Raw genomic sequence first — 56,415 nt, forward strand, 5'->3', positions numbered from 1 at the left:
ATACTCCATTCTGTAGCATTCAATGACCTTACTGATTCTGATTTTTCAACTAATCTCTGTTGGGTAATCGCTCCAGAATAGTCACTGTGTGTGTATGCATGTGTGTACATGCACACACATTTTCTGGTGTGAACCGAGGAGTATGGTAAGGGGTAGAGTGAGAGAAAGGAATAAAATAGGTTATGATAAAATAAAATGCAAGGAAACAGATTTTCAGTTTTGCTTTAGAAGTACCAAATGAATATGTGGAATTATTATTGACTAGAAGTTATGCAGCAGTTTGTTCTACTACCTGACATTCTTAAAACTTGTGAATCTGTATGATTTAGGGCACTTGACCGTTGGAAAACCAAAGTAAATATTCTGGGGATATGTTTACTTAGCTTTTGTATGTTTCATAAATAATATTGTGATAAAAGCCATTCAAACTTTAATATTCTGGTAAAATAAAATATATTAAACAGAGTCTTATTCTAAAAGCTCTTATAAATAATATTTATCTTAATGCTATAGTGACATGTATAAGTAGTTCCATTAAACTGGCCTAGATGTTATTTTATAAATGCCTACTAAAAACTAATGACTATCATGAAATATTAATATAGTATCTAGATACTTTTGAGTTATCAAACCTTTTTCATATATTTGAGAAGAAATTAAACTTTAAAACCTACATTTGGAGAAATATTTTGTTCTGTTTAAAATTATAGAAAGGTAATATAATAGCCCTCAATCATAACAGCTATTATTAGTAGCTGTGTACTTTGTGCTAAGGTACTTTAGTAAGCAATTTGCACCCATCATTTTTAATTTTCCTGTAACATTGATTCTTGGTGGAAAATAGAATTTCACTCAGATGGTTCTACTAAATGGACTTTATTGATGGGGACAGGGTTAAGGAAACCAACAAATGATACTGAGGCCCCCAGAGCCTAGCAACAGTGGCAAACCACTATGATTTGAGGGTTCTTATAAAAGGAAATCTCACCAGAATCCAGTGAAACTGGGAGCCCTACTGGAGGGTGTGCCTGACAAGAGCTGAAGTCCTAGACATATTTAGCCACTGTCTGAACTTCATGGTACAAAAGCAGTGGTTTCGCAGGGAGGAGTAAAGGAGAGAAATAACCCAGTTTCTCTCTTTTCCTACCTTCTGAGCTTCTATCAGTGCCTCAAAATAGGCTATACTAGCAAGGGACTCTATGGATGCAGTCCATCGGTGTCAGCCTACTGGGAAACAGATTAGGGCAGAGAAAGTGGAAACTGATCAGTCATCTCAAGGAATAAAAACTATGTTATAAACATGAAGACACTGGGTTCAGAAAAGTTAAGAAGTCTGCCATAGATGGATTATAAATGGTAAGGTTAGGATCTGACCACATACCTCTATTCTTTCTATGATATCATTAGGATTAATTAACTCTGGATGAGGAAGAATAGATCTAGACTTGCATGCAATCAAGATGGACAATGGTGGATAGATTGAAAGAGGGGGTGAAGCTGAATTTCAGAAAAGAGACCAGTTAAAAGATTGAGAAAAAGTCAGATCGATGGTAACCCACTATGGCTCACTGAAAGAATGGTAAATGTTATTAATAAGCAACTAACATTATGCAATAAATATGATGTTAAGTGAATGGAGAGAGGCTGAAGATAGCCTTTACTCAGCAGGCTTCAAGATAGCCTTTCATAAACTGTTTGTCTGTGTTCAGTACAATCTATCCTTTTCTTTCCATAAGTCTCTTCTCTGGCAGTGAGAAAATGGGTCTATCTATCCATAATGTATTTGCTTACATACTCAGTCTCCACTCTGTAACTCAACTCTCTGTCAAGCCAGGTGGAAACTTGGCTTAGGACTCCTTGCTGTGCCTTACCTCCTGTTGAACAGACTGGCTGAGCCAATAGGAGGATTGAAGGAAGGAGATTGAAAGAGAAGGTTCAAGAATGCTTGGCTTGGGATAGATATGCTATTCTGCTCCTTGAGAGTGGCAGTGCCATCAAAAAATTTTATCTGGAACAAAAACCCTGCTTCACCCTCACCCTGCCCCATGTGGAAAGGCTTAATCCACAATAATTTGATAGCGAGTGAAGGGTATGTTTCCAATTAGCTAGGACTGGTCCCTTGAAATCTATCAGGTATTGTACCAACTTCTCCTTCCCTTAATTATCTCAGACTTTTTGGTTGAAAATCTTTCAGTAACCCGCATTGCTGTTGCTGATTGAAACTAAATTTAGCTTTCGAAGCTATTAATGTGTGTTTGCAAAGCTGATTTATCAATTGGGATTTAATACTGTAAATATTTAGGTATTAATTTAGGTTTAATACTATAACAGAAAAAAATTCTAAAAGTAATAGCAGCTCATATAAGATGAAAATTATTTTGCTTTCATATAAAAGAAAGCTGGAAATACATAAACTCATGTTAGTACTGCAGCACCACAGTATTAGCCAAATTCTCTTCCTTCTATTTTACCATCCAAGGGTGTGGTTTCCTGCCTCTGGGACATCACGTGATCCATAACAACTGGTAGAACTTCGGTCATCATGTCATCTGCAGAAGAAGGAATGGCATAAGGGAAAATAATTGGCTTCAACTAACTGTGGTGACTGTTGTCAAGCAAATTTCCTCAAGTTCTGCAAAACTTCTACTGATATCCATTGACCAGAATTTAGTCATAGTTCCCCCACAGCTGCAAGGAATGTCAGGCAGTATACTCTTTTATTTCAGGTGACAAGGTGCTCAGCTAAGAATCTATTGCTGAGGAAAAAAGGTTAGGACAGGACTTTTCTAGTTTCTGCAAAAACTAATAGTGGTCAAGCAATGTTGGGGAGCTTGGAAGTCACTGAACGAAAATAAAGCACACTCAGTAGGTGAGAATATTAAATAAGGAGAATACAGTCACATGTTGCACAATAACGTTTCAGCTAAAAACAGACAGCATGTATGACAGCATTCCCATAAAAATATAATGGAGCTGCCCTTTCCAGTTGTACCATATTAAAATCTTTTATACCATATCTTTACTATACATTTTCTATATTTAGATACACAAATACCATTGTGTTACAGTTGCTTATCGTGTGCAGCACAGTAGCATGCTATATAGGTTTGTAGCCTAGGAGCAATAGGCTACACCACATAGCTCAGGTGTGTAGCAGGGTATACCATCTAGGTTTGTGTAAGTATGCTCCATAATGTTTGCACAATGATGAAATCGCCTAAAGATGCCATTTCTTAGAATGTATCCCTGTTGCTAAGCAGCTCATGACTGTAATACAAACTCCTAATTTGATAGACAACTCTACTAAATTTTGAAGTCTGTTCTTGGTGTCAACATGTATTAAAAAATACATACATTCTCCTCTTTGGTGGTCATGAGTTTATATGTAAATGGTCCTCCAGGAACTGACTGAGAAAGTAGCCTTCTCTCAAGAACAGTAATACTCAGAGTAACAACTACAAATGTCTATTGAGTACCTATTAAGTAATAATCCAATTTACTATTAAAATAATTGTTATAAATTGGTTTTAGTAAGTGTTGCCCCACTGATTTTGGAGTGATTTAATTCATTCTTAATCAATCTGATAGCGTATTACCCTCTTGTACTTAGACTCTCTATAATATAACTAATGACAGGTTTCACATTCCATTTAACATTGAGCTTTAACGGCAGAAGAGAGAAAAAGAGAATAAGGTAATCATAGAGCTGAATAAGGAGACTTATTTTAAATGTTTTAATACAATGCTGTTAAAAACCGTGTATGGGATTTGGCAATGAGCACTCTTAAAGGGTTGAAGTGCTGATATGTTCTCATTAAAAGCTGAATGGGATAGACATCATGATAAGGATATTCTTTTAGAGGGTCTGCTCACTCTGTCTTCATCAGTATTCCAAATGCCTATCAGCTGAGTTATGTAGAGGTTTATAGGTAGATTGAAGAAGCAGTTCATGGATGTAAAAAAGTAAAGGTACAGTGGTCCCCCTTACTTTTGGGGTGGATACATTCCAAGACCCTCAGCATATTCTGTAATTTTCTCTCTGTCTCTTTCTCTCTGTCTATTTCACTGTTTTCCTAAGATCCTTTCCAAAATAAACTGTCTGCTTTCAAGCCCTGCCTCAGGCTGTGATTTAAAGGAAACCAAACTAAGACATATATTTACAAGAAACTTTCTGCTTTTCTAAGTGTTATTAGACAATAACAATATCAAAATATCAACAATAGCACAAAAACAATGTTCTTTGTCCCTTCTTACTGAGCCTTAGTTTTGGAATAAAATAAGGAGTAGTGGAGCTTAAAATGGAGAGATTAATTCCTACCTAAAGGAGGTAGTGCAACCTTACTGTCATCAGTTGTTAATTTGTGGCAACAGGCCAGATCTTCTAATTTTTCAAAAGAAGCTTGAAATAGTGACAATTAAAGTGTTTAAAATTAAAAACAATCAGAATACAGCACTTTGCTTTCAGCCTGGATTCAGCCTTTGGATTACCAGTTATGGTATAAAAGCACAATGTCCTTAGCTGGCTTTGCTGTATGATAGCCAAATCACTTAATTACCAAGTACCTAGGAATAAATCTAACAAAAATGTGAAGGATCTAAATGAAAAACAAATCAAAACTCCAAAACCACAGCCAAAACTTTATTGAGGAACATAAAATAATATTTAAAAATTATAAAGATGTAAATTGTTCCTAAATTAATTGTTAAAATTAGCATAATAGTAATGAAAATTACATTGGCATATATTGGGGAACCTCAAAAATTATTCTAAAGTTAATCTGGAAAGACAGGTAAACAAAAATAGCCAATGTTTTCAAAGAAAATCAGAAGGGGACATTTGCCACAGCAGATGGTAAATTTATTACAATAATTCTGTAATTAAAATCTTGTGGCACTGAGGCAGGAGAATAGGGCTTGGGGGCAGGGAACCTAAGACAAATTCACACTGACTTCCTCGAACTAAATCAAAAGGAAAACCCAACTTTCCACTCCCAAGTAACAAAAGGATCAGAGTCTACTCCCTTTGTAACACTCTTCCTTCTGCCATGCAGAAGAAAATGGAAAGTACCTCCCATTGGCCCCCTCCTGCTACCAATCAGACTGGTCACAGGCCTAGTCTTCATTTGCATAGGTATAATTTTGTAACTTCACTCCAGCCACTTAGACTGGTCTCTGGTCACTACTTCATTTACATAGGGTGTAACCAAGTAACCAATGGGAAATCTCTAATGTGTATTTAAACCCCAATTTTGTAACCCGTGGTTTTGAGCCGCTTGCTCAAGCCCACTCCCACTCTGTGGAGTGTACTTTCATTTCAATAAATCTGTGCTTTTGTTGATTCATTATTTCGTTGCTTTGCTTGTGCATTTCGTCCAATTCTTTGTTTAAAATGCCAAGAACCTGGACAACTCATAATCAAGACTCTCCACTGGTAACAAAACCACAGTGAGATACCACTTCACACAAACTAGGTTGAAAATATAATAATAGTAATAATAATAATAAAACAAAATAACAAGTGGTAGTGAGGATGTGAAGAAATTAGAGCCTTTGTACATTGCTGGTGAGAATGTAAAAATAACCATATAAAACTGAATCTACTTTGGGAAACTGTTTGGAAGTTCCTCAAAAGGTTAAACATGTAGTTAGCATATGATTCTGCAATTTCACCTTTAGGTATATACGAAAGGAATTGAAACAGGTATTCAGACAAAAACGTGTACACAAATGCTTATAACAGCACTATTCACAGTCACCATAAGGCCGAAGCAACTCAAATGTTCATTAACTGATGAATGGATTAACAAATGTGGCATATCCATACAATGGAATATTATTCAGACATAAAACGAAATAAAGCACAGATACATGCTACAACATGGACAAACTTCAGAAACACACTCAGTGAATGAAGCCATACACAGAAAGTCACATATTGTTGAATCTGATTTATGTGACATATCCATAGATTAATAGTTGCCAGTGGCTGGGAGGTGTGAGGAGTGATTGCCTAATGGATACAGGGTTTCCCTCTGGGGTGATGAAAACTAGGTTGGTGTGATGGTTGGACTACATTGCTGATGCATTAAATGCCACTGAATTGTATCCTTGAAATGGTTAGCTTAACGTTATATAAAGTTAGTCTCAAGGTTAAAAAAAAAGGCTCCGTATACAGTGCAGGAATAACCAGGTAGAAGAATGGAATATAATCAAATTTCCAGAAATTTATCATATATACATATAAATACTATTTGTTGGATTTAGTGCATCAAGTCAGTGAGGAAAATGATGGATATTTAAATAAATATATTGAGAACAATTTCATACGAAAAATAAAAATTAGTTTTTTACTTATCAAAATAGGTTATAGGACAAGGTTATATGTAAGTAAGAAAACTGACCAAAAGAACCAGAAGAAAATATAATAAAAAATATAATGGAATACCTGCATCTAGGCAGAATAAAAAATGGGAAGAATTAGCAAGAGTTAAGACTGATGGATTTGATGACATAAAAATAATTTTCAAGTATTTCCAAGCAATTTTAAAATTGTATTCACTTTTGTCCCCCAAGAAGGGGGGAGTATTTCAGTACTGTCAGCATACATTTTATCATCTTTTATTTTAAAATACTCAGTGGTTCTATTTTGCCTACAGGAAAAATTCTACATTCCTTTGAATGTTGTGAAAGTAATTTTATAATAAGATCACCCTTACCTCACAGGCACCCCCTCTTCCCACTCTGCCTCCTGCTCATGTTCACCATGGCAGTTCTGTTGTATAGGGCCAGGTGGCAAATACAACCTAATAATGAAAGTTACAAAGGAAATTTAATTCTTTTAAAATTGTGGGAGTCAAAATAAAATACAGAGACAAATCTCTAAATTTAACTTTTTATTTTGGGAAGCAAGAATTGAAATTCAGGGCATACGTAGAATGGGTGTTCTATGATATGTCTGAAGAACAAAGAGAAGCTTGGGAATCTTATTAGAAAGAGAAATGTTACATATTGTTTTGAAAGAGAGCTCATTAGCACTAGAGAAGTGTTTGGGAGCCGGCAAGCTGTGATGGTAGGCAAAACTAGTAAGCGTCATGGCAGGTTGTTTCGGCAGCTACTAGGTAAAACTGGTCTTACGGTTAGAGTAGGCCATTAAATCTATCAGTCACTCTGCACTAATGACAGCCAGACAGGTTTGATTATTACGTAAGATTCAGGACCCCAAATGAAAATGAAGGTACAATATAGCAACAGCATTAAAGTAAGGACAAGCATCACTGTGAAAAGTGTTTCACAGGCCAGGCATGGTGGCTCACACCTATAATCCCAGCACTTTGGGAGGCCGAGGTGGGCGGATCACTTGAGGTCAAGAGTTCAAGATCAGCCTGGCTAACATGGTGAAACCCTAACTCTACTAAGAATACAAAAATTAGCTGGACGTGGTGGTGTATGACTGTGATTCCAGCTACTCAGGAGGTGGAGGCAAGAGAATTGCTTGAACTCCAGAGGTGGAGGTTGAATGAGCTGAGATTGGGCCACTGCACTCCAGCCTGGGCGACAGAGCAGAAGTGCCTCATTGCAAGATATGCAAGTATGTCTTTACAAATATGTAAATATTTCTTAATAAATGTAAGTATTATATTTGAAAGTGAGCAACAATTTCTGTCTAAAGATTAGCCCTTCATCTGTGGGAGGAGATTTGACCAGGAGGTGGGGGAACAGTGAGGAAGGCTGAGGACAATTCAAGTTTCTTTCAGTTGACAAAAACCAGTCTACCCAGGCTTAAGGAGAAGAGTTAGAAAACAAAACTGCATGTATCTATCTAAAAAAATTTGGGAATGAAAAAATACTATCATTCCAAAACCTCAGAGGCAGAGTCTACCTCTGGAAATTAGATATACCACCAAAAATATAGAAAACACTGGCATTCTGGAAATGATGAATTAATATAAAGTACAATGAAAGAAGAGGCTAAGACAAATGGAAGCTGAATGAAATAAACAAAAAAAATTGGAAATGGAATAGAAAGATTAAAATCCACATTAGGGGTAATAAACAGCAAAACTTATATTGGGGACAATTTTATTAGAAATAATGGAGGTCAGATTTGATAAAATCTCCTAGAGTGAAAAGGAAAATGAATTAAGAGATTAAAATGATGAAATAGATAGAAATAGAAAAAAGAAAATAGGACTCCGACTGAAGAATTAATTGCAATCCTTAGGAAGTACTTTATAAAATAACAAAAGAAGTCCCTAAGTAGTAAAATAAAATGTCTCATTAAAAGAACTCATTATTTTCTAAGCAAAATTAATTTTAAAATCCATAGAAAGATACTCTGAATTTTTTCAATTGTATGTGAAAAAGAAATAAGCTTGTATGATAAAGGAAACATGTTAAGCATCCAAACAGAGAGAAAGAAAGGAATAAGAAGGAAACCAGCTTATTTACCTAAAAAGAGTACACATTTATGCTGGAGTAAGCTTTTTTTCTCCCTCTGAGGTGAAATTGCTAGGAGACCTTGGGCCAATATTTTCAGAATTTTGAAGGGAAAGGATGTACTCAGATACACCATAGTACAGAGAATATTCTCCCAAAACAGGCTTCTTGGGAAAGAAATACTTCAAGACATGCACAAGTCAATAGAGAAATAAATAAGTGTTTATAACCCAAGAATGAGGAATTTGTGGTACTAAAGGAGTGGGATAAGCATAGAAAACATTTTAATAAAACTAAGATATAAGCAATTATTTTATCTTATTTAATTTTATTTATTTTTATTTTTTTGAGACAAGGTCTCACTCTGTCACCCAGCTTAAAGTGCAGTGGTGCAGTCACAGCTCACTGCAGCCTCTACATCCTGATCTCAAGTGATCCTCAAACTTCAGCCTCCTGAGTAGCTGGGACAACAGGTGTGTGCCACCACGCCTGGCTATTTTCATTTTTTATTTTTGTAGCAATGGGGGTCTCACCATATTGCCTGGGCTGGTCCCAAATTTCTTGGCTCAAGTAAATTTCAAAAGTAGTTCTTAAATGAAAACACATGTAATATTGGAAATAATAATTTGATGTTAATAACACATTGAACTGCTTAGATTATATTTACAAATGTAGAAGAGAGAGAACAAAAACTAAATACATTTTCATTTTATAAGGAGTGAAGCGAGGCAAATTCATCCTTTGATAATCAGATAAATTATAAACATTTTGGTTTTTTTAATCTTAATGTAATTAGCAGCATTTAAAAGCAGGATATATCTTTCCTAAATAACCAACTAGATAGTGCTAAGAATATATAGTCTGTAATAAAATGCAAAAAGGTTGGAAGTATTTTTTAACAAAAGGAAATTCTAAATAAGAGGAGTTACATCAGTTAAAAAAATAAACACAAATGGGTTAAATCCTCCCTAATGAATAATAATATTCTCATATTGATTTAAAAAGGATGTTTCCACAGTATGCTTCTTATAAAAGGCACACCTAATAAACTGACACGATCAACTGTGTCACTATAGGTTGGTGCAAAAGTAATTGCGGTTTTTGACATTAAAAGTAACTGCAAAAACCACAATTATGTTTGCACCAAGCTATAGTCACACAGCTGATTAAAATAAAGGAACAATGGAAGATTATAAGGCAAGTAGAAAAAAATCAAAGGGAGCAGTATTAGATTTCAATGAAAGGATAATTCAAGGCAAATAATTAAGCAGGATAATACCGTATCACAAGTATGGTTTACAATGACAATGTTAGTCATTAATTATTTTAGTAGAATATATACACTTGAAATATTTTTTGTAAAAATGTGCTAGAAGTATACAGACAACTAGAGAGAAACAATATTTGTAGAACATTATAAAGCACTCAACTAATGAAACAAATTATATCTAAAGGACAGCTATTTCAACTAAGAAATTAATAATTTATATACATTTGAAAAATAAATTATTAAGTAAACTCACCTAAATAACTATTGGATAGAAAATAAAATCCAAACTCAATTTCACACTATTTAGAGAAAACTAATATGAGGCTATGCTGTATGAAAACATGAAACATATCCAAAGAGCTACTCAAGAGCACATTCACGGACTTAAATATTTCAATGGTTCAAACAGATAAAATTTAAAATGATTGATTTCAGCATTTAACTGCTGAAATTTGAAAACGAACAACAACAAAAGGTCTTGAAAATATATGGACTAATGGAAAAATTCTACAGGAAAGATAAAAGTAATCTCATTTCAAAAGGTCAGAGGAAAAGTATAATGACAAAAGCTATACACTCAGGAACCTGATGATAATTAATTGTTTGGTTTCCTATCACACATGAAGAATGACTTTTATGTCAAAAGAGTATAGGGAAAAAAAGAGTATAGAGTAAATAAAAAATTAAAAACCTAGAAAATAGATGAAACAAGAAAATTGATAAATTTAAAAACTGACTGTTTTAGGGAAACCCAATAATCTAATGATATGGAAAAGCATGACAAACATAATTGGGATAAAAAGATGAAAATTAATAAAATAAGTAATGAGAAATCAAATATACAAACACATGTCTAACTTTGTTTTTAATTGAGAACATACTGCACACAATTCCATCCTGACAATATTACAAACTGGGCAAAATTGATTATTTTCCTTTATCTCAATTTCTCCTATCTTACCATACATTGTATAAATAGAATTTAACTAGTCTTTTATAATGGCACAGGCTGAATTAGACTTCAGAATCTAGACTCTATTACTGTTTTACTGTCAAAACATTGTTTGTACTATCATTTAGTTGTTTTAATCTCCATTTTCTTTCTTTAATAATAATTTTATATTCTATCTGATTATCTACCAGTTATCTTTAACCTCTTCTTTCAAAGAATGTTATACACACAAGCATGCCAATATTTGTAAAGCTCTGTTAAGGTTCCTGGAAGTGGTTCACTAGCTCTTAAGGTAGAAATAACTTGGAGTTTCATTGTAAACACTCAAGTGTACACCTATTTTTGTAAGGTATCAAACCATCGGCATAAAGGTATCTGGCCTTATAGTTTTCCTAAAATGCATTATGCTTCAGCCATCTCAACTGGGTATCTGGGTTAAAATTTAGCTCCTCAGTGAGACACCTAAGCTTCATTTGAGCTCAGCTTTCCAAAGGCCATACATTATGAAAGGCAAATAATAACTTCTTAATATTTCCAAAGAAGTCATCAGGTACAAAAACGTAGCAATGGAATAGGGCATAGGAAATGAGCAGGCTCTTTGTACGTTAATAGAAACAACATCTGTTGGCTCCTAATCCCTGCACTCTGTGTTCCTCAAAACAGGTGCTTAATTTTCCTGCACTAATCACCATGTGTAAATTGTAACACAATATCATCTCCATGAGAAATACTGATCCTTCCTTCCTTTTAACAAATATTTGCTAAACTCCTTTCAATATCTCCTAATTTTAGAAGCTACATACTAAAACTACACATTAATCATTAAACTCATGACAACAGAGTGGCCAATATTGCTTTCATAAGAGTAGAAAACACAATGGAAATTTGAAGCCTATATGTGGTATTATTAATTTAATAACACCTGGCTGTTTTAAGCATACATTAATTTTTCCTTGTTCTTTTATAAAACTAAAAATCATTGATTAACACAATATAAATACATCTTTCTTTGATTTATTTTGGGTAAGGCGTATCATTTAGACTCTTTGGAACCATTTTCTCTCATATATAAAATGAGAACAACATTATTTATCTCCTGTACTGCTCAATATTTTAATAAATAATAATGATAAGTAATATATAAATATATGACCATTATTTCCATTGGTGAATTCTGCACTGCTTCTTGTGGTTGTCTGACAATTAGTCTAGGATAAGCTCAGAATTGAAACAATAGGGGAATTCTTGGTCTGGGTGTAGGGAAGTGTCTATTCAAAGATGCATGTGTAAAAACATGGTGTGTTAGAAATATCGTATCATTGGAGCCTAGGGTGGAATGTAGTCAAAGATTAGTCTGAAGATTCTTGGAGAACCTGGGCCTTACTGAATTTATATCATTCTGAAAACTATGAAGAGTCACCAAACTATTTTAGAGAGGAAAATCATGTAAGATTTGCATTTTAGAAAGATGCCATGCCTCTCACAGCAGTGAATAGAATGTATTGGAGGGACTGTTACCCTTGCCTAGTTGGGGACATTGGCCTGAGCCTTGATGAGTCCATCGATGATCACAACAGGGACCATGTCAGTCAGTGCAGAGAGGGAAGGACAGAACAGAGAGCTAATTCTTAGGAGACAGATTGCCAGGACTTGGTGACAATTATATTTAGGGTGCAAGGAAGAGGGAGGAAAAAAATTTAATTCCAATGACATTGATTTAGGTAAACTAGGTGGAAGCCTATACTACTCAAGCTAGAGAGCAGGAAGATCAGGTTTAGGGAGGAAAATGGTGAGTTTTAAGTGCCTTGTGTCATTAGAGATAAAGTTCATATTTCCAGTTGTTAGCTAAACACAACAGTCTGGAGTTTAGTTGGGAGGTCTGTACGAGTGTAACATAGCAGCTTTGAACATATAGGCTTCATATAGCTTCAGTTAAGCCATGGAAATGAATGCGGTTTCTTAAGTCCAAGGAACATGCTCTTCGGGACATTACTAGTACTAGTTAGGCAGAAGATAAAACACTGATGTCAATGATTCATTTTAAAATAATGGAGGTGTACAATTTTTCAAAGGTAGCACAGAGACATTAGGTGTCAGATGAATGCTGGATCTTACTATTTTATGAAGATGTTTCATTCTAGCAGTGTCATTTGGGAATTGTATTCTGCTGCATAAGGTAAACTAAATTACCAGTGATTAACTCAAAAAAGTTGTAAAGGAGAATCAAACATTTATGAAATCATGCAAGAAAGACCTATAAATTTAATATAAAAAATGAAATGGAAACTATTCCGAGAGTTAGTGAATTGGGCTACTTTCACCAAGATTAATTACTTTATATAGAAGAAAAATAGTAATATTTCTATTTTGAGAAACAATAGTAAGAACAGTGGAGTATAAAAAACTAATCTCTAGATACTTTGAAATTTGAAGCAAGGTATCAAGTATAGTCAAATGAATATTATATGATAAAAATATTAAGAAGCTGGAGAGTGTCAGTGCCAATAAAACGGAATTATAAAGGATCTTTAGCTTTCATAAATTGATCTATTTTTTCGGGAAAAGAATAAACATTTTGACACAATGTTGTATACATGACCTATACGCAAAACTGAATTTTTCTGAATAAGTTCTATGTCAGACTATACTTCATCAATCCTAACTATAGGATTGTATGATAAGTCAGAAATAATATTAGTGATTAGGATTTAAAGAATTTAGAGAATGACCGCAAAAGATACTTAGATGTAATGTTTTTACTGCACGTATCTTTAAAGTTCTAGAGATTTTTGAGGATACCGAAAACTAGATTTTTGACTGATATTTCAATGCTATTGGCTAGTATGTGGTCTGAAATTACTACAATCTAATGGTTATAATGATATTGTTCCTCCCTTTCCTTTGTCAGTATGTGTGATCTTATCCCAGTGTATCTGAGTATGCATATTTTGCATCCAACTGGATTCAACCGTAACTGGATGCAAACATTAAAAAAAACCTGTTGCATAATGAAAAACTCTCTAGAGATTTAAATCCTTATGTCTATCATCACACTGATCAGATTCTATAATTTAAAAATATTTGTATAAATGTATTTTCAAGATCTGTGTCTTGCATTAGATGGAAACTCTGTGATGACAGGGACTCTCTCTCTCTATATATATATTCAGCACTCTCTCTTCAATGCTTAGCTCAGTCATAACAAAGCACGTAACAGATGGTCCATAAAAACTTTGTAAATGAATAATAATGAAAAGACAGTTTTGAATTTTCTCTGTTCATCCCTGCCACTCATTATCGTCTGCTACTTCTTTATTTCTTGACTTTCGAGGATATAGCTTGGATTTACTGAGATCTAATGCCAGATATTGAGAACTATATGAATAAAACAGAGAGGTGCTGTAAAATGTGATTTTCTGAGAACAGAGTAAGAAGTCATGCTTGATCAATATTATTCTCTTAATATTATATTTAATTTTTTAGAAGATTTGAAGATATTTAAAAGCTAGAACTTCAATGATTTACTGCAATGAACATGCAAGATGGGATTTGTATTTGTTGATTAGAAGTAAATGGCACCGTATGGAACTAAAGAGTCTAGTGCGAGTCCTACTGACCCTAAAGAATTATTTTCAACACACCTGGTGTTTCCTACAACACACTATTTATCGCTAAATTGAAAATCAGACTTCAAGTAATAGGAGAAATTTTATTTTTATACATATGTCTTATCATTCTATATCTTTCCATTTTTGTCCACTTATAGGGAACATTGTTTTCTGATTTGATACAGTCTGAATGCTTTTCTTTAATTTCAAGAACTAAATGATTTCATGACTATTTTAAAGAAAGAAAAGAAAATTTTATTTATAATTCTTCTAAGGTTTGTTATTTAGTAGGGTTTATGTCCTCTCCAAATTTATATGTTGAAATTCTCACCACTAAAATGATACAAGGAGGTGGGACCTGTGAGAGTTAACTAGGCCATGGAAGCAGAGCCCTTATGAATGAGATCAATCCTCCTATAAACAAGGCCCACGAGAGACCCCTTGCCCCTTCTACCCTGTGAGGTTAGAGTGAGAACACATCTGTCTATGAGGAATTGGGCCCTCACCAAACATTGAATCTGCCAGCACCTTGATCCTAGACTTCCCAGCCTCTAGAACTGTGAGAAATAAATTTCTGTTGTTTATAGGCCACCCAGTCTATGGTATTTTGTTATAGCAGCCTGCAAGGACTGAAGGGACAAAGACCAACCTAAATGTAAACATGGCAACATATTTTTCTGAAATCTGTCTCTGTCTTCTTGTCTCTGTCTTTCTTTCTCTCTGTCTCTCTCTCTTCTCCCCTTCTCATTATTTCACATTCTGACTAAAATTAAAATGCGATTTTATTTATTTATTTATTTTTTGAGACAGTGTCTTGCTCTGTTGCCTAGGCTGCAGTGCAGGGGTACGATGAAAGCTCACTGCAGCCTCAGTCTCCCAGGCTCAAACTATTCATCTGCCTCAGCCTCCTGAGTAGCTGGGATTACAGTCATGAGCCACCATGCCTAGCTATTTTTATTTTTATTTTTATTTTTAGTAGAGATGAGCGCTTGCTATGTTGCCTAGGCTGGTCTCAAACTCCTGAGTTTAAGTGAATCTCCCACTTCAGTCTCCTGAAAGTGTTGGGATTACTGGTGTGAACCACCGTGCATGGCCTAAAATGTGGATTTTAAGATGTATTTTTCTTTAAATCAGAAAGTGAAGTAATCTGGTAAGAATGATATTTAAGTGGTCTCCAATTCCAGTTTAGAAAAATCTTCATTTATTTTACCAGACTGGTTTGTTACCAAGATTGACTTGCTTTATCAGATTAGTGGAGAAAACAAATCTAATTTGGGCAAACAACGAGTATCTGCCTCATTAAAAAAAAAAAAAAAAAAAAAAATCAGTGTTTTGGTTTTTGAGCTGGCTTCAAAAGTGTTTTCAGGCGTGGGGGCCCACAGCTGTAATCCCAGCACTTTGGGAGGCTGAGGCAGGTGGATCACCAGACATCAGGAGTTCGTGACCAGCTTGGCCAACATGGCGAAACCCCGTCTTTACTAAAAAACTACAAAAATTAGCCAGTTGTGGTGGTGGTGGGCACCTGTAATCCCAGAGACTCAGGAGGCTGAGGCAGGAGAATTGCTGGAACCTGGGAGGTGGAGGTTGCAGTGAGCCAAGATCATGCCACTGCATTCCAGCCTGGGTGACTCTGTCAAAAAAAAAAAAAAAAAAATGATAACAGGCTGGGTGAAGTGGCTCATGCCCGTAACCCTAGCACTTTGGGAGGCCGAGGAGGCTGACAGATAACTCGAACCCAGGAGTTCAAGAACAGCCTGGGCAACATGGTGAGACCCCAACTCTACAAAATATAAAAAATCTTATCTAAGTGTGATAGTGAATGCCTGTAGTCCCAGATACTTGGGAGGTTAAGGTAGAAGAATCAATTAATCCCAGGAGGTAGAGGATGCAGTGAGCCAAGATCAGGCGACTGCACTTCAGCCTGGGCAACAGAGTGAGACCCTATTTTAAAAACAGATAAATAAGTAAAACAATTAAAACATAATCTCTTTTCAGGTAATCCGTTTTACATAAATACTAGCATTGGGTCAGGTAATCTAAAAACGGACAAAAAAAAGTTTCTTATCCCTAACAACTTACTACTCTCTGGGGAGAGAAAAGAGACAAATATTCTGTCTACAAGGCAGAAGTTAAACTGGTTAAACTGTACTCTATTTTTTAAGCAATCATTATTTCGGAGTATGTTAGGTTGTGGGGGTATAGGAGTGACACACTGCACATTACCTAACTGCTGGAGTTTTCAAACAGCAGCTCAAGGGTAGAGAGAGGGAAGGAGAAGATAAATGGGATGAACAAATCATGCAGTGAAAGGCACTCTTAAGGAGCTCTTGAACTCTCCCACGTCCAACAGCCAACTGAAAAATGTCACATGGTTGTTCAACATCTAACTTTGTATGTCCGAAATGGAACTTTTGGGTTCCTGTGCCAAATCTGATCTTTCCTGAGTTTCTCTTTGGTTCAGAAAATGACACCTCCATACAAATAGTTGCTTAAGCCAAATAGTTAGGAGTTGTTCTTTGTTTCTTTCTTTTTGCCAGTCCCATACATAAACAACCTGCATGTTTTCCTGGCTTTCCCTCCAAAACATTAATTTTACAATTATTCGAATTCAAATTTCTTTGTTCTTGAATATATTCTTTTACCAAATGAAATGAAATGAATATCACTGAGTTTCTACTATATGTTTACTTTATGAGGTATGAGGCATTCAGTACATTTGTGTATAACAAAAGATTTGTGTAATCTAGTTTAATAACAGCCAGATAAAAATATTGTGATTGATTAAAATGATTGTCTAAATTTAACAGAAAGTTAATAGGGATGAACGAAGACCTGCAATGCAGACTGTACAGATAGTTTAAATATAACATCCAGGAAAAAATCATCTGTGGGTATTAACCAACTGCCAGTTCAAGCAAAGTTTGTGATAGAATATAGCTGATAAAAATACCTCAGTTGACTTAATAGTAGTGTATACTCTGTACAAAACAAAGGAATTTGGTCCTGAGAGAGCAATAACAAAGGTTAGAAATTACAAAAGGTAGATTTAAATATTAAGTTAGAATGTACTTTCTAGCAATCAGATAGAGTTTTTGGAGAAACATTCCAGTACTCATTGGATGACCATTTTCAGGATAATTGTAATGAAGCTTCATGCTTTATACTATATTCTATAAATTTATAGACAAAGATTTTCAGAAGAGTGTGCCTTGCTGAGCCTTTTAAAGATAAATTTGTAAAATGCATCAGAACATCTAGAAAATAGTCATTGAAATAAAGGAATGTAGCAAGAGAACCCCCTTGTGGCCAGAGAACATTTTTTTCAAATGACTTTAGAGTTTTAAAAATCTCAGACCCAGTACACTTGAATTGTGAGTTAATTATACCATATTCACTAATCTGATTTGATCATATTTGTTTGTTTTTGTTTGCTTTTCTCTCTTCTCTTTTTAAAAATAATTTATTGGTCACTTCCAAGATGGCCGAATAGGAACAGCTCTGGTCTGCAGCTACCAGCGAGATCAACACAGAAGACTGGTGACTTCTGCATTTCCAACTGAGATACATGGTTCATCTCAATGGGACTGGCTGAACAGTGGGTGCAGCCCACAGAGGGCGAGCTGAGAAGTTGGGGGGCATCGCCTCACTGGGGAAGTGCAAGGTGTTGGGGAATTTCCCTTTCCTAGCCGAGGGAAACCATGACAGACTGTACCTGGAGAAACGGTACACTCTGACCAAATACTGCACTTTTCCCACAGTCTCAGCAACCAGCAGACCAGGAGATACCCTCCCATGGGCTCAGCGGGTCCCACACCCATGGAGCCTTGCTCACTGCTAGCGCTGCAGTCTGAAATCGACCTGCTACACTGCAGCTTGACACGGGGAGGGGCATCCACCATTGCTGATGTAGCTCACAGTGTAAACAAAGAGGCCAAGAAGAGGAACTGCACAGAGCCCACTGTAGCTCAGTAAGGCCTACTGCCTCTATAGATTCCAACTCTGGGGGCAGGGCATAGTAGAACAAAGGGCAGCAGACAACTTCTGCAGACTTAAACGTCCCTGTCTGACAGCTCTGAAGAGAGAAGTGGTTCTCTCAGCATGGCATCTGAGCTCCAAGAACAGACAGACTGCCCCCTCAAGTGGCTCCCAGACCCATGTGTAGCCTGACTGGGAAACACCTCTCAGTAGGGGTGACAGACACGTCAAACAGGAGGGTGCCCCTCTGGGATGAAGCTTCCAAAGGAAGGATCAGGCAGCAGTATTTGCTGTTCTGCAGCCTTTGCTGGTGATAGCCAGGCAAACACGGTCTAGAGTAGACCTCCAGCAAACTCCAACAGACCTGCAGCTGAGGGGCCTGTTAGAAGGAACACTAACAAACAGAAAGGAATAGCATCAACATCCACAAAAAGGACATCCACACCAAAACCCCATCTGTAGGTCACCAACATCAAAGACCAAAGGTAGATAAAACTACAAAGATGGGGAGAAAGCAGAACAGAAAAGCAGAAAATTCCAGAAAACAGAGCACTTCTTCTCTTTCAAAGGATTGCAGCTCCTCTCCAGCAAGGGAACAAAACTGGGTGGAGAATGAGTTTGACAATTTGACAGAAGTAGGCTTCAGAAGGTCGTTAATAACAAACTTCTCTGAGCTAAGGGAGCATGTTCTAACCCATTGCAAGGAAGCTAAAATCCTTGAAAAAAGGTTAGATGAATGGCTAACCAGAATAAACAGTGTAGAGAAGACCTTAAATAACCTGATGGAGCTGAAAACCATGGTACAAGAACTTCGTGATGCATGCACAAACTTCAATAGCTGATTCGATCATATGGAGGAAAGGATATCAGTGATTGAAGATCAAATTAATGAAATAAAGTGAGAAAAGATTAGAGAAAAAAGAGTGAAAAGAAATGAACAAAGCCTCCAGGAAATATGGGGCTATGTGAAAAGACCAAATATACATTTGATTGGTGTACTGGAAAGTGACCAGGATAATAGAACCAAGTTAGAAAACACTCTTCAGGATATCATCCACGAGAACTTCCCTAACCTAGCAAGGTGGGCCAACATTCAAATTCAGGAAATACAGAGAACACCACAAAGATACTCCTCAAGAAGAGCAACCCCAAGACACATAATCGCCAGATTCCCCAAGGTTGAAATGAAGGAAAAAAAAGTTAAGAGCAACCAGAGAGAAAGGTCGGGTTACCCACATAGGAAAGCCCATCAGACTAACAGCAGATCTCTTGGCAGAAACTCTACAAGCCAGAAGAGAGTAGGGGCCAATATTATTTATTATTTAAAGGAAATAATTTTCAACAAGAATTTCATATCCAGCCAAACTAAGCTTCTTAAGTGAAGGAGAAATAAAATCCTTTACAGACAAGCAAATGCTGAGAGATTTTGTCATCACCAGGCTTGCCTTACAAGAGCTCCTGAAAGAAGCACTAAACATGGAAAGGAACAACTGGTACCAGCCACTGCAAAAACATGTCAAATGGTAAAGACCATTGATGCTATGAAGAAACTGCATCAATTACCGAGTAAAATAACCCACTAACATCATAATGGCAGGATCATATTCACATATAACAATATTAACCTTAAATGTAAATGGGCTAAATGCCCCAATTAAAAGACACAGGCTGGCAAATTGGATAAAGAGGCAAGACTCCTCGGTGTACTGTATTCGGGAGACCCATCTTATGTGCAAAGACACACATAGGCTCAAAATAAAGGGATGAAGGAAGATCTAACAAGCAAATGGAAAGCAAAATAAAAAGCAGGGGTTGCAATCCTAGTCTCTGATAAAACAGACTTTAAACCAACAAAGATCAAAAGACAAACAAGGCCACTACATAATGGTAAAGGCCACTACAAAATGGTAAATGGTAAAAAAAAAAAAAAAAAAAAAAATTCACCAAGAAGAGCTAACTGTCCTAAATATATATGCACCCAATACTAGAGTACCCAGATTCATAAAGCAAATCCTTAGAGATCGACAAAGAGACTTACACTTCCACACAATAATAATGGGAGACTTTAACACCTCACTGTCAATATTAGACAGATCAACAAGACAGAGGTTAACAAAGATATCCAGGACTTGAACTCAGCTCTGGACCAAGCATACCTAATAGACATCTACAGAACTCTGCACCCCAAATCAACAGGATATACATTCTTCTCAGCACCACATTTCACTTACTCTAAAATTGATGAAATAATTGGTAGTAAAACACTCCTCAGCAAATATAAAAGAACAGAAATCACGATAAAGTGTCTCTCAGACCACAGTGCAATCAAATTAGAACTCAGGATTAATAAACTCACTCAAAATCACACAACTACATGGAAACTGTACAATGTGCTCCTGAATGACTACTGGGTAAATAACGAAATGAAGGCAGAAATTAAGATGTTCTTTGAAACCAATGAGAACAAAGATACAACGTACCAGAATCTCTGGGACACATTTAAAGCAGTGTGTAGAGGGAAATTTATAGCACTAAATGCCCACAAGAGAAAGCAGGAAAGATCTAAAATCGACACCCTCACATCACAATGAAAAGAACTGGAGAAGCAAAAGCAAACAAATTCAAAAGCTAGCAGAAGGCAAGAAATAACTAAGATCAGAGCAGAACTGAAGGAGATAGAGATACAAAAAACCGTTCAAAAAATCAATGAATCCAGGAGCTGGTTTTTCAAAAAGATCAACAAAATTGATTGACTGCTAGCAAGACGAATAAAGAAGAGAGAAGAATCAAATAGATGCAATAAAAAACGATAAAGGGGATATCACCACCAATCCCACAGAAATATACACACTACCATCAGAAAATACTATAAACACTTCTACACAAATAAATTAGAAAATCTAGAATAAATGGATAAATTCCTGGACACATACACCCTCCCAAGACTAAACCAGGAAGAAACTGAATCTCTGAATAAACTGATAACAGGTTCTGAAATTGAGGCAATAATTAATAGCCTACCAATCGAAAAAAGTCCAGGACCAGATGGAATCACAGCTGAATTCTACCACAGGTACAAAGAGGAACTGGTACCATTCCTTCTGAAACTATTCCAATCAATAGAAAAAGAGGGAATCCTCCCTAACTCATTTTATGAGGCTAGCATCATCCTGATACCAAAGCCTGGTAAAGACACAACAAAAAAAGAGAATTTTAGGCCAATATCCCTGATGAACATCGATGTAGCAATTCTCAATAAAGTACTGGCAAATCAAATCCAGCAGCACATCAAAAAGCTTATTCACCATGATCAAGTCAACTTCATCCCTGGGATGCAATCCTGGTTCAACATATGCAAATCAATAAACGTAATCCATCACATAAACAGAACCAATGATAAAAACCACATGATTATCTCAATAGATGCAGAAAAGGCCTTCAACAAAATTCAGCAGCCCTTCATGCTAAAAACTCTCAATAAACTAAGTATTGATAGAACGTATCAGAAAATAAAAAGAGCTATTTATGACAAACCCACAGCTAATATCATACTAAATGGGCAAAAGCTGGAAGGATTCCCTCTGAAAACTGGCACAAGACAAGGATCCCTTCTCTCACCACTCCTACATAGTGTTGGAAGTCCTGACTAGGGTATTCAGGAAGAGAAAGGAATAAAGGGTATTCAATTAGGAAAAGCAGAAGACAAATTGTCTCTGTTTGCAGATGACATGATTGTACATTTAGAAAACTCCATTGTCTCAGCCCAAAATCTCCTTAAGCTGATAACCAACTTCAGCAAAGCTTCAAAATACAAAATCAATGTGCAAAAATCACAAGCATTCCTATACACCAATAATAGACAAACAGAGAGCCAAATCATGAGTGAACTCCCATTCACAATTACTACAAAGAAAATAAAATACCTAGGAATCCAACTTACAGGGGATGTGAAGGACCTCTTCAAGGAGTACTACAAACCACTGCTCAGCAAAACAAAAGAGGACACAAACAAATGGAAGAACATTCCATGCTCATGGATAAGAAGAATCAATATTGTGAAAATAGTCATATGGCTCAAGGTAATTTATAGATTCAATGCCATCCCCATCAAGCTACCACGGACTTTCTTCACAAAATTGGAAAAAAAACTACTTTAAAGTTCATATGGAGCCAAAAAAGATCCTGCATAGCTAAGACAATCCTAAGCAAAAAGAACAAAGCTGGCGGTATCATGCTACCTGACTTCAAACTACACTACAAGGCTACAGTAACAAAAATCGCATGGTACTGCTACCAAAAACAGATATATAGGCCAATGGAACAGAACAGAGGCCTCAGAAATAACATCACACATATACACCCATCTGATCTTTGACAAACCTGACAAAAGCAAACAATGGGGAAAGGATTCCCTATTTAATAAATGGTGCTAGGAAAATTGGCTAGCCATATGTAGAAAGCTGAAACTGGAACCCTTCCTTACATCTTATACAAAAATTAATTCAAGATGGATTAAAGACTTAAATGCAAGACCTTACACCATAAAAACCCTAGAAGAAAACCAAGGCAATACCATTCAGAACATAGGCATGGGCAAAGACTTCATGACTAAAACAGCAAAGCAATGGCAACAAAAGCCGAAATAGACATATGGGATCTAATTAAACTAAAGAGCTTCTGCACAGCAAAAGAAACTATCATCAGAGTGAACAGGCAACCTACAGAATGGGAGACAATCTTTGTAATCGACCCATCTGACAAAGGGCTAATATTCCAGAGTCTACAAAGAACTTAAACAGATTTACAAGAAAACAAACAAACAATCTCATCAAAAAGTGGACAAAGGATATGAACAGACACTTCTCAAAAGAAGACATTCATGTGACCAACATACATATGAAAAAGTGCTCATCATCACTGGTCATTAGAGAAATGCAAATCAAAACCATAATGAGATACCATCTCACACCAGTTAGAATGGCGATCATTAAAAAGTCAGGAACCAACAGATGTTGGAGAGGATGTGGAGAAATAGGAACTCTTTTACAATGTTGGTGGGAGTGTAAATTAGTTCAACCATTGTGGAAAACAGTGTAGTGATTCCTCGAACTAGAAATACCATTTGACCCAGCGATCCCATTACTGGGTATACAGCCAAAGGATTATAAATCGTGGTACTATAAAGACACATGCACATGTATGTTTATTGTGGCACTATTCACAATAGCAAAGACTTGGAACCAACCCAAATGTCCACCAATGACAGACTGGATTAAGAAAATGTGGCACATATACACCATGGAATACCATGCAGCTATAAAAAAGAATGAGTTCATGTCCTTTTTCAGGGACATGGATAAGCTGGAAACCATCATTCTAAGCAAACTATCACAAGGACATAAAACCAAACACTGTGTGTTCCCACTCATAGGTGGGAGTTGAACAATGAGAACATATGGACACAGAGCGGGGACTATCACACACTGGGGCCTGTTGGGGGGTGGAGGCTGGGGGAGGGATAGCATTAGGAGAAATACCTAATGTAAATGATGAGTTGATGGGTGCAGCAAATCAACATGGCACATGTATACCTATGTAATCTGCACGTTGTGCACATATACCCTAGAGCTTAAAGTATAATAAAAAAGAAAAAAACAATTTATTAAAATATAACACATATACAGAAAGCAATACAAATCATAAACCTACATTTCCACAAATTATCACAAATTGAAACACCAGTGCAATCAGCACACAGATAAGGGATAAGAATATTATTAGCATTGAGAATGTTCTCCTTGTTTACATTTCTAGTCACTATCCCTGCAAAATAGCCACTATTCTAATTTTTAACACCATAAATATGCTTGAACTTTGATAAATGGGGTCATATGTTACGTATTCTTTTTTTCATCTGGTTTCTTTCACTTAACATTATGTTTGTGGGATTCATCTATACAGATTGTGTGTATATATAGTTCATTTATTCTCACTGCTCTACAAGTATTTTGGTTGTGAATATACCATATTTATTAGTTCCATTGTGCATTTGAGTAATGTTCACTATAAAAATGAGGCTGCTATGAACATTTTTGTACATATCCTATGATAAATTTGCATATGATTATGCATAAATGGAAGTAGAATTGCTGGAACATGAGGTACACAGATGTTCAGCTTTTGTTGATATTGTTTTCCAGTTTGTAAAGTAATTGTACCAACTTATATTTCTACAGCCAGAATTTGCACTGTGCCACATTCTAGCTAAAACTTGGTTGGCCTTTGTGTATTTAGTCAATATTGTAGGTGAGTAGTGGTATCTCATTGTAGTTTTTATTGTCCTTTTCTTGATTATTGATGAAGTTGAATACCTTTGTATATGTATATTGACCATTTCTGAAGTACCTAATTTTTCTATTATTTGTTTATGTTGATTTGCAGTTGTACTTTAAGTAGTCTGAATATGAGTTCTCTGTTGAATATAGGAATGGGAAATATCTTCTTTAACTTTGTAGGACATATTTTATTTTAAGTAGTGTGTCTTTGATAAGAAGTTCTTACTTTTCAAATTTTAATTTTATCATTTTAAGGGGTTAGCGCCTTTTTGCCTTTAAGAATGCTTTGCCTACTCCAAGGCCTGGAAATAGTCTCATATTTTTTTCTTCTAAAAGTATGATTGTTTAACCTTTCACATACAAGTTTGCAATCCATTTGGAATTTATTTTTAGGTATGGTATGACGTATGGGTCAAAATTAATTTGTCTTCTGTGCCTATCAACTAACCTAGAACCATTTATTGAATGGTTTCTCCATTTTCTCCATTGTATTCTCATGTCTTGTTTGTCACTAATCAGGTGATAGTCTATGTGTGAGTCTGTCTCTGGGCTCTATTCTATTCAATTGGTCGATTTGTCTCTCTTTGCATTAATAACATACCATCTTATTGTCTTAATCTCTCCAGGCTGCTATAACAGAATATCATAAACTAGCTAGCTTTTAAACAAAACAAACTTATTTCTCACACTTCTGCAGGCTGAGAAGTCCAAGATCGAGGAGCCAATAAGTTCAGTGTCTGATATGGGCTGCTTTTTGGTTTACAGATAGTACTATATTGCTGTGTCCTCACATAGAGTAAGAGGAAGGCAGCTCTCTGAGGCCTTTTCTATAAAAGCACTAAGTCCATTTATAAAAGCCCTGCCCCCATGACCAAATCACCACCCAGAGGGCCCATGTCCTCATACCATCACATTGGTGATTAGGTTTTAACACATGAATTTAGGGCATTGTTGGTGTATAGAAATGCAGCTGATTTTTGTGCATTAAATTTATTTCCCGAGACGTTACTGAATCCGTTTATCAGGTCTAGGAGTCTTTTGGAGGAATTTTTAGGGTTTTCTAGGTATAAGATTATGTTGTCAGCAAACGGAGATAATTTGACTTCCTCTTTTCCAATTTGGATGCCTTTTATTTCTTTCTCCTGCCTGATTGCTCTGGCTAGGTCTTCCAGTACTGTGTTGAACGGGAGTGGTGAGAGTAGGCATCCTTGTCTTTTTCCAGTTCTTAGGGGGGGATGCTTCCAAACTTTGTCCATTCTGTATGGTGTTGGCTGTGGGTTTGTCAGAGATGGCTCTTATTATTTTGAGGTATGTTCCTTTGAGGTTTAGTTTGTTGAGGGTTTTCTAAAAAAAAATCATAATGAGAGGTTGTATTTCATCAAATGCTTTTTCTCTGTGCACACAAAAATTTACCTAGGAATACATTTAACTGAGGAAGTGAAAGATCTCTACAATAGGAATTATGAAACACTGAGGAAAGAATCGTAGATGACACAAACAAATGGAAAAACATCTAATACTCATGAATAGGAAAAATAAATATCATTGAAATGACCACACTTCTCAAAGCAGTTTACAGATTCAATTACTGTAGTCATTTTTCACACAATTAGAAAAAACAATTCTAAAATTCATATGGAACCAAAATGAGCCCAAACAGTCAAAATGGTCCTAAGCACAAAAGAATAAAGCCAGAGGCATCACATTACCTGACTTTATACTATGTGGCTGTAGTAACCAAAACAGCATGGTACTGGTACAAAGATGGATACATAGTTCAATGGAACAGAATAGAGAACTCAGAAATAAAGCCCCATACCTACAACAAACTGATATTTTACAAAGCTGACAAAAATAAACAATGAGGAAGGGATACCCTATTCAGTAAATGGTGCTGGGAAAACTGACTTGCCATGTAGAAGAATGAAACTGGACCCAATATATCACCATACACAAAAATTAACTAAAGATGGATTGAAACACTAAGTGTAAAGCCTGAGAGTATAAAAATCATAGAAGAAAATGTAGGAAAAAATTCTTCTGGACATTGGCCTAACCAAATAATTTATGACTAAGACCTCAAAAGCAATTGCAACAAAAACAAAAATAGAGAAATGGGACTCAATTAAACTAAAGCGCTTTTGCACAGGAAAAGAAACAACAGAGTTAACAACCTACAAAATGAGAGAAAATATTTGCAAACTATGCATCTGACAAAGAACTAATATCCAGAATCTATAAGGAATACAAACAAATCAACAGAAAAATAACCCCTTTATAAAGTGGGCAAAGGACATGAACAGACATTACTCAAAAGAAGACATAAAAGACGCCAACAAACATATGAAAAAATGTTCAACATCACTAATTGTCAGGGAAATGCAAATCAAAACTACAATGAGATATCATCTCATACCAGTCAGAATGGCTATTATTAAAAAGTCAAGAAATAACAGATGTTGGTGAGGATGTGCAGAAAAAAGAATGTCATACACTTCTGGTGCGAATGTAAATTAGTACAACTCCTATGGAAAACAGTATGGAGATTTCTCAAAGAACTAAAAATAGAACTACTCTTTGACCTAGCAATCCCACTATCAGTATCTACTCAAAAGAAAGGAAATCATTTGACCAAAAAGACACCTACACTTTTATGTTTATCGCAGCATCATTTACAGTCGCAAAGCCATGGAATCAATCTAAGTGTTTATCAATAGTTGACTGGATAAAGAAAATGTAGTACATATTCCATACGATGGAATACTATGCAGCCACAAAAAGAAAAAAAATGCATGTCCTTTGCAGCAACATGGGTGGAGCTGGAGGCCATTTTTCTATGTGAAATAACTCTGAATCAAAAAATCAAATATCAGATAGTCTCACTTATAGTGGGAGCTAAACAATGGGTACACATGGATATAAATATGGAAATAGTAGATGTTGAGGACTCCAAAAGAGAGGTGGGTGGAAGGGTGCCAAGAGTTGAAAAACGACCTATTGGATACCATGTTCGCTATTTGAGTAATGCTTTCACTAGAAGCCCAAACTTCAGCATTACATAATATACCTATGCAACAAACCTGCACTAGTAACCCTGAATCTAATGTTTTTTAAAAAAATGAATTTGGAGGGCCGATGCAAACATCCAGACCATTGCACATGTTTATGATGGTTTCATAATACTTTTATAATATTATGTCTTCTAGTTTCATTTTCTTTTGTTCCAGTTATCAATTTATTCCCTCCGCTCCAAACTCATGCATTGCCCAGTCTCTGAAAACGTAAACATGTCTCTTTAAATGTTTATTTTCTTTTGTCAGCCGGCATAAACTTAACTTTGTCAGTAGAGGGCGCTGAAGAGACATTGCAAGAGAAAGTTTTGCTCTGGGGTTCCGCAGATTTTGAAGCACGTGTTACTACTTCTCTGTGCCCAGCTTTTGCAGCAGGCACAGCTATTCCAGTGCCAAGCTCCTGCAGTGAGTCCATGGTGGCCAGCAGCACCTAGCAGCTTTCAGCTTTCCTCAGTATCCCCCTAAGGTGGTTTTGTAGCAGTGTGACTCGGGTGAGACATTTCCCTGCCACCAGCTTTCCCCAGTAGCACAGAGTGTGAATTTCCAGCAGTTGTTACCAGTGCAGCGCCATGAGCACTTTTCTGGCTTTTTGTGAGCCACAGTCACGCCCATGGTCTGGCTATCAGCCTGCCAGGACCTCTTCATTGTCTAATATTTAAAAGATTTCACTAGCAAAGTCATGGGGGTTGGGGATTTTCTTTATAAGAAAGTTGTCCTTTAATTTTTATGTGTGTGTGTTTTTTTTTTTTTTTGGCAATAATTTCACACTTACAGAAAAGCTGAAATATAGTACAGAAAGTTTTCATATACCCTTGATTCAGCTTTCCTTAAAATTAACATTTCTCATAACCAGAGTAAAATTATCAACACCAAGAAATTAACATTGGTATGATATTATTAACTAAATCACAGACCTCATTCAAATTTCATTAGTTTTTCTATTAGTGTCCTTTGTCCCAAGATCCATTTAAGATCTCACAATGTATTTAGCTGTCTCTTTAGTCTCCTCCAGTCTGTGACAGTTCCTTAGTCTTTCCTTGTCTTTCAGGATCTTGACACTTCAAGAATTCTGGGAAGCTATTTTATAATATGTCCTTCAGTTTGAGTCTGTCTGATGTTTTCTCATGATTAGATGAAAGTTATGCAAAAATACCACACAAGCGATGCACTCTTCTCTGTGAATGACAACTGGGGTGCCTGGCATCAATAGGCCCATCCTGGCAATGTTATCCTTGATCATTTAGCTAAGGTGGTATCTGCAGGATTTATCCACTTTAAAGTGACTATTTTTTTCTTTTGAAATTAATAAATATACCAGGGGAGAGTCTTTGAGGCTATAGAAATATTCTATTTCTCTCTAAATTTATACTCATTAATTTTAGCATACATTGCTGGATCATCCTGTAAAAATTTATTACTATAGAATTTACCTAATACTGATTTTCTACTTCCCTCATTTTTCCTGCATTAATTGGAATTTAGAGTTGTGATTTCTCACTCATTTATTTACTTACTCAGTTATTTGTTTATTTATATCAGTATAGATATTTATTTTATTCTATGGGTGATAATCCAATACTCTTATTTTTTTTTTCTCTCAAATTGTTCCCCTTTTGGTCATTTCTCTGCCTTCTGACATGTCCCATTTGTTTTTGAGCATCTTCTTATTTTCTGGCATGAGAAGATATTCTACGTTCATTTTGTAGTTTTGTGATCCCAGACCTGTAGTCAAACATTTCTCCAAGTAGCCTTGATTCCTTTTATTGGAGATTGATATGACAAGATAGCTGGCTAACACCTTGAGTGACAGACCCTGAGCAGAGTATCTAGCTGAGTCATGCTAGTCTCCTAATCCATGGAAGCTGTGCAATAATATATTTGAATTGTTTTAAAGCCTGTGAATGGTAATAACTTGTTACAAAGCAAGATAAAACTGATACACCCTTTTTTTCCCGAAGACATTCAATTTTGATATGCCATTCCTCTGCTTTTAGAGCCTTAATAACTTCTCATTGTCTTAATGATAAAATCCAACTTAATTAAAAACTTGCAAGGCCCTCTTCGGCCCTAGTCACCTCCCTAGCCCCATTGCTTATGAATCCAATGCTCTCACTCCATTCCAGACAGACTGAAATACTTGGATGGCCCTGATGATACCATGTTCTCCTGCCTTCCTTGCTTTCACTTCATGTCTCAGTTTAAACTTTAATTTGCTAGGAAGTCTTTTGCAAGTGCCCCAAGACTGGATAAGGCTACTGTTCTCCTGGCTTTCAGAGAATCTTGTTTAGTACTTAGCACGGTAATTCAGATGTCTGTGCCTGACTGTCTTCCTGAGTATACAGCACTCTCTTTGAGGGCATGTTTTTTATTTTAATTTTTATGTTTTAAATCTTACCCACCATTATCCTTCCCCAGGGTCTATGCCAGTGTGGACTGAGTGAAGGAGTAAATGAGAAAATGAACAGCGTAATGCCTTATGAATTCAGGAAAAGCTGAATCTTCATCTGTTTGTTCCAGTGCAGACAGGCTTGGCTTTGAATACCATCCAGTTCCATGATTCTCTCAGCTGAATTATTATTTTTTTGTGCTTTAACAAATAGGGATAGTCATAGTGTTTATGGTATGCAGTTGTTCTGAGGAGAAATTAGGAAAAGGTATGCAGTTACACAGTGCCACGCACAACTCTAAATTCCAATTAAAAAATGTAGGAAAAATGAGGGAAGTAGAAAAATGCACATGAAATGTTCACTATTAGCTTTACTGCAGTTTTTTCTTGGTAGTGATCATTTCGTGCATGCCTACATGTGGGCTACAAGGGGACCAGTTATCGTTTTTATGTGCTCAGCAGGATTTGTTTTTTCTTTCGCTCTCTTCCTAGTGAGGAAAAAGAAACTTAGTGGCAGTTGGCATGCTGCCAGCTGAGCATTTGCTGCTTTGAGTTTCAGTTTCTTTTCTTTCCTAGAGTCTCTGAAGTCAGGGATCTTTTAAGAAACTTCTGTCTCCAAACCGTGGCTTCTCGATAAATCAGATAGAACAGTTAATCCTCAATTTAAGCATCATCCAACTCTTAGAAACAGGTAAGCGATTTTTAATTGAAATATAATATTTGTACATATTTATGGGGTATGTGTGATATTTTGATACAAGCATACAATGTGTAATGATCAAATCAGGATCATTGGGAAATCCATCGCCTCAACCATTTATCATTTCTTTGTGTTGGGAACATTCCAAATTTTCTATTCTAGCTGTTTCAAAATAGACAATGAATTATTGTTAACTATAGTTACCCTATTGTACTATGAACACGAGAACTTATTCCTTCTATGTAGCTGTATTTTTGTACCTATTAACCAACCTCTTTTCATCATCCCCTTCCTCTGACTTTCCCAACCTCTGGTAACCTCCAGTCTACTCTCTGCCTCCATGAAATCAACTTTTTTTTAAAGCTTCCACGTATAAGTGAGAATATCACAGGTAAGTGACTTCTTGTCATCCAATGTTTCCTAGCTGTGTGTGAAGAAAAAGCTTGCTTTCTTTTTTTCTAAAAACGAGCTTCAGAGTGGAATTGCTGCTAATGATCATACTTTGCTCTTTCATTTGTCTTTTATTTTAATGAAAATTTCACACACAGATAACTAGAGAGTATAAATGATCCATCCTGTAATCTGATATAGTTTTACCCGATTTTAAAAATGATTTGCTTTTTAAATTAGAATAGTTTTCTTTTACTTAAAAACAAAAACATTACAAATAAAGTTGAAGAAATCTATGACTCTCTACTATACATTGTTTTCTTTTGAGACAGAGTCTCACTCTATTGCCCAGGCTGCAGAGCAGTGTTGCGATGTCGGCTCACTGCAACCTCAGCCTCCCGGGTCCAAGGGATTCTTGTGCCTCAGCCTGCCAAGTACCTGGGATTACAGGTGTGCACCACCATGCCTGGCTAATTTTTGTATTTTTAGTAGAGATGGGGTTTCACCATGTTAGCCAGGCTGGTCTTGAACTCCTGTCCTCAAGTGATCTGCCATCCTCGGGCTCCCAAAGTGCTGGGATTACAGGTGTGAGCCACCGCACCCAGCCTCTCCTATATTCTTTACTCTTCTTTTTATTTCCAGAGGGCAACATTATCTAGACTTTGGTATAAATTATTGTCATAATTGTTTTTATGGTTTTCTGTATGTATGTGTATATGTATCTAAATATGATCTCTAGTATTACTGTGTTAAAATTACTTCTGTTTTTCCATCCTGGCTAACCCGGTGAAACCCCGTCTCTACTAAAAAAATACAAAAAACTAGCCGGGCGAGGTGGCGGGTGCCTGTAGTCCCAGCTACTTGGGAGGCTGAGGCAGGAGAATGGCGTAAACCCGGGAGACGGAGCTTGCAGTGAGCTGAGATCCGGCCACTGCACTCCAGCCCGGGCGACAGAGCAAGACTCTGTCTCAAAAAAAAAAAAAAAAAAAAAAAAAAAAATTAGTTCTGTTTTTATATACCAGCAAAAATGATTTTATACAATAATTTAAAAAATTAATAGACATTAATTTTATTTTTCTTGATACATGATACATTACATATTTATGGGGTACAGGTGATATTTGGTGATGCACTTAGAATGTGTAATGATCAAGTTAGGGTATTTGTGGTTTCCATCACTTTGAGTATTTATTATTGCCATGTGTTGGGAACAAGCCAAGTCTTCTAGCTACTGAAATACACAATACAATGTTTTTGACTATAGTCACTCTGTTGTTGACTAATAGAACTTCTACCTTTTATTTAACTGTATATTTGTACTCATTAACAGACATCTCTTCATCTGTTCTTCCTAGACACCCACCCACCCTTCCTAGCCTCCAGTATTTATCATTATACTCTCCACATTTATAATATCAACATTTTTAGCTTCCGCATATGAGTGAGAACGTGTGATATTTCCTGTGCCTAGGTTATTTCACTTAATATTCTCCAGTTCCACCCCTGTTGCTGCAAATGACATTATTTTACTGTTTTTATAGCTAAATAGTATTCCATTGTGTAATATACCACATTTTCTTTATCCATTGACTTATGGACAATTAGGTTGATTCCATATCTTTTCTATCATTAATAGAAATTCACAACAGAAAGGTTGCTGTGATAAACCTGAGAGATACTAGAAGGAATTTTAACATATTGACCATGTTAAACAATATTTAACATATTGATTGTATTCAGCTATCTTTTACAATGTGGTGTACAGACCCTAAAATAGCTCCTAATTGTCCCTGTCCTATTTTTTTTTTAATACTCATGTCCATGTATAATCTCCCCTTGCCTGTGGATGGAACCTGTGACTTAACTGTAACATATAGAATTTGGCAAGTGTGATATGTTAAGATTATAATATCCGCTATGCTAGGAGATTCTCTCCCTTGCTAGTTTCAATGAAGTAAGTGGTCACGTTGGGGAGGCCCATTTGCCAAGGAATTAAGGGTGACTTCAGGCCAATAACCAACTGAGAACTGAGGACAGCCTCTGATCATCGGCTAGCAAGAAATAGAGTTCTCATATCTACAACCATAAGGAACTGAATTCTGCTAACAACCATAGGAACTTGGAAGCATGGCCTTCTCCCATTAAACATAAACATTCTGCAGCTGTGGCTAGCTAGCACTTTGCTACAGTTTCGTGGAAGATTCTGAAGCAGAGAACCAAACTAAGTAATGGCTGGATTTCTGACCCAGAGAAACTGTGAGACTATAAATGTGTTTTGTTTTAAGCCTCTAAATGAATGGGAAATTGCTATGCAGTAATAGATAAATAGCACAATAAATTAGTCAATACTATTACTTTATCTGTAGATGCTTTAGGGTTTTCCACATATAAGGTAATATCATCTGTGAGTAGAGATGATTTTACTTCCTTTATCATTCAGGTATCTTTTTCACTTTCTTTTTTATTTTGGCCTACTTGTTCTGGCTAGGACATTCAGTATTATGTTGAATAGAAGTAGTAAAAGTGGATAATCTTGTCTTGTACGTGATCTTAGAGGAAAAGCTGCCAGTTTTTCACTGCTGAATAGGATGTTAACTGTGGACTATTTATACATGGATTTACTATGTTGAGGTAATTTCCTTCTGCTTCTGGTTTTTTAAGTGTTTTTGTTGTTGTTGTTGTTTTAATCATGGAAGGGTTTGGGTTTTGTCAAATGTCTTTTCTGTATCTATTGTGATGACCAATTTGTATTAGTCAACGTTCTTCAAAGAAACTGAACCAACATTAAAAAAAAAAAAAAAGACTAAGGAAATTTGTTATGGGAGTTGGATCACATGACTTTGGAGGCAGAGCAGTCTCACTATCTGCCACCTGCAGGATGTAAAACCAGGAAAGCTGGTGGTGTAATTCAGTCTGAATCCAAATGTCTGAGAACTAGTGGAGCCAGTGGTGGAACTCCCAATCTGAACCCAAAGTCCTGGGAACTGGGAAAGCTGGTGGTGTAAGTCCCAGAATCCGAATGTCTGAGAACCGTGGTGGCCTCAAGATATTTTTAAATTCCCGTTCGGATTTCTTTTTGATCCACTGCTTATTCTAGAGGGTGTAGTTTAATTCTCACATCCTTGTTAATTTTCTAGATTTTCTGCTGTTGATTTCTAGTTTCATTACATGGTTATGAGGAAAGATACTTGATATGGTTTCAATCTTCTTAGATTTGTTAAGACTTGTTTTTTGACCTAACATGTAATCTATCCTGGAGAACTCTTCTATAATACATGTGAGAAGAATGTGTATTTTGTTGTTGCTGGGTGGAATGCCCTGTATATGCCTTATTAGGTCCATTGGGACTATGGTGTTCAAGTTCTCTGTTTTCCTATTGATCTTTTGTTTGGATATTTTATAATGGATAAATTATTGTAACCGGGCTATCGAAATCTCCTTCTCTTATTGTGTTGCTGTTTCTCCCTTCAATTCTTTCAGTGTTTTGCTTCATTTATTTAGGTGCTCTGATGTTGGATGAACATATATTTATAACTGTTATATCTTTCTGGTGAATTGACCTTTTTATTATTATATGATGTCCTTCATAGCCTCTTATGACAGGTTTTGATTTACTGTCTATTTTGTGTGGGATAAGGACACACACCCGTTGCGGGTTACCTTGCAGTTCTTGCAGTTACTATTTGCAAAGATGCCCTTATTATCACTTGATTTTCATCCTATGTGTGTTCTTAAGTCTAAGTGAGTTCTTGGAGACAGCATATTGTTGTATTTTGTCATGACGTGCTTTGACTCAGTATTATCCTTCTTTCTTTCTTTTTTTTTTTGGTTTGCTAATATTTTGCTGAGGATCATTCCATCTATATTTATAAAAGAGTGGCCTGTAATTCTTGTTGCTTATAACACCATTAACTGGTTTTGGTATCTAAGTTATTCTCTGGAAGAACATGTGTAAGATTGTGTATTATATATTCTTCAAAATTTGGTCGAATTCAGCAGCTAGACTCTGATCCTTGAGTTTTCTTGGGGAAGTCTTAAATTAATTATGAATTTAGTTTTATAAAATAGCTATGAGACAGTCAAATTTTGTATTTACTTTTATGTCAGCTTTGCTAAGTTGTATTTTTCTAGAAATTCGTCCACTTAATTAATTTATTCTTAAGTTTATTTTTACAAAGTTGTTTATCTTCAGACCATTTTATAGTTTATCATTTATTGCATCTGTACTGATATTTTCTCTTATGTTTTTGATTTTAGGACATTCCTTCCCTTTTTTCCCTTTGTCAATGTCAGCAGTGTTTTACAAATTTTGTTAATCCTTTTGAAAACTGGGTTTTGGTTTTGTTAATCTTCTCTGTTGTATACTTGATTTGTCCATTAATATTTCTGTCCATTATTTTCGCTTTTATTTTTATTATTTCTTTCTACTTACTTTGAGTTTAATTGGTATTTTTTTCTGATTTTTTGAAGTGAAGGTTTATATAATTAATTTTCAGCCTTTCTTCATTTCTAATATATATGTTTAAGCTTATGTGATGTTTGTAACATTTTGTCTTCATTCTATAAGTTTTAACAAAAATATTTTATCATTTAATTAAATTTCATTATAATTTCTTATTTGAAAAATGGATTATTTCAAAATATATTTTTTATTTTCCAACGTATGAGGGGATCTACTAGTTATCTTCTTGTTAAAAAAATGCTGGCTTATACTGTTTGTTCAATATTATAGTACTTTGAAATGTTTTGAGACTTGTTTACTTTTTAAGGTTTGTAGAATATCTCTTCTATACTTTTTTTCTTTTATTCTTGTTTTCTGGTTTCATATATCTCAACTAATTTTACTATATCCTTTAATCCCTTTTGCCCTTTTCTCTTTTGATTCTCTTTTTGTCTCAATACTTCAGTTGGTAAATTTTCTTCTAATTCTTTATGCCTACTTGCAGTTAAATGTTTTCACTTAATTATTAATTTCAGATATATATTTTTACATATAGAATCTCTTTTTGACTTTTTATTGTATTCATTTTACTGTAAATCATTCAATCTTACCTTTTAGCTGTTTGAACATATTAAACATAGTAATTTAAACATCTCTATGGGTAACTCCAGTAAAAGTAAGGGTTTGTTTCTAGTGTGTGCTCTTTCCTCTTGGTTTTCTTTCATGTTGTTTCATTTACCTTGAAACATGAATGTGTTTATGATGAATGAGAGTCACTGAATAGTTAAAAAATCATAGAGATATTTTGAAGATGGAAGAATGTTCTTTTCATCCAGACAAGATTTATTTTGTTTCTGCCGTGCAGCTGTGGACACTAGCAACTCTCATTTACTTTAATTCAATTCACGATTGAGAATACTGAAGTATGAAATTAACTCTGTCTGCTTCCAGTTCATACTTACTTCTTCTCTGTAGCTCTTTTCTTAAATTTTTTTAAAAAATTTATTTCAATAGCACTTGGAGTATAAATGGTTTTTTGTTACATGGATGAATTATATAGTGGTGAATTCTGAGATTTTAGTGCGTCCATTATGCAAGTAGTGTACATTGTATCTAATATGTAGTTTTTTAAATCCCTAGCTCCTCTTCCATCCTCTCCTTTCTGAGTCTCTAAAGTCTATTATATCAGTTGTATGCCTTTGTGTACTCATAGCTTAGCTCCCACTTATAAGTGAGAGCATATGGTTTTTGGTTTTCCCTGTAGCTCTTTAGAATCCCAAACTGTAGCCTAAGGGAAAGGTTTCCCAGGTACTCTCCTTATTGCACTCCAAAGTATGATTTTTATCTCCCTAACTCTATGAGTCTAGCAAATGCTTTGCTTAACTTTTCAGCACCGCAAATGCCTTTTCTGAGTCTGACAGATGCACGTCAGAAATGTGCTCCCAAATGCCTAGCTTATCTCTCTTTATATAACTTCTCCAAATCTTTGCCAATAGCTATATATCTTAACTGCCTTGTTTGCTCTTTAGAGCTTTGTGACACGTTTTTTATAGTTTATCTTGCTTTTCCAGTTTTTTTTATTGAAATAATTGTTGTGATGACCAATAGTCTATTATGCTGCTGTAAGACTTCTATAGCTGTTATCTTCTTTCATATTTCAGTTTCTTTATGTGCTTTTTTTTTGCATGAATTCCTAGGCTCCATTTTCTAATTCATACATTGGCAAATGATGAATGTGATATGATGATGATGGCCTCTGTTCCAGCCATATGCTTTTTTAAAGAAAATTTTATTGGAACACAGTCATGCTCTCTTGTTTATATATTATCTATGACTTCTTTTGTATTACAGTGGCAAAGTTGAGTAATTGTGGAAGAGACCTTATGGCCTACAAAGGCTAAAATATTTACTATCTTGTTCATTATGAAAAAGTTTGCTGACTTTTATTCAGATTTATTTTTTCTTTATTCTTTAACTTTCTGAAGTTTGTCAATTGATTTAAAAATTTTAATGACTTTTCCTTTCTAAATTATATATTTTTATATCTAACATTATTGTGCCATTTCTATATTTTTCGCCTTAACCAAATAATATGTTTTAATTGAGTCAGTGAAAAAAGAACTCACTGAACGTAGAAGTGGAAAGCTAAGCTATAAGCTACTATATTATATAAGCTTCTCAACCTATAATTGTTTTTCCATTAGATCTAGAACAATGGAAGTGACAACAAGATTGACATGGAATGATGAAAATCATCTGCGCAAGCTGCTTGGAAATGTTTCTTTGAGTCTTCTCTATAAGTCTAGTGTTCATGGAGGTAGCATTGAAGATATGGTTCAAAGATGCAGCCATCAGGGATATACCATAACAATGACTTACATTAATGAAAATATGATTGTAGCCTTTGTGCTTGGAAATTATATTAATTTACGTGAAAGTTCGACAGAGCCAAATGATTCCCTGTGGTTTTCACTTCAAAAGAAAAATGACACCACTGAAATAGAAACATTATTCTTAAATACAGCACCAAAAATTATTGATAAACAACTGGTGTGTCGTTTATCGAAAAATGATATTTTCATTATACGTCCAGATAATAAAATTTATCTAGATAGAATGATGATAAAAAACTTGAAACTAAGGTTTTATGGCCACCTTCAATTTTTGGAGTGCGAAGTTTTTCGAGTTGAAGGTACGTAAAATTAGATAGTCCTACATCTCACATTATGATTCTAATCTTTGTGTTTGGTAGGTAATAATTGATCTACAAGAGCAAGGAAAGTGAGAGGAACAGTTAGATTCATGCCAATTTATACTCTTTGATAAATTCCAAATGAAATGTGGGGAACATAAAGATTATGAGGTTTTTATCCAGAACGTATAGGCTGCTTTGAGAAGAGCAAGTTGAGAAATATATGTGCAGAGACAGAGATGACAAAGGAGTTGGAGATGTGGAGAGAGAGAGATCTTATCATCAGAGCTAGTCTGTTTTGATGTATGACCCAAAGATCAGACCCTTATAACATATGGCCCTTAGAACTTCCAGGTGTAATTATGTGAGAGCTTCCAGAGCAAGTTAATGTGCAGAGAGGATAATTTTTTCTCCTCTTCCTCTCATTATGTTGCCAACCCTGACTCCTAATTGAGCAGCTCAGCCCTGGGTTATACAAGCAAACTCAATGTCTTATTTCAAAAGTAGACTTGGCCATATTTAACCAGACAAGTTTTAAAAACTTATTATGCTATGTTTATTTCCTATAGGAACTAAGTATAACCTAGACTACACAAAGAGGATAATGAAAGCCAGAGAGTAAGTTGGATTCTTGGGCTATCTATTAATGATTTTATTTAGACCAATTGTATAAAGAATGCTGACAAATTAGTAGTAAAGATAAAACTCATGCCACTGGAATGATTAAAAAAAAAAGAGTTATAATGTTATTGGCATAAAATAACAAAACCACTACCAACTATGAAACTTTAAATATCCGCCTGATGACATTGACCAATTTGACTTCATTTCCACTTCAGACCAAAATTTTTCAGGTAGAGTCTGGATAACCATTTTAGATAATTTCTCTGAATCCTTTCCTTGAGAAACAGCTTTTGAGAATCCTCAGTAAATGTCAAAAACAAACTCTCTTTTTAAATTTATAGATAGCTACATTGCATATATTTTATTCTGATTTCTCCTTAATGTATTTTTAGTGAAAATAATAATTTATCTTCAATGTTACTGATATTTCTCATTACATTCATGTGATCTAAGACTAATAGTTGAAAAATTGTTTGGTTGCTGGTTAATATTTAACTTTAGTCAGACGTAAAATAATGCATTTTCTTTAAGCACAAAATGTATAACTTTAGATATTTCCAATCATATTATAGAAGAGCTCATTATCAATATAATAATTAAGTATTGAAAAAATACCCTTCTCAGGAAGAGAAAGAAGCTCTAGGTGACTTGTAGTATTCTTTACGGTATTCTTTATTGGCTGTTCTTATGCTGTATTTAACCACTATATTTTAACAGGCACAGAAATAAGCTTCTAGCAGACATCAGAGCCTACAAGCCCTATGCAGACTTGGTTTCAGAAATTCGTATTCTTTTGGTGGGTCCAGTTGGGTCTGGAAAGTCCAGTTTTTTCAATTCAGTCAAGTCTGTTTTTCATGGCCATGTGACTGGCCAAGCCATAGTGGGGTCTGATACCACCAGCATTACTGAACGGGTAAGTTATTTCCCTGAGGATTTTATTTTATAGATTACAATTACTATATTGTTTATGTCTTTGCCTTTTTCTCTCAGGGCAATCCTAATATACAATTAAATGCTAAATCAAATGGAAAATAGAAGTAAAATTTTAATTGGAATCACCTCCATTGTGTAATAATCACCTATATTATATAAGGAAGCTTTCAAATTTTATGGAAGGAAGAAGCAGTTACATAAAGAATACTTTTTAGTATTTGTGTAAAAAACAACACAAATTAAAAAACCCTATGGAAATATTTGGCCATTATATTTGATGTTCATTTTACTCATGTACCACATGATTTTACCTGGTTTAAAAGGTTTTTCTTTTTTGTAGTAAAATAATGAGAATTATGTAAGATAATTTTTTTTTTATTACATAAGACCATTTTCTAAGACATGGTCATGAAAAGCAAAATAGTATTTCACTTTGGTGGTTCAACTTTGAAGGAGAACTTGAAGTGTACATCTATGCTCTTACAAAAACTATCTTATTTACAAAAAGATATACATAAGGAAATAAATAGTAATATAGATTTCTTACTTATCTCTCTAAAGAACTACAAATTATGGTGCAACACTTGCCTAGAAAATTCTTTCTGGTTTATGCTTTTCAATGTTATCATGCACATGCTATCAAACAAAAAAATAAGAAAGGGAAAGAATAGAAAATTTTAGAATCAGGCTTTTTAAATGATTACCACAAATTAATATTGTCACTTGTTAGGTGACAATATTATGCTGTGTATTATCAATATGCTGTGTATTATCAGTGCAAAATTTAGCATAATATGAGACTGCATAATAAGACAGTAATGGTTCATTTTAGCTTTTGTGTTACATCAGTAACTGAAATAATTTTCTAGGACTTTCAAGAATTACATCTTATTTCTTGATGTTGGCCAGATACTATGCTCTGGAGTGGCTTTATTTTAATATATCAGTGTAGTCTCAGAAGCCATGGCAAAGTACAGCAACACAAATTAAATTAATTAAGCATTGATTGAAATGTCTCTGTTTGCTAAATATTTACTCAGAAATAGAGACCTAAATACAAATAATGCTTGGTCCTGTTGACCAGAGATCTCAGAGACCAATGCAGATAATAAATATGTATCATTCATTGTGATATATGCTATAATAGAGATACTACTCAAGACAAAATTTCTCTTTCTTCCTTTTAAGTTTTAAATTCCAAAGGTCTTATTTTAAGAGAAGCTATAGACACTGAATTCCAATGAAATGCAAATGTTATTTAAATTGAAGAAATATAGGGCAGACTTTTATGAAGGAAATAGAATATTTTATTGCCTAAAGACCCTTTCCTTTGAATAATTGAAGTTATAAAGGAAGCAAATCAATGGGTAAGGAAACTATGAAGATGCATATTGGTGCACCTGAAATTTTACCATGTACTTTAACTCTAGTGCTTAGTGTAATTTCTTTCATGTTGAGGCACTGGTAAATCCTATTCTCCTAGATAAAAATCTTCAGTGGGATTATGCCTATGAGTTTCATGGCCCAATGAGAGCTTTTGACTTTATTACAGACCACAATACGTCATAGAGGGTTCTCTCCCTTCTGGTTTGAGTGATATTACACCCTTGCCAGAACCACAGATGGAAAAATTGTAATTAAAGTGTCTCTGAGAAATCCTTTCCTTTGCAATTCTTCCTAAATCTTCTATATTTTTTTGTGTGTGTTGAAAGTATATCTGACCAACAAATAAAATACTTTCAGAATTCTTCTAAAAAATATCCTTGCCATAAGATTGAATGTGTTTATCTAGGAAAGAAAGTTCTGCTGTGCTTCTCAAAGTGAGATTTGTGGACCCCTTGGGTTCCCAGATACATTTTAAGGGTATCTCTGAGTTCAAAACTATTTTTAGAATTATTCTAAGTTTTTATTTTTGTCTTTCCTAGTGTCTTGACACTTGAATTAATTATACAACATAGTTTTACCTATTAGCAAATTAATATGAATCAAATGGTGGCACCAAACACTACTACTAGTCACTGTATTTCTCCCAATTACTGCACTTACAGGAAAAGAATGCCAGTTTTACTCCTTGATGAATAGTAACAGTTACTGGTTTTATTTAAACTCTACTTTGGAATACACATCATTTTGATATTCAGTATGATAATGTGGGAAGTGCTCATAAAGTACTTCTAATGCATATTGAAATTTAGCAGTTGTCTTTAGAAAAAGCACTGAAGCAACTGAGTTGTTAACTGAACTTTTTTTTTATGTGACGTTACTTTTACTGGACAGAACAGACTTACTTATTCATACTTGGATATTTGGCAGATATCTTAATGAAAATGGTCAAAGCGACCCTGCTAATCAAAGACAAAAACAAAAACTGACAGTGTCTGTTGCCAATAACAAAATTTGAGCTTTTGAGAAAAATCAAAGTTAGAGAAACTTATATCCACTATTCTGAGCCTGACAGCTTTTCAACACTTAAGACTTATCCAGTGAGATTAATGGTGGTATTAACAAATGTGATGTTTTAATATTGTATGATGAAATGTGTCAACGTTAGGAAGATCTGGATAACCCAGTGAACCAATGTTTTAAAATGTTCAACGAATTAGGTTAAAAAATCATGCATGAGTAAAAGATATATTCAAAGTATAAGATGAACCAATGGATTTAATGTGGCAGCATATAAAAATGTCGCAGATTCCACTTGCAACTAACCTTTAAGAAGTTATTACTTGTTGAACTTTGCTATATTATGTTGAGGAATATTCATAATTACCTGAAAGCTATACAGTGAAATATTACCTCCTTTTCATAGTATACATACGTGTGAGAGGCTGTATTTTCTTCACATACATCAATTGAAACAACATATCAAGAGACTGAATCGGAGCCACATATGAGATTACAGTTATATTCTTTTTTTTTTTTTTTTTTTTTTTTTTTTTTTTTTTTTTTGAGACGGAGTCTCGCTCTGTCGCCCAGGCTGGAGTGCAATGGCCGGATCTCAGCTCACTGCAAGCTCCGCCTCCCGGGTTCACGCCATTCTCCTGCCTCAGCCTCCCAAGTAGCTGGGACTACAGGCACCCGCCACCACGCCCGGCTAGTTTTTTGTATTTTTTAGTAGAGACGGGGTTTCACCATGTTAGCCAGGATGGTCTCGATCTCCTGACCTCGTGATCCACCCGTCTCGGCTTCCCAAAGTGCTGGGATTACAGGCTTGAGCCACCGCGCCCGGCCGAGATTACAGTTATATTCTTTAATCCAGACTTTAAAGGGAATTATAATAATAAACCAATGACACTGTTTTATGTAAATTTTTAAAAATGCTTTTTAAGTAAAAAATGTTATTTGATAAACATGTGACAGGTTTATAATTGAATTTTTAATGATTAAAACAACATTTAAGAGGAGGAGGGGCAGAGCAAGATGGTCACATAGGTCTCTCCAGCAATCATTCCTCCACTGAAACATCAATTTGAATAACTATTAACACAAAAAAAATCACCTCAGGAAACCAGGTGAAAGATTACAGTATCTAATTCTAGCACAATAATAACAAAAGATACATTGAAGAGGGTAGGAAAAACAGTTTTATGTCATCTGCATCACCCCCCTCAATCCCAGGCAGCATAGTGTGGAGAGAACTGTCATCTGCTTGGGGGAAAAGAGGGAGTTGAGCACAGGACTTTGCCTGGACTCCAATATCAGGCCTACTACAGTAATATCGAGCACTGGATAGAACCTCATGGCCCCAGACTTTAGGCTGTTATTTGACAGTTGAGCCTCTAGCCCCATGCTGATGCCAAAGTAAGACCATGTGGCCCTAGGCTTCAAGCTTGCATGGTGGACTCAGTCCCTGGACCCCACCATGGATGGATTATTAGTGGCCCAACCTCTGAACAGCACTTAATGACAGGGATGCCGCAGTGGCCCTGAGCTTTAGGCGTGCCTCGGTGCTGCACCAGTCACAGTGGTCCCAGGCTTTGGGACTACGCAAGGCAGCGTGCCCAGAATTTTTGGATAGGCTGATTGTTGAAGGACTTTTCCAGACAAAGGCAACCTGCAAAGATTGGAATAAGTACCTACTTCCAGAGATGTTTATACATTGACACATGGTCACAAGAGTCAAGAACAATCAGGGTAATATGACATCATTAAAGAGAGAAAATAATGTACCAGTGACCAATCCTAAAGAAATGGAGATGTATGAACCACCTGAAGAATTCAAAATAATTATTTTAACGAAGCACAGCAAACTTCAAGAGAATACAGAGAAACAATTTAACAAAACGAGAAAAATGATGAGTGAACAGAATAAGAAATTTAATAGAAAGGTTGTAATAATTATAAAAAATTAAACAATTTTCAGAGATAAAAAATACAGTGGGTCAAATGAGAAATGAAATAGAGACCATCAACAGCAGAATTGATCAAGTAAGAGTCTGTGAACTTAAAGGTAGGTTATTTGAAAATATAGATAGAGGAGAAAAAAACAAAATGAAAAGGAATGAAGAAAGCTTATGAGATTTATGGAACAGCATCAAAAGAACAAATATTCAAGTTATAGGAGCTAAAGGAGACAATAAATTAAAAGTGATAGATATCTTAAGTAAATAAATAGTAGTAAAAAACTTTTCAAACCTGGAGGATGATGTAAATATCCAGGTAAAGCTGAGAGAAAAGTCCCCAGTCAGATTTAATCCAAAGAAGATTAACCCAAGACATATTAAAATCGAACTGTAAAATATCAAAGACAAAGAGAGGATTCTGAAAACAGGAAGATAAAGAAAGCAAATAACATATTAGAGAGTTTTAATATGACTAGCAGCAGACTTGTCAGCAGAAACTGTACAGGCCAAGAGAGAGTGGGATGAAATATTCAAAGTGCTGAAAGAAAAAACAAACAAACAAACAAACACATCCATTGAGAATATTATACCCAGTAAAGCTATCCTTAAGAAATAAAGGATATATAAAAATTTTCCTGAATGAACAAAACCTGAGGGAGTTCATTACAATTAGACCTGTCTACTAAACTCTTGCTAAAGCGAGTTTTTCAAGCTGAAAGAAAAGGATGCTTATAAGTAATATAAAAATATATGAAAGTATAAAACTCACTGGTAAAACTACATGGTAAAATTCAGAATACTCATACTATAATGATGGTGTGTAAATCACTTATATCTTCAATATGAAGTTTAAAAGACAAAATTGCTAAAATAATAATAGCTATAATATTTTGTCAAAGGACATGCAACATGGAAAGATGTAAATTGTGGCATCAAAGACGCAATCTGTGGGGAGGAGTGGAGTAAAAATCTGGAGTGTTTTTTTTTTCTATCTAAGTGGAGCTGTTATTAACTTAATATAACCAGTTATAATTTTTTTTGTAAGCATCATGATTAACCACAAAACAAATGCTGATAGCAGATACATAAAATATAAAAAGCAAGGAGTCAAAACATACCATTATATATATATGTGTGTGTGTGTATATATATATACACATGCATGTTTTACATGATAAATTACATATAATTTTCCTTTTAATTAAAAAAGAAACATTAAAATTTTTTCAGTTTTAATTTCCAACATTTTAAATATCCATAGATATAACCCACATAAGTAACAGATCTTTGGGATTCTCAATAACTTTTAAGAGTCTAAAGGGGTCCTGAGACCAAACTGTTTGCAGACCATGATGTTCAAATATTAACCAATCTCTTTTCTTCTTATTGTCCTGTCTTGAATGCTGGGTGATGAATGAAACTTTACACCTAATATATATATTTTTAACAGTATAGGATCTATTCTGTTAAAGATGGAAAAAATGGAAAATCTCTGCCATTTATGTTGTGTGACACCATGGGACTAGATGGGGCAGAGGGAGCAGGACTGTGCATGGATGACATTCCCTACATCTTAAAAGGCTGTATACCAGACAGATATCAGGTAAGATTTCTTCAATATCCAAAACATTTCAGATCAGTTTCTTCAGTATTTTTCATTGAATTTTTAACCTCATAAGGCAATTTCAACTGCCATAATGTGGTTTCAACATCAATCAACACTATTCTACTTTAAATGAATAAGAATTCATATAAAAAAAAGTAGACTGACTACTGTTCTTTTCTGTAACATTGAAAAATAAAGCCAAAAGGCAGGATTCTATTTATTCACATTCTAGTAAAAGATCAAGGAGATAGTGTGCTTTTATTACTCTTTACAATAATGTAAACTAATAATAGTCACTTAATCCCTTGCACTTTTTGGGTTACATAGACAAAATATTGGAACAAGTAACCACTTTGTGTTGAAATGTGATTTTATACTGTAAATGCTTAGATTTCACTACTAAATACCTAGATTCAAAATTTGGCTCTGCTACTAGCAGATGTGTACCCATAAGTAAGTTACATACTTCTCTCTCTTAGTTTTTTTTTTTTTAGGTGTGCAATGTTGGTATTAATGGTGTCCATCTCATAGGGTGGCTAAGAAGATTAAATGAAATGATATAGTCTAAGTTCTCAAAAAAGCCAACAATGATTGTTATCTTTCTTTTAGGTGTTGGGTATCAGCCTCAATTTCTAAAGAAGACTCTCCTTTGCCTCCCAATTTTTCTGAATTGAAAACCTTACCTATGTATTCATTTATTCATTCAAAAACCATTTATTATAAACCATATTTGTGCCAAACCCTAAGCCAGTTACTGAAAACACATAGTTCAATAACAACACAATCCTTATCCTCCAGGAGTTCATAATGCAGTCAGGGAAAAGGAGACACACAGATAAAGAGAGCGGGGATACAGCGAAGACATTGGAGAAATCAGGAGCATACTAACACCTTAATTTTTCACAGCAGGGAACCAGTCAATTCAGTCCAACATTGAAATATATAGCTTAATAACTACATGTTTCCAAACTCTTGTTTCATAATCTATTTCCTTAATCTTAGAAAGATTATTGTCTTGTGGTAAGAAGACATTAACTTCAAAGTTGGTATTTCTTTTATTTCACTTTAGTTTGTTTTTCTTCTATAAAATCAAAATAAATTACAGTCTTTTAATTTAAATAGCATTTGCAACATTATTTTTCTTTCTTTTATTCTCTCTATCCAGTTCATTTAAGCATGCAAAATGCTTAGAGAGGAGTTTTAAGTTGTATTTAACAAATGTTAATGGTGTTAATTTCAGGATAGGATTTGATGTTAGCTTTCCCAAAATATTCTTTATACTTTCCTGCAATACTTACAATGGATGATTATCATTTTTACCACAGCAATAAAGTGTTTTTTTTTTCCTGCGAGAGAGATATAATGGCATTATGCTCACAGTGGGAAGGGAGTAAAGAGGGGGGTGCTACTAATTTGGGGAAAGAATTGCTGGGGAGGAGAGAAATAAGTAGTTACAGTATTAGAAGCATTAATTGTCTCTTTAAGGATTAAACAGAAACTCTCTGAATTCTGAATGTTACCTTATGTTTTTATAACAGTTTAATCCCCGTAAACCAATTACACCTGAGCATTCTACTTTTATCACCTCTCCATCTCTGAAGGACAGGATTCACTGTGTGGCTTATGTCTTAGACATCACCTCTATTGACAATCTCTCCTCTAAAATGTTGGCAAAATTCAAGCAAGTTCACAAAGAAGTATTAAACTGTGGTGAGTCTCACTCATCGTACTTATCCAAAATATTTTACTTTGATATAATTATAGATTTGCCAGAAGTTGCAAAGAGATTACAGAGATTTCCCATGTACCTTTCATCCAATTTCCCTGTCACAGGTAGAGATCATTCACAGGCATGACTGAAGAAAGACCCCAAATCCTAATTTTCAGTCTTTAAAGAATAGACTAACCATCCTTTTTTTCTTTTTTTGTGTGTGATTTTCCTGAGGCGTTAGATAGGGAAGTCACTTCTTCACACTATGTGGCTACACCAGGAAGACTGAATCCAGGAAACTGATTGCTAACAATGTGTGTTTATAGTTCTATGTCATCTTATCACATGTGTAAGTTTATGTACCCATCTCTGCAACCAACTATTACATCACTTCATAGATTTCCCCCATGGCACCCACTATTCCTCCACCATCCTTAACTCTTGGCAACCCCTAATATTTTCTTCATTTCCATAATTTTGTCATTTTGTGAATGTTATACAAATGGAATCATACAGTATGTCACCTTTTGAGACTGGATTTTTTGACTCAGCCTAATATCCTTTGACATCCATCCAAGATTTTGTATGTATTTATTGTTCATTAAAAAAAATTGTATAGTATTCCGTGGTATAGATACCCCACAGTTTCACCATGCTCTATCAAAAAAATATTCCAGTTTTTAGCTACTGCAGATAAAACTCCTATGAATATTAGTGTTCAGGTTTTTTTGTGGACAGGTTTTTATTCCTCTGGGATAAGTCTCCAGAAATGTAATGCTGGGTCATATAGTAACTGTATGTTTAACTTTGAAAGAGATAACCAGGCTACATTCTAGAGGGACTGTACCATTTTACAATCCCACCAGCAATACATGAGAGATCTGATTTTTCTGCATTCTTGGTAGTATTTGCTATTGTTGCTATTAGAAAATTGTTAACTCTTCTGATAGATGTATACTGATATTTCATCAGGTTCTTAATTTGCATTGCTTAATGACTAATGACATTGAATATCTCCTCATGTGCTTATTTGCCTTCTGTATAGCTTGTTCAGTGAAATGTCTCTTCACGTCCTTTGACTATTTTCTGATTGGATTATTTGTGTTTTTTAGAACTTGAATGTTGAAAGATCTGTAAATCCTAAATATGAGTCAATTGTAACATATATCATTTGCAAATAGTTTCTCTCAGTCTGCAGTTGTCTTACTATTATGACGATTTCTAGCCCTGCCATATCTCATCTCTCTTTTTGGAACTCTGGGACATGAATTCTAGATATTTTGTTATAGTCTCACTGTTTATTTACTTATTTATTTTTATATCTATTTGCTCTTTATTTTTCAGAGTGGGTAATTTCTATTGTTATATCTTTAAATTCATGTGTTCATTACTTTGTCCTCTCCATTCTGCTTTTGAGCATATCTATTGTTTTTCCTATCTTGGGTATAATATTCTTTTAGTTCTAAAATTTCTATTTGATTCTTTTTCATATCTTCTATTTCTTTGCTGAGACATTCCACTTCCTGCATTTGCTTCAAGCATGTTCCTACTTGGTTCTTAATCATAAAAATGATGGTTGCTTTAGAATCCTTGCCAAATAATTCTAACATCTTTGTCATCTAATTAGGGTCAGGATCTTCTGATTAGCTTTTCTGATTCAAGTTGAGAATTTCCTGGGTTTTGATGTGACAAATGATCTTTAATTGTGTCTTTGATATTTTATTCTGTGACTCTGGATCTTACATCTTGTGTTTTCGCAGACATATTCTGATACTGGTAGGACGGAAAGTACAGGTTTCCCATGAGTCCTTGTTTGACATCCCTAGAGAAAGGGCACTTTCTTACTGCGCCCCACATAGGATCCCCTGATATCACAGGGCTAGAAGCCTCCTTGCATCTAAGGTTAATGAAGGCTAGAGTTCTAGCTTCTCATTTGTTCTCCTCTGACACTGCCAGAGAGGGAGAAGAGCACCTCATTGCCGCTGATTTGGTGGAAGTCTAGGATCCCCAAGTAGCCTCCCTTGACACCATCAGGACAGACCTTGTTAGTATAGTGCAGATATAAATGTCCTGGCTCCCTACATTTTTTTTTCTTCTCTGATACTACCTTGGCTAAGGACGAAGGTTGGGAAAGGGAAGGACATATCCATGGATCGGGCTAAGTGATTTCTGTGGTGTTTGGCTCAGGTAGTGTGGCTATTTTCTGAAAGTTCTCTGTCTTGCTACACTGCCCTTTTTCTTATGCTTTGACTAGATGGAACAGGTTTTACTTTACTTTTTTTTTCTTGTTGCTGGCTCTAATTGGCATTTTTCAGTTGTGAGTGTCTCTAAAAGCCAATCTAGGACATATGAAGTAAGAAGAAAACCTAGAGAACTCATCTGTGTATTGTTTCTTGGATCTCAAGGTTTCTAGCCAAATTGCATCCTCTGCACTTTTCAATCTTTATGTTTGATTTATGTGTAATGTCCAGAGATTTTAGCCATATTTAGTGTAAAGAAGAGGGAAAAGTGTGCCTACTCCATTTGATTCAGAACTGGAAGTACTCTCACTGAAGTTTGAAAATATTTTCATATAAAGAATTGTTGGGGCATTTATACTCCAAAGCCTCATCCCTTACTTTATCAGTATAAATATCACATATTTAGGTTCCGAAAAGTGCTATGCAGTTTAATGTATAGAGCATGGTCTTGGTTAAGTGAACCACATTTTTAAATAGTAGTAAACTTTGACCTTGAGGAAGGTAACTGAATTTCACTGAACTTTAGTCTTCTGTTCTTATAAAATGGGGATAAGTTTTGCATCTGAACTTAACAAACCATCTAACAAATGTCTGAGTAGTGAACATTAGATATACACAATGTAAATATACAAGCTTATATAATCACTTAACAGCTTTAAAATTATGGAGGGTTTGGGGTAAAAGATAAATGCTAAGTTTTAAAATGAGTTTTCAAGGACATATGGCAACACATTATGCTTGGCATGCTGGATGGCAATGCTTAATGCAACTAACTGTGCTGACTTAGGACCTCTAAAAGGACATTGTATTAATTTTGAAAGAGAATAATTACATTGTAACAGAGGTTGAAAAAAATTATAGGTATCAATTGAGAACTGCCCTCTACCAGAACCTAGGTATTAATTGGCCAACTTTGCTAGTTATTCCTCTGAAACCTGAATGATGAGAAGGTAGTAAAAGAAATCATTTAGATTTCGGTAGGAAGAAGGTACTAAAAACTCTGTTAAAAGAGTTCTGGGAGTTTTCTTGACAGGCATTTGAAATTAATCTTATATTTTCCTTATAAGCAGTTGTTAGCATAGTAGAATTTTGATTCGTTTAGAAGTCAAGTGTGATTTACTAATTCAATCCCTGTGGTTTGAGGGAGAAAGGCATAGGTCCTTATTAGAACTGTGAAATCAGTACAGTTTGCTCTCACAAATGCTCATACACAACCCTCCTCACTCCCTCTTTTTCTTGTGGTTCTTTTTAGTCCCCAAAGTCCAGCAACCCCTTTTTTTCCCCTTGGCCAATTTAAAACAAACTAGTTGAATGGAATAGTAGATAATTGCAATTTAGTATGAATTTAGTTGCATTGAAAAATGCTGTCTCATGTTGGAAAAAAAGACCAAAGATCATTTCTCCGCTAGAAAAGCTTCAGGCTCCATATTGAGATGTGTTGGGGATATTTCATTCTTCAGCTCTCAAAATCACATCACCCTACAGAGTTGCTTTCACACGTATTTAATAACTTGTGATACATTGCTATTTATGGTATAAAATAACTGATTTATCTATTTGATATAGGTGTAGCACATGTAGCCTTGCTTACTAAAGTGGATGATTGCAGTGAGATTCTTCAAGACAACTTTTTAAACCTGAGTAGATCTATGACTTCTCAAAGGCAGGTAAAGAACGCTGATCATAACCAGATATTATTGTAATAGTACCACAATCATACTTGTGTGTGGGGGTGTGTGTGTGTGTCTATATGTGTATATATGCTCACACAACGTATTTGCAGGGAAATGAAGAATGGAATCACTTGCTTGATTAATTCAAATTTATATCACACTTAAAACTGCATGATCTGAATTATTAGTATGTTCCCAAGATAACTTATTAAGCCATTGCTTTTTGGGTTTCTTTCTTAAATTGTATTTAAAATTGGTCAAATTTCAAATATTAAATACAAGACGTAAGTATTTTTTAAATATACTTTCCACAGGTCATGAATGTCCATAAAATGCTAGGCATTCCTATTTCCAGTATTTTGATGGTTGGAAATTATGCTTCAGATTTGGAACTGGACCCCATGAATGATATTCTGATCCTCTCTGCACTGAGGCAGATGCTGCGGGCTGCAGATGATTTCTTAGAAGATTTGCCTCTTGAGGAAACTGGTAATCTGGTCCTTTTCTCCCCCTCTCATAAATCACTGGTACCTTTTGAAAAATCTTAAGTTATACATCAGGTATTAGATGACTGGGGCCCATCTGCATGCCCTAGTCCTGAAAGTTGCATTAGGATATGTGCTTAATTTCTACTCTTGTTTGTTTCATTTTCAGGTGCAATTGAGAGAGTGTTACAGCCCTGCATTTGATATAAGTTGCCTTGATTCTGACATTTGGCCCAGCCTGTATTGGTGTGCCTCAATGAGAGTCAATCTCTATTGACAGCCTCCTTCAGATTTTGCTTTTGTTCATTTTGCCTTCTGTCCTTGGAACAGTCGTATCTCAAGTTCAAAGGCCAAACCTGAGAAGCAGTGGGCTAAGATAGGTCCTACCACAAACCACCCCTCCATATTTCTGTACCATTTACAATTCAGTTTTCAGTGACACCTTTTTAAACCACTCCAGGAAAAATGAGATATTCTTTTATTTATTCTTCTATAACACTCTATATAGAGCTATGTGAGTACTAATCACATTGAATAATAGTTATAAAATTATTGTGTGGACATCTGCTTTCTTAAATAGATTGTGAGTTCTTTGAGAAACAGTGTGGATTTTACTTATCTATGTATTCACAGAACTTAGCACAGTGCCTGGTAATGAGCAAGCATACTTACCATTACTTTTCCCTCCCACCCTCTCCAACATCACATTCACTTTAAATTTTTCTCTGTATAGAAAGGAAAACTAGCCTGGGCAATATGATGAAACCCCATCTCCAGTACACACACACACAAAAAGAACAAAACAAAACCCACAAAAATTAGCTGGGTATGATGGCACGTGCCTGTAGTCCCAGTTACTCAAGATGATTGATTGAGCCTTGGAGGTGGAGCCTACAGTGAGCTGAGATTGTGCCACTGCACTCTAGCCTGGGAGAAAGAGTAAGATCCTGATTCAAAAAAACAAAAGAAAACAGAACAAACAAACAAAAAACAGAAAGGAAGACTGAAAGAGAATGAAAAGCTGGGGAGAGGAACTAAAAATAAAGAAGGAAGAGTGTTTCATTTATATCTGAATGAAAATATGAATTACTGTAAGTAATAGAATTAATAAAAATGAGCCAACTTTTTAAACAATTTACATTTTATTTCTATGGAAAAAATAAATATTCCTCTTCTAACAAACCCATGCCTTATTTTCATTAATTGAATTCCAAATCATCCTAGCCATGTGTCCTTCAATTTAGGTTAATGGTGCAAATCAGTAAGAAGGTTCTTATACTCATGCTCCAAATAATTCTGAAGTCCTCTTAGTAGCTGTGAAAGCTAGTACTATTAAGAAAGAAAAACAAAATTCCCAAAAGATAGCTTTCGTGTTTTTTTCTTCCTTGAAGACTTCTTAATCCTCTTCTCCAAATTCTTAGTCTTCTTCAAAATAATATGCTTTGGTTCAATAGTTATCCACATTCTGACAGTCTAATTTAGTTTTAATAAGAATTATACTCATCTTTTGGGTAGTCATAGATATTAAGAAAGCAAGAGTTTCTTATGTCCAGTTATGGAATATTTTCTAAAGCCAAGCTGCAAGTGAAGTTGTGCTCAAGTGAATGAATGTTCAGGAGACACAATTCAGTGGAAGAAATTAACTCTTTAAAAAAGACCTAGGAATAGGAGAACCATGGAAATTGAGGAGTAGGCCTACAAGTAGATACTGGGAACAAAATTAGAGAGGCAACCAGAAAAAGTCATTTTAGGCTCATCAGTGTTGTGCCTGTTGCAGAGTAACATACCAATACACCAAAACAGCAGGTGTTGCAGTAGAGAAAGAGTTTAGTAATTGAATGGCAGCAAATTGAGGAAGGTTGAGGAAACCTCAAATCTACCTCCCTGCTGGGTCTCAGTTTAGGGTTTTTAAGAGAAAGGCAGGTAAGGGGGTGAAGGTCTGGAGCTGCTGATTGGTTGGGGTATAGGGAATGAAATGAAACATACAGAGATGAAAACTGGATTTTTTTTTTTTTTTTTTTTTTTTTGCTGAGGCAGTTCCGTGGAGAGGGTCATCAGACTGACTGGTGTCAGCAGACCCATGGGATTCCAGGATCTGGAAAAAGTTTTAGAAAGAAACTTGATGTTTCTTAATGTTACATATGTTATCTTATAGAAATGACTAAGGGAAGTTAGTGCCTTGTGACCATGTCTATGTGACTTTTAGGCAGAAAGAAACTATAAGGAAAGGAGCTAACAGTCATGCTATAAGTAGCAGTAAGGAATTGGCTTAAAGGGCAAGCTGGTTAGTACTTAGCTGTGCTTTTATTCAAAGTCTACCTTTTATTTAGTGGTTAATGTTTGCTGTTCATTAGGATGGTTTCACAGTTACCATACAAATGTGGAAGCAATGGGTCCAAAAAGTAGGGCATGATTTTCTCCATGTAATCCAGGGAAAAACCAAGCCTTGGCCATTGTTGGTTGGGAGACTGAAGGTGATTGAAGGCTAACCATCATCCTCACCAACTTTTGGATCATAATTCACCCATTCCTTTGGTGGAGCCTGAAAAAAATCTGGGCAGAATGTAAGACTTTTTATTTTGTTTAAAGGGGTAACAGAGTGTGCCCTTATGAAGGAGATGGAGACCCTGCAAGGAAGAGAAGGAGTAAAGGAGAGATCAAGAAAGAGAAACAATGAGGAACATTTAATTTGACCCAACATCCTTTAGGAGCATAAATGTTGACACTAAGTTCTCCTTTTTGTGCTAAAATGGACAGTATTAGCAAAATGACTGTCAGACCTCTGAGCCAAAGCTAAGCCATCATATCCCCTGTGACCTGCATGTACACATCCAGATGGCTGGTTCCTGACTTAACTGATGACATTCCACCACAAAAGAAGTGAAAATGGCCTGTTCCTGCCTTAACTGATGACATCACCTTTTGAAATTCCTTTTCCTGGCTCATCCTGGCTCAAAAGCTCCCCCACTGAGCACCTTGTGACCCCTCCCACCCCTGCCTGCCAGAGAACAACCCCCTTTGACTGTAATTTTCCTTTACCTACCCAAATCCTATAAAACGGCCCCACCCCTATCTCCCTTCGCTAACTCTCTTTTCGGACTCAGCCTGCCTGTACCCAGGTGATTAAAAAGATTTATTGCTCACACAAAGCCTGTTTGGTGGTCTCTTCACACAGACATGCATAACAATGATACCACAGCTTCTTATCCTCTGGCTCTATATTGCTTTGGAAACACTTAAACATCAAATGGAGTTAAATACATATTTGAAATTTAGGTTAGGAAATATTGGTGAGGAGGCCTCAAAAAGGGGGAAACATCTTTTGTCTGGGAGGATATTTTCCATTTTGTGGATTTCCCTGATCTTTCTCTACCAACCTGAGTGGTAGTGGGAATTATTGTTTTGCTACATTTTAGAGGTCATCCAGGATTTTTGAAACTTTACATACTTTACAGTTAAGCAAGCTGTACAGCTCAGTCAAAGACAGTGCTAAGGAGTATAGCAGATGAACTATAAGTGTGTTGGGAGGTAGAATATCATCCTAAAATGAGAGTGATGTTGTGGAGACAGTTGAAATGTCAGTGCTAGAGCCTTTGTGGTGTGCATGGGTAGGTTAGGTTGTTGCATTAGAAAGTGACTCTTTCCAATAGGAATTTGTAGCTTTGTGCAAATTCACCCACTATCTACCTCAATAAAATATTGAGAAAAGAAAAATAGAGCAGTTTGAGTTCTGTGAGATATGCAGGCCCAGAGAGACATAAGTATGGTCCTTTAGTCTTGCTTCCTGTGTGCCACAGTGCCCCTCCACAACCATAGCTGGGGGCAATTGTTTAATGCCATTTTGTTCCTGACTAACTGCCTTGCCTATTATCTGCATGTTCTTGGAATTTGATTCAGAGAGCAATTTACAGCCAATTGATAGCTTATGCTGTTTTAATATAAATTCATGATAAATAACTTAGGAACTGCCTCTTCTTTTTCTTTGAAAACCTACTTGTAACTGTTGCTAATAAGAATGCATATTGTTCAGGGCAACTTGACTCCATGCAGTTCGGTTGTAACTCTCATGCTTGGCCCAAATAACCTCTCTACTTATATCAGTTTTTCCTACACTTCTTCCTTTTAGGTCAAGAATATCAAGAGGAGTTACTGTGCTGGGTAATGTGTAAACCTGTATTTAGTTTAGAAAGATAAATTTAAAGACTATCACATTGCTTTCTCATAAAACAAGACAGGTCCACAATTAATTTATTTTGACACAAATTGATAGGGGGAGCTGAATAAGCCCCGTATGCTTAATGATCAGCTGATGAATAATTATCTTTTAGCAACATAACTCAATCTAACGCTAAGGTAGCCACAAGATGGCAAGGCTGATCAAAGTCTTCAGGGGGTCCTGCAACAAAAAGCCATGGAAATTTGGATGCCCTCAAATCCCATTCTTAATCTAATGAGTTTATGGACCAATTTGTGGAGGACAGTAGACTAAATACATCTAATTTTTACCATCAATGTAAGGAAGATAAAAACCTGCATACCAGTTG

At 35.4% G+C, this 56,415-nt stretch overlaps 1 protein-coding gene across 3 annotated transcripts; it reads left to right on the plus strand.

The window, feature by feature from the left end:
- Window positions 1–30,161: 30,161 nt before the first annotated feature.
- On the plus strand, window positions 30,162–53,053 carry IFI44L (interferon induced protein 44 like). 3 transcript variants are annotated; one of them, XM_025388588.1, is made up of 10 exons: window positions 30,162–30,301; window positions 30,610–30,724; window positions 37,769–38,256; window positions 38,826–38,874; window positions 39,598–39,793; window positions 45,607–45,759; window positions 47,301–47,472; window positions 51,280–51,380; window positions 51,701–51,875; window positions 52,041–53,053. In XM_025388588.1, exons 3-10 carry the CDS (start codon window positions 37,779–37,781, stop codon window positions 52,073–52,075), a joined length of 1,359 nt encoding a protein of 452 aa, XP_025244373.1. In that variant the 5' UTR covers window positions 30,162–30,301; window positions 30,610–30,724; window positions 37,769–37,778; the 3' UTR covers window positions 52,076–53,053. The 3 variants fall into 3 exon arrangements, with proteins under 3 accessions (XP_025244373.1, XP_025244366.1, XP_025244377.1); XM_025388581.1 differs by lacking the exon at window positions 30,162–30,301 and having other exon boundaries at window positions 30,558–30,724; XM_025388592.1 differs by lacking the exon at window positions 30,162–30,301 and having other exon boundaries at window positions 30,602–30,724; window positions 37,769–37,923; window positions 38,830–38,874.
- Window positions 53,054–56,415: the final 3,362 nt, after the last annotated feature.

This window comes from Theropithecus gelada, chromosome 1 (genome assembly GCF_003255815.1).
Source record: "Theropithecus gelada isolate Dixy chromosome 1, Tgel_1.0, whole genome shotgun sequence".
NCBI lineage: Eukaryota > Metazoa > Chordata > Mammalia > Primates > Cercopithecidae > Theropithecus > Theropithecus gelada.

Excerpts from the sequence above, each read along its gene's own strand:
- IFI44L (XM_025388588.1), top strand. The coding sequence starts at position 37,779 with ATGGAAGTGACAACAAGATTGACATGGAATGATGAAAATCATCTGCGC. Across the intron at positions 38,875-39,597 it reads AGGATAATGAAAGCCAGAGA|GCACAGAAATAAGCTTCTAG; the intron begins GTAAGTTGGATT and ends ATATTTTAACAG. Across the intron at positions 39,794-45,606 it reads CCACCAGCATTACTGAACGG|TATAGGATCTATTCTGTTAA; the intron begins GTAAGTTATTTC and ends TATTTTTAACAG.